This window comes from Poecilia formosa, unplaced genomic scaffold (genome assembly GCF_000485575.1).
Source record: "Poecilia formosa unplaced genomic scaffold, Poecilia_formosa-5.1.2 Scaffold3, whole genome shotgun sequence".
NCBI lineage: Eukaryota > Metazoa > Chordata > Actinopteri > Cyprinodontiformes > Poeciliidae > Poecilia > Poecilia formosa.
This window is the reverse complement of record NW_006799942.1, coordinates 1,635,829-1,705,517: the sequence shown is the minus strand read 5'-3', so window position 1 is coordinate 1,705,517 and position 69,689 is coordinate 1,635,829. Positions and strand designations below refer to the sequence as shown.

The following is a 69,689-nucleotide window of genomic DNA, read 5'->3' as shown; positions in this document are numbered from 1 at the left end:
AGTTTGAATAAAGTTAATAGAACAAGTTATATACATTAAAAATAAGTGTAATCTTATTGAATTGAAGATTTAAGGGAAAAAATGCTTATATGCATCAGAAAAAGGTAAAATACTGTATATATTAGTTTGTTTTCATAAGTATTATTCTAATAAGGTTAAGTAATAGATTATCACAACATGTATAAGAATAGAAAATGCTAATTATCCACTCTTTGTTTGTGTGGCAAAGATAACTACAACAATTTAGCACCTAGTAACAGTGCTATAATCACATTGCCTGAAGTGTTTCAACAAGTTGTGTTGTCTCGTCCTCCAGAGCAAACACTTTGTTGTGGGTGAGTGATCAAGTGAACAATTTGAAGACAGCCATAAAGTGGAAGTAATGCTGACTGAAACGCACAAAGAAACGCTTAAAGAAACGAGAAGTACAACGACAAAATGGGGTGGAAGTAAAAACTCAGAGCATGCAGCCGTTCAGCCTAATTCAGCAGGGAAGATTTCCTTCGGCTGCACTTTCAAAGCTGCTGCTGCTGAAGTCTGGTCAATGCACTGGTAGGTGGCCGCTGGAAGGACTGCTACAGCTGAAAGCCAGCAGAAACCGCTCCATAATTCAAAGGTCAGTTTAATCCTTACACAAAAGAACCAGCCTCCTTATAAGCCATGCATTTTTTTTTAACTTGTGGAAGAAATTCAGCTTCTTTAATTTGAGTGTGTCTCTAAGATGCCACAAATGGGGATGGCAGACAGGGAATCAAACTTGACAAGACAGAGTGTGAAGCGTTCTTGTTAAAGTATTTAACATGTAAATGAGGAACAACTGAAGGTTTTGACTGAGAGGGGTGAACAGTGTGTCACAAATTCTTCCTTAGCAGATATCCCAGCACACACACACACACACACACACACACACACACACCAGAGGCAATGTTGGCTAATTACCGATTGGGGGGATCTCTGGGGACAATTAAAACAGAGAGGTGCCTGTTTGCACTGTGGTTCCTGCAGCATATTTGGACCTGCAGCTTTTCCACCTCTCTGCCATTTGATCACATAATCAGAAAAAAAGTAGGTCATAAGTGATGAAAGGGACAAACTGTCAACCTTTGAGAGGGAGAGTTGTGATGATGGAGAAAATGGGCTGCATAAGCATATTTAGAAATACCGTGCTTTGCAGAAATGTGTTTGTCCCTTGAACATTTTCACTTTTTGTGATGTTACAATCACAAGGGTCCAAATAATTCGCTGACATCTTAGGATGGAGCAACACATGATTAAGAAGCAGAAGGAAATGGTGCAACAATAAGAATGTGAAAAGTGTGACATGCAATTTAAAATTTCCTTTACAAAAACGTGATGCAGCATAGAAAAGGTTTCAGAAGTAATTGTCAAAGTCTCTAAGATATTCTCTTCAGGTTTTGCTGTGTGTGTTTTGGTTTTCAGCTTTGATTTCGCTTATAACAGGTGTGATGTGTTCAAGGTGATGTGCAATGTTAGTTTTTGGCCAGATTGTTTTGCATGCAGGTCACAAAGTGTAAATCTGATCCCATCTGATTTGTGGCTGACCAGGATCAAAGCACAGACAGGACATTCGGAGTCTCATGAAGGTCATATTCGATAAAAAGGAAAATGAAAAAATAAAGAGAGGAAACTGGGAAAGGAAGGAACCAGCGAGGAGTGATTGGAAGACAGCAGGTTAAATACTGGGAGCTTGATTTCTGACACAATGGATCAGGACTAATTATAGACAGGGTGCAGCTGTGAGGAGAGGGAGAGCGAGACACAGAGAGAGAGAAAGAGAGAGAGTGGGCACCGAGGAACTAGGAAGGGTAAAAACACTAAAAGGGAAGCTGGGAAAACATAAAACTAACCATAATAAATAAACACAAAGAATGAACAACAGATCTAATCTAAATAAATAAACCACTATTAGTAAAGACTAATCGAAAGTAAAGAGATAAATTAAGGTTGATCTGGAATAATAAAGGATACAGCAAACAAAAAAACTGCACCAACCTGAGATCCTGACACATTAAATCATCCACACGTTTGTGTTTTCCTCAACATGCGATTTCTCATGGCTTTCCTTTTTCTTTACCTCTCTTAGCTCCTTAAATATCTGTCAGTTTAGGTAGATGTCCATCTCTCAATCAGTTTGCTTTATAAAATATTCTTATTTTCAGCGTTAAACCTTTGCACAACTTCCTCTCTGACCTTCTGCTTTGGTCTTAAAGATGCTGCTTGTTCACTTGTGTTCTCTACCAAATTAAATCACACTTGAGGGAGTTTTTAACCATTAACTTATATCTAAAAATAACTGGTTGCACTGAATTGTACTTAACATATTTATTTGTAGAAGAAAAAATGAAAATACTTTGTGTTGATCTCAGATGAAATTGCAATGAAATGCAAAAAAGTTGGTGAAAGTTTTGGAAGATATGATTTTTAAATACCTGAATACAAACAAACCCAAACAGGGAGAAGCTTCAGATGAAAAGATGAACAGCATGAGGATTTATCCGGCTGAGCCACAACACAAACAAACGCAGTCAGTAGTTTTTCATCCCTTTGTAGGACTTTGAATGTACACGTACATTTCAAGCAGATTTACATTCATTCTGACATAATTTGGACAATAATCTACTCTAATTTGATTTTAAATTTAATACAAGTCATCCACTAAATTTGAAAACAAATGGTCTTTCTTTATAGTGGAATAAATTTCTCCGCATGTCCTCACAACATAAATAAAACAAGTGCAAACACACTTCCTCTGGTTTCCATCTGCTGCCAAAATCTGTTAAAGATAATCTGCCACCTGGATTATTATTTTTTATTTATTGGTGTCATCAAACTCTAGCAGCACTGAAACATCTAAGGGCAAAAGAAATCTAGATAAATCCTTCAGAAATGTCGTCCCTTTGACACCAGCAGAGGCCACAGTGACAGCTTGTTTTCCAGGCAAAAATCTGTCATTCAGCTTCTTTTATGCCGAATCATGATATGAAGTTTGATCCTTTGTGGGCTCAGACAGTCCTTTAATTTAATTAGATTAAGATACAAGTCCTCAAATTGAATTTGCAACATGAAAATAAAAGAATTTTATTAGAGAATAGAGAAAAATTAACAATGTACTAAGCTTTGAACGCCTCACAGGGGACCATTATCTTAAAAAAGCAGAAAAACGACCATATGTAGCAGAGCTCTGATAGGTTTAGATTAGGCGGCACAGTCAAAGTCAGAAGCTAAATCAAACTGAGAATCTGTGGAAAAACTCTGAGAATGAGATAAAAGCTACTCTACATCCGTTCCGACTGAGTTGGAGTTATTCTGGGAAGAAGAATGGGAAAAATCTAGTTTTTGGATGTGCAGAACTGGGAGAGACATTCCTCCAAATAACATGAACTGCAGGATTTTGCTTTGAAGACTTTTCATATTTTCATATATATATTAAAAATAATTTTCTTTCCACCTAATGACTCTGTGCTACTTTCTGTTGATAAAATGAAGATAATAGATGCTGAGATGTTGAGTCTTATTTTACAATAAAAACTTGATCAAAACTTGATGTGTGAAGCCCTAAAAGACTTTTCAGATTCTTTGAAGTTAAATATCATTTAAGCATTACTTTAATAATTTTCTTTCCATTTCATAATTTTGCATCACTTAGTGTTGGTCTTTCACAGAAAATCCCACTGGACTTTGTGATTATAATAGAGGAAAATGTGAAAGAGTGGCAGGGATTTGAAGACTTAGTCTAAAAATCTGCTTTGGTCATTAAGTTTTTTCCCACCTTAGATCCTTGAAATTGTTTTTAAATGATTTCTCCAAACTCTTGAATGTAACGTCTTGTGATAAAATGCTGACTACTCCTCATGCTAGCCAGATGTATTCAGTGAGTATTTCTGCTGTTGGGTGCCGTGAGAAGCTGCAAGGCTTTTATTTTTTATTTATTCTGCTGAAAACAGCTGCCTGCAGCAGCTTTGAATAATGCTGAAGCAGCATCAGGAGAGAAAACAAACACATTACAGAAAACGAAGATGAAAAACAGCGAAATGTGTTCATGTAACCCAGGAGAGTTTAGGGTTTAATGGCTATTCATCAATACAAACTTCCTTCACATTATTCATATTCAGCTCTTTGGATCAACTGAAACTAATCACTGCAGCAAAACTTTTAAACAGAAACTTGAAGCGTTTAAATCCCACGGACTTAAAGGAATTATAAATTGTAACTGGAAAAATTTATATCAGAGTTTGAGAGGGTAAATCTATTTTAATTATTCCTGAGTTTAAAGTTCTTAATCTAATTTTACAACAGTTAAAAAAATAAATTAATTCTTAAAAGTAAATTATATAATTGAACAACTTTTCAGTTCCTCCAGGATTTTATAATTTTTTTGGGGCGATTTGTTTTGCAATAAAAATCAAAGTGTTTGTCGTACTAATTTGGAAAAATCTGTGATATTTGCGCTTATTTGTGACAGCAAATGCAATTTTTATTACTCACTACTTAGATCACAGAACATAATCTGACATCAGTTAAAGCTGAGGGAGCAATTTAGTACAAGTAAAGTTTTTGACAATTTTTGAGAAATATCTGCTTTAAACTCCCAATTATTAGTGCAAAAAAGTTTCTTTACTGCAAAAACAAAATCTTACAAAGTATTTTTGGTTTAGTTCCTAGTGAAAATATCTTGGTATACTTAAAAAAGACAAAACTAACTCTTAAGTAACTTTTCAGCAATAAATCTGAGCTTGTTTAGAGTCAATAATTTCTTAATATTGATGAAAAAGTTCTTGTTCTATTGGTAGATTATTTCACCTATAACAGGGGGGAAATGTCTTGTTAAAAGTGAAATATGCCAGTGAAACTAGAACATTTTAATCAATTTTAAGGAATTTACTTAAAACAACCTATATCTTGCTGAAAAGTTATTTTTGTCTTACTTCAAGTGAACTAAGATATTTGCACTAGAATAGACCAGAATTACTTGCTAAGATGTTGTGTTTTTGCATTGTTAAGTTAAAATGAAAACAATGTTTTTAGGTACAATGACTGTAAATAAGCTGCTCATGCACAGAGTGGCTTAATTAAAACAACTCTGCAAAGAAAAATGGGCCTAAATTCCCCCAAAGTCAAGTAAAATTTGTAATACCCTTAGCATCCTGCTTGGCATCTTCCATCATACTTTCTGTACAGGATTACAAATTAAGCTTTCAATCATATTTCATTGTAATCCCTTCTTGGTTGAAGAATTGTCTTTATAGAGAATCTAAAACGAAGACGCTCTCTGTCCAACACTGCTGTGCAGACTTCTCTTTACACCAGCCTGCTCACTTTACCCACGTATGAGGCTCTGCGGTGCACTGAAACGACAGAGGAGAATGAATGTTTTTATTAATTTAAAACAAGAAATTCCAGTCCACAGGGGAAGAACGCATCAAGGCTGCAAATCACTTTATATAACACAGTTATCTCTCATTTTAATGAAAGAACAGTACAGCATGAAAGGCTCTGTGAAGATGCAGCAAAACTGGGTAATCATATCCAAACAAAATATCCCAGACAATTCTGCTTCAAAGTTTACCAAAGTCTGTGTACCTCTGTAAAATTTTAATGAGAGCGAACACAGACAGTAAACTGAGAACAGAGTCACACTTTGTATAATAATGAGGCACAACAATAAACTCTAATTATTGGAGATTAACTGCTTCACTAAAATCCCTCCTCAGATCAGTTTGAAGCTCCTGCTGCCAATTCAAAGACACTTAAACTTTCATATCATAATGTGTTTGAATCCTATTCTCTGAGGGTTACTCAAGTGAAAAATATCTAATTTTATGCATTTGAAATGTGGATTTATTTCCAATTATGCATTACCAAACAGCTGAAACCAGAAGTTTACATACACCCCCTTACTGTTTGATTAATTTAGACTAAACTTGTAGATAAGTTAGGATGATCAAAAGTATTTATATTTGCTAAATGCCAGAATAATGAAAGAGTGTTTTTCACTATACGTTTGCATATAGTTCCTTAAATACACTAAAATTACCTTTCAAACTGTGCAATTTTGTTCAAATATTCCAGGGCTCTTTACAAAAGTTTACTAAATACTTTGTTCTTTCTGTATATTTTTTAAATATGGAGTAACATTTTTCAAATATTTTTAAAATTAAATTTATGAAGTATAAATTTTAAATATTTTAGAAATTTTTTTTTTAGTTTTTTAAAGGATGTAAAGTGATGTGATATATGCAAAAAATTAAAAAAAAACATTAATTTCAGGTATAATTATTAACATATTTGTAAAGGAATAATGTATTCCTGTTATGTCCACTTATGCATGTTAATAATAAATGTTTATTACTTGTTTAAAAATCACAGAAGACACAACCTCTGATGGGATTTTGCATTGCGTCATCTTAATTAATTTTTGATCTGCAAATCAATATTTTCTGCTGTTAAAACGTAATAAATAAAAAGAAAAATTACAGGTTAATTCAATTTTCACAAACTACAATAATCAATCTGCATTGTGAATGCATGACCCGCACAGACACTTTAAGAGAAAAGGTCACAAATGTGCATCAAGTTTCTGGCTCATTACAAACTTTTCCCCGACAGAATCTGCAAGCATGGAATGACCTGCAGTTTATAGATCCGATAAAACTTTTCACTAAATCAATTACAGGGAAACAAAAAACATGAGTGCCGGCACATAAGCTCACACACAGAGATCAATATCTAATCTGAAACAGCCGTCACCTTCACAGGATCTGCAGAGCAAAGCGAAACCCGGCGTGACCTTCATCCAAACGCTGAGCTCTGCCGTCTCTGACCAAAGGGAGAAATAAAAAAAAAAATAAAAAAAATTTCTTCTGCAGTGGTTTTGTGTTATTGAGTGCAGTTTGATTTCTTGACCAAAAGCATCGACAAAAAAGAAGAATGACACTTAAATTTAACTGAAACCCGAGCTGAGGTCGGGGAAACGTGATGGAGGCGAAAACAGAAATGTCTAAATGCAAAACAAAACTGAATGTATAATTTATGTTTGCATAATTAAAATGTTCTGTATAAATGTATTTAAAACCCATCCCAGGTACATTTAGGTAAACGTTTGACAGATGTTTGCTTTTAAAATTTCTCTAAATCTGTACTCAAATCATTCCTGATATTGATTATTAGAGTATTTATTGCTGTTAAAGGTTTCTATTCACATTGTAGGTAAATTTAAAAATGTAAACATTTGGTAATTAGGAGTGTTTATAGACCGTCTGTGCAGAAAATGTATGAGATGAAGTTTCCTGAAGATAATTCTTCCACAAAGGTCATACTGCGTCTTGTTTCTAGAGAAAATATCTTGGGTCACTTGAAATGATAAAACAAACTTAAAAATAACTTTTCAGCAAGATATATCAGCTTGTTTTAAGTAAATAATTCCTTAATATTGATGAAATACTAGTTCCCTTATAACAAGACATTTTATCATGTTATAAGTGAAATTATCTGCCAATGGAACTGGAACTTTATCAATATTAAGGAATTATTTACTTAAAACAAGCTGATATATCTTGCTGAAAAGTTACTTGTAATTTGGTTTTATCTTATTTAAAGTGAGCTGAGATAGTTGCACTAGAAACTAGACCAAAATTACTTGGTAAGATTTTGTGTTTTTGCTGTTATTTGTGATGAAAAGTCAAAATTTTAAGTCCTTTCATTTTTTTGTTTAGAATATCTAAGACAATATTTTGTCTTTGAAATCTGAACTTTTCCTCTTTGATTAATGCATTATAAATTTACACCCCCTTTAATTATCCTCTTTCTCTGCATAAAAAAGGTTTAATTTTAGATTTAATTCCGGTTCTTAACCTTCAAAATCAGACTGCTTGAACAAGATTACATTACTGCATTATGTTTTCCATTTATAAAGTCTGAAATTTGCATCAACTGACCTTTACAGAAGACTGGGAACAGCCAGTGAGGCTTATTTATAATTTCTATGTAAAGGTGTGTTTATTTTTTCTTTTACTTGTTCCACAATGAAGTTTTTTTTTAATTTTTATAATGACAGCCTTCTGTGATGTATGGAAGGTAATTGGGCGTCTGGTTGTGGTCAGGAAGCAGCAGGACCTGCTACTGAGGCCTAATTAATTTCCGTCAGTCTGCTCCACTGTCCACCGGACCGTAGCCTGTGTGAGGTAAATTTGATCTTCTGTACATATTTATGGTCTGTGGCGCAAAACGCACAGCAGATAAAGACAATCCGAGTCTGAGCACTGGCAGAATTAAAAACAAAACAAAACACTATTTTAAAAAACCTCAGATTTCCTTTATGGGAGAAAAGATTATAGATGGTAAAGGATTCAAAAATAAATTTAAATCATTAATTTATGTGTAAATAAAACTCTGACGCCTCCTTGTGATCCTACTGCCACCTGCAGAAACATACAGCGAAACAAGAAAAGGATCTTAATTAGCACGGCCACAGACAAACAGTTTTCCTGTGTTGGTAAGATGTTTCTCCGCTATTAGTACATAGAGCAGCACGTACACGAGCATAACGGACAGCGAATTTCCTCTTGTTTTTTAGTGTTTTTCTGCAGATAGCAGTAGCAGCATTGGGAGGAGTAACTTTTTTCTTTCTCTTGTTATGTCATAACATGATGACAGTTTTACCAAATATTTAAAAATATATTGTTTATAAAAGTTAAATAGTGCAGCTATAAGCCAACAGCCAACCTTTTCTTGCTGTAGCAACTGAAGGCAGACCATGAGATTTAAACCCTGAAATGTGACCATGGGGCCTTCGGGCTTTTGTTGATGTTCATCTGAAAGTGCATTCAGAACAATCATGAAGATTTCTCAAGTTAAACTTTAATGGGAGGTGTGCACAGAAAAAGCACCCAGACTGGAGTTTTTAAAAGAAAACATATTTTTCTTCATAAACATTAAATCATTTTCTTTTCCAGAGTTTAAACATAGATTAGACATCATCCATTACTGCACTTGTGTTAACTGCACACATGCAGGCTCTGCAAACCTAAATCTTTCTTTGAATTAAAGATAATTGTCTCTTCAGAGTAATTTTATAAGTATGAAAATCAAAATTGTTAATCAGACTGATATTTTTATTAAAGTTATCTTGACAAAGCTGCTATCAGATTCTATAACTGTTTTATTTATAGTTTCCTCTCACAAGGCAACAAGCATTTTTACCTTAAATTCGCAGGTTTTGTCTAAAATGCCATGTCTCTGCATATTTCTGTGGTGAACCAGATGAAACACTTGGCTCAGGATGGGCCATTATTGTCTTTCCTGCTCACTTGAAAAAAGAGCAGGAGGTATAGAATTGCCACTCACATTTTACGGTGTTAGTTATGACCCAACATTTGTGTTTTGTGAATAAAATCTGGCTTTATTTCATGCAAAGTGTGTTTGGGATTTACAACCCGGCACTAAAAGTGAAATATCCTTTTCTGGCCAAGTGACGATGTTAAACAATGCTGTGTTAAATACTGAAGTCACTTACAATTCAAGACTGGCTGTGCTCAAAATATCCACATAATGTTCAGTAACTGCAAAACTCAGGTGTTTGTAAATTGCAGAAAACTCACAAATTTAATAAGGAAACAAAGTAAACAAAGCTTACCTTTCAGAAAATCAGAGTTAATCTGTAAGAATTGCTTCAGCCTCTCTGCTCAGATACGATTGATTCCTTAATCCTATTTACAAAGCAAATCTCTTATTTTAAAGTGGCTCAGCTGAAAACTTTTGGGTGTGATGAACTCTGCAGCTGAAATGGATATATGATGCTCAGGAATGCAATTTCCCTCTAATTGGATGAAGCCCCTCATGGAATATTTGTGTTGCAGAATGATTGAATTGTGTGGGGATGATTGGCTTGATTCAATTTGTGCTCAGGATTGCCCCGGCAGCTCCATGTGCAGCAGCTTACGCCGGTGGTTTATGAACCGCTAAGTGACTGATCAAAAGAAAGGAGCGTGCCGCTGCCCAGCGTCTGCTAAAACACTGCCATGTCGAAAGCGTTTGAAGACAAGAGTGTGGCTTTACTGCTGTGGATGTAAGTGTGAGCTGTTGGCTTTTCCTCCTCTCTAAATGCCGCATGGATTTGCATCTCATTGACAAAGTTAAGAAAATAAAAATAAAAAACTCAACACAACATTTATTCCTCAAATTAGTCTCAGTGCATCAGTTCAGGAGGAAATCTGTCTGACTTTGCTGTTTTATTGCTTATTGGCTCATCCGGCTGCATTGTTGACTGGACAAATCAGGTGGAAGAATAACAGGAATATAAATGACACTGCAGCGTGTCCTGTAGATATAAGATGGTCCATCTGCTTCTGTTGAAGGTCCCATGCAGGTTGCTGTTGCCAGAGTTTGACAGATTAGTGGTTCCCATCGGCCTGACTGATTGATGAGAAACATTAACCTTGCAAGGCGCAGACAAATGACGCACACACACCTTTACACACACACACACGTGCAGAACAGTTATGAGCATGCAGAAGTACACACGGTTTTCATCTTTTACTGAAATTCATGTTAATATCAAATATAGGTAGCAGTAGTTTTAAATTAATTTATTTCATCATGGCTAAGAGGTCACATTTCTCGATGTGAAAATGTGTATATTTCTGGTTAAATCATGAATTAACTGTGACTTTTCTCTGTTTCTGTAAAGCTGCGTTTGGTTCCCTGCCTGAACAGAACCTGTCTGAAAATGTGACTAAAACACATAAACAAAACACAACATGTTCAAATTTGAAGAAATTCATGAATTGATGAGGAAAAAACAGACATTTATTAGTCTAGAAAAGATTACAAAATCAGAGGCTTTGTGCAAAATGAAGAAACCATGGAAGAGTGCAGATCTCTTTCAAGATCAAAATTACTCCAAGAGCGCAGCAGTGCCTCATCCAGGAGGTCAAAACAAAACTCAGCATTAAAAGTATGATGGAAAGTTGATAAAATAATAAGAAAGAAATTGGTTATGCGGGAGAGTTTCAACATGGAAACCACTGCTGACGATTTACAAAAAAAAAAGTCTTGATCTCTGTAACTTTTGTGAAAATATTCTGTGGACTAACGAGACAAAAAGGGAACTTGTGCTTCCTGTTGCTTTGCTGCTTCAGGTCTTGGGCGATGAAACCATGAGATCTGCTCTGTCACAATGTCTGGTGAACAATTTAAAATGCCAGTTACTCCTGAAAAACACTCTGACGTGACTGAATTAAAACAATCCTGCAATGAAAAGTGGACCAAAATGAGTCAACAGCAATGTGAAAGATTCATTATCTCAAACATCTGAAGACAGTTGTTACCAGAAAGTGTGTCCAAGAAATATCTACGTTTAGGGAGAAATAACATTTTTCCTTCAATGCATAAAAATTTTTTAAGTTTTTATTTTACTCAGATTATCTTTGCCTGATATTAATCTTTGTTTGACAAGCTGAAGCATTTAAACGTGACAATAAAGCAAAAACAGAAGGTGAAAATACTTTATATTTCCCTTTGGGGTTTTAAGATAAAGGCAATACATGACCAACAAATCCAAATGGGTTTTATTGTTTTTCACTCCCAGTAAATAATCTGTGGAAGCAGCGCTGAAGTGAAACATGACTACATACTTTCCATGTCTCAGTAGTTTGTAAAGCTACATTTTGTAGGATCAGTTTAAAATGTTCTGGTTTTGACCTTGGGAATGTCTCACATCCTTGTGATGAAATATTAACTCTGCTCTTTACAAGTTTGCATCATTTCATTGAAGTTTGCAGGTTGTCATTTATGCACAGCCTTCAGCCCCAGATAAATTAGGAAGCCGACGTTTTGCCTCTGCGAATGATGTAATATGCTGATAAATATGTTTCTGAACGCCGTGTTGCAACCTTGAGTGATTCCTGCCCGGCTTACGGAAATTAATAGGAGACCTCAAGGTTTGTGTGATCCTTCAGTCAAACCTTGACTTTCAAAGCTGGAGCGGTCAGACCTCTGTTACATTTTTAACAGTCATTTCTCAATTTTCTTTTTTTATATACGTCAAACACTAAAAAAACACACACAAAAAAAACAAGTTTGTTATTGGTTTTCTTCCGTGACAATTTTTGACTCGTCCAGATTAGAGAATGCTGGAAAGAGAGGAAATCTTCAGAATATTTCATTTCATTTGAGCTTTGCTGCAAAAAGTGTATACAATTTTTCATAATTAATTTCATACATGACTGTATTCATACTTTTGTCGCCAAAAACAAACGTAATAATGTAGAACATGTTTGTGTAGAGATTTTATGGTTGGCTTAGTGACTTAAGTGACTTCAAGAAGCTGTAGAAAACAAAACTCATCTCACCTCTTGTGCTTGATAGTTAAAAACATGATCTTTTTTTTTACTCTTGCACAAAATGCTGCACAACCTTCTCATAAAGCCATCACCGCATCTCAGTCCTAGTTTGTATTTATATTTTATATGTGGAAAAATGCTTTCTTCCAAACAAATTTTGCTATTTTCTTTTATTTTTTTTTTAAATTTTGTTATAATATGTAACAATTTTCTACCTTTGTAACCCAGTTTGTAAGTGATATTTGAATTTGGATTTCTTCTTGTTAAGAGGGATTTTTTTTCCTCCAAAACTGTGCCAGTCTATGCAAAGTGCTCAACACAAATGCAGTATTAAGGCAGCGTTATGTTTTATACAGATATTTGACCTTCACTGAAAAATGTACAATAACATAAATGTAAATTGAGTCTTTTCTGCAATATCATTTCTGGTTTATGCAACTATCTGTTATTCGATCCAGGCAAATTAATAATTTACCATGAAAGTTTCCTTATTTAGTAACATTTTGCTTTTGCTTTGAGTGGCTGATCTAACATAAAAACCCTGATGCAAGGCACATTATCTCTGTACAAATAATATTAATCAATATGTATTAATTTTAAGTCATTTTACATTTCTAGTTTGACGGGCAGAAATACTAACTGAAATAAAATGTGTTGAAAAACAGATTTTTTTTAAATGAAGAGTTTCAGAAAAGCCACTACTCAGGAAAATGATTCAAGCAACTTTAGCAAACTTTTATAAAATGCAAAAGTTATTTATTTTTTTTTAGTTTTTAACAGTTTGTAGTTTTAATAAATGCTTGGAAAACATTTTTAAAACTGTGGGTATCCTCACAATGAGACAGATGAACAGGAATAGCTTCCCTGAATCAAATACATTTCAGCTGTCATCTCAAACTGTGCTCAGCAGGAGTGTGTTTAAAAATAAATTAATATCAGTCTTTAACTTCAGTTTTAAAAAAATCATAATTAACATACTTTACATGCATGAAAAGACATTAAAATAGCAATGTCAGTGCATTCAGTCAATTAAATAAGGAACTTTTCTTGATTTTCTAAAACTGCAGCCAGATTTTGAACCATGAAGAAGTCGTTTACATCAACTATATTCTAATTTCCCTTTCACGCCCTCAGTCTCTGTTAACATATTCAAAACTAGTTGTCCTATTAAGTTTCTGATAGTAGCAAAGCTGATACAATGCTAAAAATTAGCTAAACCACAATCATAATTCTGATTAAAGTATGCATGTGAATTTACTGAAGCGTGATATCAGTGAGTTGAGTAATGAGAATTTTTTCTTCTACTGCATTATCTAAATGAGACACTTGTGCAAAAGAGCCTTTACATCTTGTGCCTGTAAGGCGCTACGTTTTAAGAAGCACAATTAACTGTTCTTAAAAGTATTAGTTTGCAAGTGTGTTAAGGCGTTCAAGTACGATTGAAAGGCTGTAAATTTTAAAACAAATGGACCCTCTACGAAAGATCCCACCCCAATCTACCTCCTGGACAGCAAAAAGCTGCTGGCCAACAACAATAGCATTGGTTTTAGCTAAGCTATCAATATAATGCCCTAAATCTTAAATGTACGACGCAGAGCTTTACTAATTGCTAACACTGCCACAACAAGGTCAGGAAATTGTGATTAAGAAAAAAATGGAGAGGGAGAGGAAAGCAGTTCAGTTCTTCTTTCTTGACTCTGACAGCCATAACATCTATGTGATGAGTAATTAGTTCTGTTTCGGTTCAGATACAACATAAAAAAGGCGACCTAAACACCAACTCTGATCAATCATGAGCAGAGCAGGTGTTTAAATTAGCTGTTAGCTGAGCTAATAGCAGCTGTAGCTAATCTACCACACCGATCACTTATTAATAATCGCAAAATAAACATTAAGCCTAAAAACATTAAACGGTAACGGACTGAATGTTCGTAAGTGGGAAATGTTTGAGTGTTTTTGGGGGGCCTAACCCTAACCCTAACGGGCGTTGAATCCTGAAACATAACCGTTGTTATCAGTTGCTATGGCTACGAGTCCGCGTGTAGCGCCGTATCCGGCACAGAGAGCTAGAAAAAAAATGGTTTTCAGTTGTTCTTTAACGATTTTTCTGCGTATTTTTTTTTCCTTTTCTGCGTTAATAGAAAAGGGAACTAAGTTAATAATACCTACATCTCCAGGTTTAATTTAGTTAACTGAATGGTTCTACCATGGGAGAGCGGCTATGTAAAAAAAAAAAAAAAAAAAAAAAAAGAAAACGTTTTTGGTTTTTCCCTCCAGCGTTTTGCGCATGCGCTAAATTTCCGGCTGTAAATAATACCTTGCAAAGACTTCATAGCATTTTAAAAACTATCAGTGCTTTGAGTAATGTTGCAGTTTTGGCCATAATAAATTTACCAAAGGAAGATACTCGGTCTTCCGTCCTTTAACTGCAGCCTGAGTGCTGAAAAGGTCATGGGACCACATTGAGCCATTCTGCCGCCATTTCTTTCTCAGGCATTTATTCAATCTTCATCAGGCCACCAGGGTGAACCCAGGGGGGGCTTTCATCTACAGTGGAGTGGACTAACAATGAATGGATCAATATCTGTGAGCATACAACAGTACCTATGGGTAAACTATTCTTTCTGTTGGCAAAAGAAAGAAAAAAAAGAAACGCTCCAACTCTTCTTATCCTGATTGGATAATGCAGTGAAACAAAAAAAAGTCATTAACATTTCTTGGATGTAATTGCATTAGATGACACAGCTGTCATCCGACTTTACCTCCTCTGAACGCCTCACGCTTGTGGGAAAGAATGAGGTCTGCATTCTTGCTTTTGCTGATACCAGGCCTCCAGCATCCAATTATTTCACTTCTTTAAATGCCTCCACAGCAAAACTACTTCAAAGGCCCCATTTGCTGCTTTCTCTCAGCGCAGGACGTGATTTCACTCCTTTATGCTCCTCCCTCTCTCCCCTGCGCTGCTTAGAATGCAATTCACAGTCTAATAATGCCCCTGCCTCTTGTCGCCCATTACTCTAATCGGAGTGCCCAAATGCCGTGGGACAGGTACAACAGATGGGAGAAACGGCGTCAGGGTGTCCAGACTTAAAGAGCTAGCAAACCCATCTGCTGGCAAATTGAGCTCACTGAATGATATTCACTCTCCCCAAAGCCAATAACCGCCTGGCTGCCGGACGTCACGCGGAGAAAGAAGCCTTATCCACTTATCTGCATCTGCCCTCTTCAGTACTTTGAAAATCCTTTTTTGTGTGTAGCCATAATCCCATCCAAGCTCATCCATCACTGCCTTTGAGACAGTTTGTGCAGCAGCATGCCCCTAAGGAAGCTCAGTAATGGGGAAACTTTATTTTTTAAACACAGAACAGTCAACCAAGTTTCATCTTGATTATCTTGTTCTCTCGTTACACTGAGAAAACAAAAGTGAGTCACCCCGAAGGCAAAACAGAGTAAATCTGCCATTTGGGAGCTTTAAGAGCTTAAGTATTTATGTAAAGATGCACATTATGAAATGATAAACTGAGCTTCACTCACTAGTGTAACTGGATTTCTGTTGCAGTAATGCAACAACTATCCAGTAGTACGGTACCTTGCAAAAGTTTGAACTTTTTTCATTTTGCCAAGTTAAAACCACAAACTCCAAGTATTTTTGGTTGAGTTTCTAATGCAAATATCTTAGCACACTTGAAATAAGACAAAACTAACTTACAAGTAACTGTTTAACCAGATATATGAGCTTGCTTTAAGTGAATCATTCCTTAATACTGACAAAAAAGTACTGGCTTCATTGGCAGATTATTTCACGTAAAACAAGGGAAAAATCATCTTGTTACAAATCAAATCCAATGGAACTGGTTCATTTTCATCAATATTAAGGAATGATTTACCTAAAACAAGCTAATATATCTTGCTGAAAATTTACTTATAAATTTGTTTAGAACTAAGATATTTGCACTACAAACAAGACCAAAAATACTTTGTAAGATTTTATGTTTTTGCTCTTAATTGTAAAGTGGAGAATAATTTTCAATGCTTTTTTAAAACTAAAAACTAACATTAGCATGCATCTTTCTTTTAGTCCCCTTTACTCCGACACCCATAAATGAAATCCAGTGTAACCGTATTCCTTCAAAAGGCCCACCTGTTTCATTTAATCTCAGTATGAATTCAGCCGTTTTAAGGTATCAGAGGAACAAACATGTCACAGATAAACCAGAGACTCGCTCCTATAACTGCAGCAAAACCTGATTCAGCAAAGCATTGCTTTTCAGGTTTTTATTTATTACAAATTCCTAAAAATATTTTATGACTTATACTTCACAGTGATGCTCGACTTCATGTAGGACATGAAATCTCATAAAAACAGTTTAATGGTTTCAAATTACCTTCAGTGTAACGTTATTTCTTCAAGGCGCTATGTTTTAATTTCACATTCTTTCGATTTTGGACTCATGTCTTTAGTTGCTCTGGTTCATTTTTTTCTTTGTTTCATTTTTACTTTTTCCAAATTGCTGCAGAGGATCCAAACACTTCCTGTCGGATGTTGGAACGTTTCCCAGAGAGAACTGAGGAAAAACAATTGACTGGTTCATGCTGAAGTTAAACTTATGAGCTCAAAATGAAATGCACCACGATGTGGTGGAGATTTGTATAATAATGCACCAAGGAGTAACAGGAGGGAAAAAATCATGTATTTTTCATTTTGATTTTATGCTGCCTGGGTAAAGCACTGCTCTGTTTCTTATGGTTGTTTTTATTTTTATTTTAGAGAAACACTTTTTTCCCCCATAGAACTTATGAATACATTAAAGATACATTGGTTTTAGCATGTATGTTGGTGTAGCCAGTTTTCCCATAAAGTTGATTGATTATTGTTAATTTGTGATGAAAAAAGAGAGCAATCACTTTTTTCACATAGAGTGAAGTTGGTTTAGAAAGCAGCATTTTGTTTTCATTTGGTTTATTTATAATAACATTTGTTTGATAACCAGAAACATTTAGATGACAAACTAAAACAGAAGATCTTTATACTTTTTCATAGCAATGTGTGACTACATTTCAGTACTTATTTTGTATATTTCAGTCTTTGAAATTAATAATTTAGTGACAGGTTAGGATCTCTACATGTTATGTTTTTTTAATATACTGCATTTCAGTCATATAAATAACAGATTACATTAACTCAGTGCTTAATTTTTTTTCCCCTCAAACCACCATAAACCAAACATGAGACTACCAGGCAGTATTCCTTTTTTTTAATAATATTCAAATGCAGAATATAATAAATGTTTGACAACATTCTGGTGTGACAACAGTGTAGCCTTGAAGAAGTCACTCAAGCGGCTTACCGACAAATTAAGTGGGGAGAAATATCCTCTTATTATCAGCAGCGACGCCTAATGAGTGCACAACCATGGAGCAAAGCAAAACAGATACAACCAGGAGTCATTACTGCCATAATGAAATGTCAAAGACAACATGACTTGAGGTTACAAAGTACTGACCTAACATTTTTACCACTCCAAACCTGTGATTTTATAACACAATACAGAAAAATAAAGCATCAATACAAAACACATTTACCCTTAAACTGTAAACTTCAAGAAATGTGACGGTGCATTCGCAGCCCAGATAAATCTGATCAACCTGGGAGCAGAAGCACATTGGAAAAGAATCAATTTACACGGGACCCAGGCTGGCGTTGCTCTCTGGCACGCCGACGGCGACCCCTCATCTGTCACTGTTCACCGCATAAATAAGTCAGACAGGCTGGTCCTAACAAAGAAAGATGCACGAGGTTTTAATGAACCAAAACGTCAAAAAGTTTAGTTTGTTTGTGAGATGCCGTGTGTCCACAGCTGGCAAAAGTCTTTCAAACATGTAAATACTTTAAGACTTTTCACAGCTTAGCAGTTTTTACTGCCTACAATTCACTATGTGAACTCTGTACTCCACTGTTTAACTCAGGGGGGAAACTAATGAGATTCTAACAGCTTTGATTGTCTCCAACATTAATCCTGAGAATTGCATATAAAGAGGAGGAAATGTCATCAGTCTTCTAATCTGTAGATAAGTTATTAAACCCCGGGTCAATGTCACTCAAAGACTTCTGCAGTGTTCATTTTAGAAGAACAACACACTCAGAAACACGTTAGTGTGTGCAGTCATAGCGAAAAGGCAAAGTTCAAGGAACGTCAGCAGTACAAAATATAACAACTTAAGCTCGAAACAATCTAACCTCTGCACTGAAAGGCACCTGTGTGGCATCAGTAAAGGCGGTTCAGGAGATAAAACATAAATAAAAAATGAAGGCCAAAAACCGAGGTGAACACTATTACACATCGTCACTCCATTATGATGCGCCTGCAATGACGACGCAAGTTAATAAGGGAACTGCTGTAGTGTTTCATGACACTTTCAATAGCATCTCTGTGAATTTATTTAGTTTTAAATCAGCTTGCAATTCAAAAGCTGTTTGTTCATCTGAAAAATACCAAAATTCTTAAATTTGACTCCAATCTTCCTGTTCCATTGTGATGATGTGATGATCACACGTGATGTCTGTCGAGAAAAAAAACCCTAAATGTTCATATGGAAGACAGTTGGACCTTTGTGTAAAGACAATGAGCTAAAAATGGATGTCAAAAGAATTTCTAGAGGAACTTTAATGGCCAGAAAAGACAAAGTTTGTGCAAAAGACAAAAAATATGCCTGGAGGATTCAAGTGCTTTCTTTTTCTTTTTCCTTTTCCTTTTTAAGTTCCCTTCAAATAATCGAGTATTATCTATGAAACTTAGAGGTGAGTGGTGGAATAAATGATCCAAACACAAATCAAAACTGGGTTTGGACTGGCCACACTGCAAAAACACAAAATCCTGCCAAGGGTGTTTTTCTAGTTTCTAGTGAAAATATACCTGAAATAATAAAAACTATCTTACTAGTAAACTTTTTGACAAAAAATCCGAGTTTGCTTTAAGTCAATAATTCCTTAATATTGATGAGAAAATAAAACATTTCATCCTATGTTACACGTGAAATAATCTGCCAATGAAACAAGCACTTTTTCATCAATATTAAGTTAAAACAAGCTCCTGTATCTTGCTGAAAAGTTACTTCTAAGTTAGTTTTGTCTTATTTCAAGTGGACAAAGATATTTGCACTAGAAACTAGACAAAAATACTAGTTTTTATGTTTTTGCAAGAACGCTTATAGCTTTAATAAGCTATACTTAAAAAGAAAAATCAAATGAATTCTTCCACCTCTGATAAGAAGAGTAGTTAAATGTCTAATCAGAACAGGAATAGTTAAAATCTAGTTTATGTTTCACTATGTATGTTAGCTTCAGGAACATTACAAGCCTACACTTTTAAACTACTCCCTCATAATAGTGTTCCTCTGATTTCTTAAAGTCGCGTTATTACGTACCATAAAACCCTCATATTCTGTTTTCCACATTTCCAAAGTACAAACTGATCAACTGACTCGATCGCAGGAAGACAGTCATAATGTTATGGCTTATCCCTCTGCATTTGATCATCTGCAAAACACTTAAAACTTCAGCCCCACATCCTGGACTAATGACCTTTGTGTCACTGTTTCTTTGCATGTAACAGAAATGGTGAAGTTGCTGCAGCAAAGCGAGGAGTGTCTGTTTGGACAGATTCAAAGTCTTTCCGAGGCAAACAGAGCGGTGGCAGGTCTCTGTCTGCTGCTGCTCCCAGTCAGGAACGATACAACACAGAAGAAAGGCAAATTCACAGCTGCAGATGGCCTGTTGTCTCATCTGGAAACGCAGCGATCACACTTCTTCAAAGAAGGCCATCTGAGACATGTAGGCTGAGTTTCGCTGCAAATCAAGACAGACACAAACAAACTGTGAGGAAAACTAAGAAAAACAAAACAGCTGTGTGGAAACATTCATTCAGGAGGTTTTTATTATATGTAAATATATAGTTTTAAGTTTAAATCTTAAGATTTTTAATAATCTAAAAGCATGTTTACAATATGCAGCTGAAAAGGAAACTTCCTGATACTGTAAAGGTTGATTGCTGCTAATAATAAAAGATGTTTTAATGTAGCTTAGATTTAGTTTTCCTTAGATTGAACCTCGTAGTGCCATTTTCTATTTGCCTTTTACACCACAGATGTTGTGTATGTTAAACTATAAGACAAAATCGTTTAAAATAAAAATCTCCTTTTCTTTCCTGCTGGTCATGAGAAACCCTTTACTATGTTTTTGCATTCATTTGAATAATAGAAAACTGAGTTTATACATGTGTGGCGTAAATTTATTTATTTTTTTTCCAGAAAAATGTAATTTTCCAGACTGCGTAGGAACTCTGGCTATGTTCTCGATATTCATAGAGATTCATTTAAAATAAAGAAAGCCTACAATAGGAGTGCACCAACTGCAGTTTTCTGAATGATCGCCGATTACCGATCTTTGAAAAGCCTGACCTGACGATTCCAATTTTGATTGATACCAATTTGTTTTGTTTTGTCTAAATATAGCAAAAATAGATACAACTGGCTTCACTTGCAAGTATCGACCGATCTCCAATGTCCCAAAATTAAGAAAATTGGTGCAGATTTATAGGCGCATCCCTATTTTAGAAACATTTCAAAAACATTTGATAGTTTATTTTGCTCATTTACTTTCCTAAACACTCCAACAGTCCAATCCTCCACGATGCCGATAATCAGAGTAAGATCGGTTAGCACACTCACGTTGCTGTGAGGTATGTATGCAGGTTCGGGGACGTAACCTCTGGCCTCTGCGGGGAGGCTGTACATGCTGGCCTGCTGCTGCTGCTGCTGCTCCTCCAGCTTCAAAGACTCGATCTCCGACTTCAGCTCCTTCAGCTGGTCCTGCAGGTGTTTGCTCTTCTCCATGTACTCCAGCCTGTGTGAACGCACAGCAGTGTCAGCAAACAGAGCCGAGTCGTCTCCTAAATAACAGGTGAAGCGTCGTGTGTTTGGGCCGCCGCCTCACCGCTCTCTCTCGATCTCCATGGACAGCCTCTTCATGTCCGAGTCCTTGAAGTCGAGGCGCGACGACGCTGAATCATAGCTGAAGTCGGCTGCTTCGGGAGGCGCAGGCGGAGTAGAGTACGCAGCTATGAGCTGAAGGACACAAACACGTCAACACTCTTTCTGATTGTGAAAACTATCATGCTAGCATATGCTACATTTATCCTGAATGCAAATGAAAACACAGTTCTCTAATTGCTGTGCTACAGTTCAAAGTCTGACTGAATGCAAGCTATTTATTACAATATTTTTTGATTCATTCTTTCTCTTGCTAAGTGTTTTTTCATATAGTTTTTAGTGCAAATATCGTATTACACTTGAAACAACAAAAACAACTTACAAGTAAGTTTTCGGCAAAATACAGGAGCTTGTTTTAAGTAAATTATTCCTTAATATTGATGAAAAATTACTAGATCCGACATTTTTCCCATGTAATAAGTAAAATAATCTGTCAATTAATCTAGTAATTTTTCATCAACATTAAGGAATTATTTACTTAAAATGAACTCCTGTAACTTGCTGAAAAGTTACTTCTCAGTTAATGTCTTATTTCAAGTGGACAAATATATTTTGCACTAGAAACTAGACAAAAATACTTGATAAGACTTTGTTTTTGCAGTGTACAAACCCTATTTGTTTATGTTTAAGTATTAATAGTCTTTACAGAAAATATATTTTTTCTCTTTGTCATTTTTTAAAATCCCTGAGTCAGCTCTGATGAATCAGACTATCTTCATTTTCTAATCCCATAAATAACCACAAAAGCAGAACAGCTAATCAAAGGCATCAGCTACTAAAAGAAGTGCACTCTGATAGCTAAGAAAAGCTAAGTAATAACCTCCAAAAGAAAACAAAAAACATCAACAAAGAGGAGCGCATTAATGTGAAAACGGCATAAAAAGTGCACCACGAGTGCAGTACCGGGTATGTTGTTTTGGTGATCTCCAGGAGCTTCTGCTTGGCTCTTCGCTCAGCATCCTTTGCTTCTGTCAGGTCCTGCTTCAGGTGATCTGCTTCCTTCAGCCTGGAAACAGACGACTGACAGATCACTAAAACCGCTCAGCTAATCTGCAGGAAATACATCATTTTGGTTCCCCTCATAAAGATAAAAACCTTAAAATAAAATCCTGATTAATTCCAGTATAATGGTTTATTAATTTTAGTGTTAGTTTGAATATATTTATTAAGTAGGAACAAATGAAGTTGCCTCTACTCCCGCCTTCTTCAAATCTAACAAAATCGCTGTCAAACGTTTGTGCAGCAAAGGTTTTTGTTTGTGCTGCGATCATTTTAAAGATATTAATAAAGAAGTTTGCAGAGGTCATCATTAGTGTCTTGAAAGCAGAAGCAGCACAAACTTTTTTTTTTTTGCTGCACACACGTAGCTGAGATGACTGAGACAAAAATTTGTTGATTTTGTAAATGTGAGCAGGACGGCTGGTCGACCTCTGATGACCTTTTTTATTCATATCTTTAAAAATGATGGCGACACAAATTAACATTTTTACTGCACAAACCAGCACAAAAATTTGATACCAATTTTGTTTGATCTGAGTCATGTGGGGGGACTGGTTGACCTGTAGACCTATACATTCTCATTAATATCTTCAAAATAAAAGCAGCACAAATTAACATTTTTGCTGCACTAACCAGTACAAACGTAGCACAAATATTTGACACCAATTTTGTCTGATTTGAATTGGGAATGGTTGACCTCTAATGACCTCTGGAGACATTTATTAGCATCTTTAAAATGCAGCACAAATGAAAATTTTTGCTGCAAAAACACAACACAAATGCAGAATTTCTTTCATGAGTTGTTAAGGCAACTTATCTAAAATTCTAGAAAATAAAATCTGATTTATCTCATAATAATAATAATAAAAAAACATGTACATAATGCTATAAAACTAAATATTTGCAGTTTTGGGTCTAAAATCTCAAATTTAATCCAACATGAACACAAACGCGGTTCGGTTAGTTTTCAGTTCGGTTAGTTTGTGACACATCGTGGATTATTAAAGCAGCTACTGATCCAGATCTTAAGAACTTTGTGGATTTATTGTCTGTACAAAATTCATCCAGACAATTAATAGTATCTCCTAAGTCTGCCGTAGATTACTTTTTAGGAAACAGTTTGTGGTGCATAGATTCGCTACAATCTGTGTTAAAAGATTTTATTTTCCCCAGAAATATAAACAAAGCACAACTACAGGCTTCAACAAGCGTCTTCATTTAAAACTGAAGCTTATAAAGAGACACCAGGAGCTAATATCTGTGATTAGGCTTTAATTAGGACAGTTTCATTCACGATTTGTTAAGGTAATTTATCCTGCCACTTCATCTTTTATAAATAGATACAAGCATGTAATAAATCTCACATCTGCAGAAAAGCCATGGAGAAAGCAGTAATTAATTACAGTAGAGCAGCAGTAGTAAAGATAATTTCACACCTCCTCTCAGACTGCTCCACCAGCTTTACAGCCAGCTGCTCCGCCTCCCTCATCTTCTGCTCCATCAGGCGTTTCTCCTCCTTGGTCTTCATGGCTGTGACCTCTAACCTCTGTCGCTCCTGCTCAGCCTCTGCAGCTTTGTGAGCCAGAAGCTTAGCCTCCTCCTCAGCGATCTGGGCCTTTTCTGCCAGCAGGTCTGCTGTCTCCTCAGACCGCAGCTGGACGAACAAATGAAGACAGGAAACATGAATCACGATTCAGGAATGTGATTTTTAACCATTTCATTCGTTCACGCGTAGTTTGAGTCTGAAACATTGGCGATCTCACCAGCGCCTCGTTAGCGAGCCGCGCCTCGTCCTGCAGCTGGAAAAGTCTTCGCTCCATCTCCTCTTTCGCTCGCTCTGCTTCCTCTCTCATCTGCTTTTCCCGAGCCAGGATCTGACGCTCCATCTAGATGGAGGAGAAAAACGAAAGACTCAGAATTAAAAACAACCGAACACAGTGGATTATCACGTTTTCAACACTTTTCAAGTCAAAATCCAATCCTGGACTCAGATCACAGATTTACTCAGTGATTTGAGTAAATCAGTTCAAACCATTCGGTCTGGACCATTTTTAAGTTATAAACACAAACATTTACAGTGAATTTAGAGGAGATATTTCAGTTGATATTAGTTTTTAATACAAAACCGACAAAATCCACATGAGGGAGAGAAAGCAAGAGCAGGAAGAGAAAAAATACAGCAACAGAAGAAGGGATTAAAGGAAAGAACAAAACATAAAAGAAGCTGCAGAGGAAAAACTAAAAGAAGGAATTTATCAAGGAAAGAATGAACCAAGCAAGGAAGAGGAGACAAAGAAAGGAGGAAGGAAGGAAGGAACAAATGATGGAGAGGAAATGAGGAGAAAAAGACCAAATTAAGGAAAAGCAGAAAGACGGAAAAGCAAACAGGGAAAAAAGCAAGAATAAAATCTGGAATCACACATTTCTTTTCCTATTCTTGCATCCAGAGTTTTAAAAATTCATAAGTAAAATCGGTATTTTTCCCCCCCAACCTTCTTGCGGGCCTTCTCCTCTTTGGCCTGAGCCTTCATCTGCTGCACTTCGATGGAGTCCACCTTCCTCCTCCTCATGAACAGATCGTGGTTCCCGATGCACAGCTGCAGGATCTGAAGCACAAAGAAACATCATTCACTGCCAACACAGACAAATGATTTAGCTAAAACAATAAACCCACCAGCTTGTTGACACGCAGCTGGGATGAGTAGAACTTGAAGACGTCTTTCTTCTTGTCTAGAGGTTTGATTGTGAACTGCAAGAACGGAGGCTCGGTTAAACAATTAACTATATATTTTTGAAAAGTTGGGCAACAAAATATTTCCAATTAAAAACAAAAAAAGATTTTTTGTTTTCCTACCACTGCAGTTGAGCACCTAGTTGTGGTAGTAATGTGACAAAATGCACTAAAAGTGTCAATTTTATTTCTTTAAACCCACAGAAACGGATTAAAATTCTCTGCACTCACCTCCTTCTCGCTGTAGGAGATGTTGCGGATCCCGCTCCAGGGGAAAGACTTGTTTGGGTTCAGTTTGTTGTTGGGGTTGTAGATATGGAGACCCTGAGCGTCCACACCCAGTAACAGGTCTGTGTCTCTCTTATTTTGCTGTCCAATAAACAATACTAAACGTTAAGAACTGTTCTTAGCGCTGTGGACTGGTTTAGTCGTGCTGCAGTCATCAACACTCACAGTAATGGCAAAGTAGCTAACACCGTACATTTCGAGGTCCTGGGCGATCTTCAGGTATTCCATCTCTGCTTCGTCTCTGAGCAGAAAGAGGCATTACAATTAAAACCCAATCCTTTAGTAAATTGTTGTTAATTTAAGGGAAGTCGTACCTGGCGATGCCTCTGTGTTCGGCGTACCAAGCTGTGATCTTCTCCTCCCACATGTCCGCAGTCATTTGGTACTGCATCAGAACCTGAGACGTTCCCATGGAAAACAATCAGGAGTCTAACAATTAACCTGTTTTCACAGATGTCTGGACGTAGCTTAGCTTAGCATGCTTACCCTTTTTGGCAACAGCTCATCTTGTGCAAGAAAACCCGGCTTGTGAAAGTTTGGGTCGTAGTCCCCGTACTGGGATGGACATTAAGAAATAAGAAAAAGAAAGCATTAATGTGGCTCTTAGCCATATTACTATGTCTAAATTAAAACAGAATATACTTATCTATTAATTTAAACAGTATACCATGTCTTAGGTTAGACGTTTATCCATTCATTAATTTCAATTTCGATCTTTTAATAATTCAAGGATGTGATGATACAAAAACAACTTTAAATCATTTTTAAAACAAGAATTGAATAAATTAATTTACATTTTCTGTGTAGTTTCTTCTAATCCACACATACAGTCCAGATTATTTATACTTATATTAATTATATCCTGTAAGTTGTGCTTTGTTTTTTGTACCCATCAACAAGCTTCTTCTCTAACAATTAAACAGTAGCTTAATTGTTAATAAGCATGCTGCATTATTTAGCTGCAAAGAAAACAGATATATTGGGAGAGTTTCGGTAAGCCTCTAGAACAAAAAAACCGCAACTGTTCTTTTTTGTTCTTAGATGTGATTCTTCATTAGCCAAACTTAAGTTTAATAAACTGACCTGATCTGCACAAAGAGAAGCAGTTTACTAATTCACAACTCCAGCTCCTGGTTTCAAAGAATGTTGAGAATAAAAACATTTCTGCAGTGTAAAAACACTTCATCACACTATAAACAATATATGAAATTTATTTCTCTGCCCTTTTGATTCCGTGAAACGCTGACATTGCCTTAGTTAATCTCACCCTGACAACGTGCTTAAAAGCTAAAAAAAAAAAAAACACTTTGTATGAAATCTACCAATCTGGTGGGAATTTGTGTTACAAATGAAACTTGCTAAAGAATATTATTCACCCAATAAGTTGTATTTATATACCTTTTTTTTTAATATAATTTTGATCCTTAGTAGATAAGAAACAACATTCAAAGAACTTTAAATTTGCGAACTGATCATCAGCCTTTATGGTTTATGTCTCAAAATGTCTGAAATTTAAAAATAATGCCTGTAGCTTTGCATTGTCCTCCTACCTTTGCTTGGACAGCATAAGAGGCCAAAAGCACTGAAGCTTCTGGGGAACAGAATATCTCTTCATCTAGTATCTGTTTTTTCACCTGAAAATAAGAGTTTCACACCAAGTTTATGATATTTACACAAAAATACACAAAATGCATTATATTTTTGTTGCTACCTGTAAGAAAAATAGGTGTTGGGTGATTTCTTGGACCAGTTCTTCTTCAACTTTCTCAGGGAAGAATTTCGCTAGAAAGTGAAATGTTATGGGGGAATCCTTAGGAACCTCCTGATCCAGAACCTTGTTGGAAAAAAACACATTAAAAGGAAAAAAATAAAACAATTCTGGGTTCAAATAACCAACAATCTTCATTAGAAGTAGCAGCTACTGTCAGACTTTATTGATGAAGCGCTTCACTCACCCGTTTCTCCTGTTTAAGCCAGGCGTAGGTGTCCTTCACTGTGTATCTGAGTCCAAAGAACCAGGTCTCCCTCAAACCGACGGTGCGACACACCAGGTCAAACAAATCTTTACCTTTCCATTTGACCTGAGGCAAGCGGAGCGACGTTAAAACCTTTTTCCTGCAGTTGCTTTTCTGAGATTTTCAGGAACAAGCAGAAAGAAGCCAGTGGCACTTCTGCCCCCTGCAGGAACCTTTAGGTATAACACTTGAATTTATATTAAAAGCTTTTCTTGTTTTTAACAAGAATATTTATAGCAGGATTGTAAAATAGCATAGTACTAAGTGGAATCAGCACTTAAACAGATAAAAACTTGGGAGTTAAGATACCAAGCACATCCGACTTTAAGTATCAACCAACTCAGTTAAAAAATGTGAATTTATTTTTTAAATAAAATACCTAAAATAAAGTGGCTTAAAATGTATAATCACTTCAATTGAAAGGTCTATAATTAATTAATTGCATTTGAATCAAATGATAAAATAAGTGATTCAAAATCCCTTTTGGCTGCTAAATTATTGACCAAATAGACATATGAACTCCACAACACATTTATTGCTGTCTGTTATTTAGGTTATTCACCCAACAAGTTTGAATCTTTGACCTTGTCTCTCGCCTTCTTTGCTTAAATAAATATCTCTTCTTTCGCAATTTCCAATTATTCTTACATTCCTAAGTGATTGCTGTTTTATTTTATATTTTTGTTTCACTAATTTTTGTAGATTTTTGCTTAAAAAAAAAACCCTCCAAGCTAAACATTTTTACCTTCATCTGTTCCTGATGAGTCACTTCTTCTTCCTCTGTCAGTCAGAAAACTTACTGTCTGCTTTGTTTAAGCAAACAAACCACAAGCTAGTTTACTGCACATCCGTTTGCAGCAATATGTGGCACTTCTTCCTTGGACTAATCATTAGCAGTTCTTATTTAGTACAGACTAATCAAATGTTACGTTGTCCTGAACTTGTAAATAATAACCTAACATGAAGTGGCATGTTCATAATCTACAGCTTAGCTTTGATGTATGATGGATAAATAAAAACTAACAGAATATTTTTTCAAGTGATGAAGCAGCAGAAAAGCAGTGGATGATGTTTTATTTCCTTCTTTCTCTCCAAACAGCAGACAGACGTTTGTATCTTCCAGCCAGATACAGTTCAGAGTCAGACTGTGAACCCCCATCTATAACTGATCACTAAACGAGATGAGTCAGGGCCTGCGCAGACACAGAAGTCTGCAAAAACAATTTCCCCAGGCCAAACCTGACTAATACACCTCCAAGAAGATTATATGTCACGTTTCAGGAGGTATGCTTCATTTTTTATTGCAACAAGATTCCTCGTCTCTTTTCAGTTTTCTCTTTTAGCGGACACTTGTATGGAGGAAAGGTTTGTGCAGCTCATGACCGACACTGTAGAGTGCAAAAGGATTCATGCTAACCTTTTCTTTTCACATTAGAACCACAAACCTGAATGTATTATGCTGAGATTTGAACAAGGAAGCAGAAAACATGGAAAAAGAAATCCTGACAGCAGATTAGTCCAAAACAGATGGAATTAGAAAAATGGGAAAAAATTGCTCTCTAATTATGAAGAAAAAAAGATTGTTCAATAAAACATTGCCTCAGGGGAGAGAGGACATATATGTGCTACAGTTGTCTGATTTAAAAATAAAAAAAATTAAACAATGTATAACTTTCCTTCCTAATTATTTTTGTGCTATTTTGCATTACTCTGAAACCTGCAGCTCTTTAGATCCCAAAACACTAAAGAATTTAGCAACATTTTAAGTTTTTGTCTGTGTTTTTATGCAATGTTATATGCAAAGACAATTACATTAATAGTGTATTGCAACAGGAATATTTTGTTCTTATAAGACCTTATTCTTTGTCAATAGGCTTCAAAGTACTTGCTTTTATTAACATAATTTTTTGATTGAATATGTACTAAACCTTAAAACTACATTAAAAGTTCTTCTTTAATTTAAAAATGTAAACAAATAACTATAGTAGGTTTTATAAAAACATTTTGGAGAGTCATCCTGCTCAAAATGTGTCCAGATAAACAAATTATTATTTGTTTAGCAGTTCAAAGTGCGTTTTTTATGAAAACATAAAAACATCATAAATACAGTCAGCAGTTGTGAACCCATTATGTTTTAATTTGTGCCAACATTAAACTTATCAATACACATAAATAATTTGGTCAATTTTCCATTCATTATGGCCCAAAAGTAACTCAGAGCAGGTGGGTTTTAATCTTGATTTAAAGGAACTCAGTGTTTCGGCTGTTTAGCAGTTTTCTGGGAGTTTGTTCCAGATTTGTGGTGCATAAAAGCTGAAAGCTGCTTCTTTTTAGGCAGACCAGTGAAGACACTGTGCCAGTTATCAATGCGACAACAGATAAACATATGAATGAGTTTCTCTAGATCTTTCTGGTACATTAATCTTGGAAATGTTCTTCAGGTGACAGAAGGCTGACTTTGCAACTATCTTTATGTGTTTGTGACATATTTCGTGCCTGATCAGTTATTACAAGTTATTACTTGTAATAAGTGAAGCTGTGTGCCGACTCTAGATCACTCCTCTTTAGATCCAAAGATAATAACTTCTGTTTTGTTTGTGTTCAGCTGGATAAAATTATGGCATTATATATCCAACATTTTCATCCTATACAAATGTTTTTGTTTCTCTTGTTTCTTTAATGTACTACTTTATGTGTGGGGTGTACAATTAAACATAAGGACAGACAGAAAAGAGGTCGTGGGAAGAAATCCTAACCTCACAGCTGAACTCCATCTCAGCATCCATAGTGACGACTTTAACTTTGAAAGTCTTGGGTTGTTTCTTCTTCAGTCCCAGGATCGACATTTTGATAGTGTTTCCAGATTGGAGAACTGTGGAAACAATGAGATGCGTTCAAGGAAGCCTAAGTAAATCACACCTCAATAGAGTGTAATAATACATCTAAAACAATTCATATCAATAACACGCCTCGAAAACTAATATTTTCAGTCGATTTTACACAGAAGGAGAGCTGCTTTGAGTTGAAAATATAAGGCATTAAACGTATAGATGAGGCCTAATTACCAGGGAGCAGAGTTGAACTTGAGCCCGTCCAGCAAGGCTGAGGGGAGGATGGGCTTTTGTGTTTGTGTTGGGGCGACCAATGCTAAGCTAACTTTCCTCACTAAAACTGCTACTTTTTCTAACAGTTAAGACACATAAACCGTCCATAACAAGTTATAAAAACAGCGAAACTTTAGCGAAACCTCCATAATGGACATATATCTGATATTGTTCCTAAAGTTAGAAAAAAAAACTTGCTAAAGCTGTCGGTGCTACGTGTTTAGCTTGTTAGCAGACTGTTCAAAATCAGAAGGAGTTTCCAGAAGATTTTTGTTTTGACTCCCAGTCGCTCTACAGGTGGGAACATGAACAACAGTCAGGAACGCCACTGCACTGCGCCTGTGTCTGCTTCAATGCTGTCGGAAATATCAGCTTTACACTGAAATATCAGTGAATGTAGGAGAAAACACCGAAGCAAAAACTACTTTGGTAATGAGTTTTTCTATAGAAATATAATTGAAGAAATGAAGACGTATTCTAAGAGTTTAAAATGGAAATTCTAGTGAAAACCTGTGGATATTTGGAATAGCAAGTTGCAATTCAACGCCTCAGATCCTGAGAGTTTTTACTGAGGGAAAGGTTAACCCATAGTCCATGCAACTCGCTTCCTGGTGCAGTTCACTGCAACCATTGAGTAAATAACAGTAACCAAACAACGAGGCTAGTTTTGGTAAATGTAGCTCTGTCTTTTCATACAAAATAGAAGCGAGCTTTATATATCACTACACAAGAAAGAAGACAGCATTATGGTTAAATGTGTTGTGTTTTACTGAGTCGGGAGATGTTGTTTTCGTGAATAAAATCTTGCACTGTATGACGAGAAATTCCCATTTCATGATGACCTTAACTCAAAATACAACTGTTTCATATTACTTATACGATAATTTTAAAGAAAAATATAAATTATAGTGTAATTGTTTTTCTGTGTTGCAAAAAGCAACAAACATACCTTTTTCTATAACGTTGATGATTGCAGTTATAATGTTAATTTGAAAGAGAATAAAAAATACATTTAGTATGGTTAAGATTTTGTAGGAGCTTTTGTTTCATTATAATACAATAGAGTTTTACTGTTCTGCGATTTCTTGATTTTACCCTCTGTTACACATTTATTGATTAAAAAAGTATATTGTTACTGTTCTTATTCTGTAAATTTGTCACTTCTTATTTTTGTATTCTTTACCATTGTGTGAATGTGCAAGCTTCTACTTTTCTTTAACTTGCTGGTGGTATACTTGAGTTTCCCCGCTATGGGATAATAAATTATATCTCTATTCATTTATTGCCATTTATGTTATAATATATTATATTCAGTGGAGTTGTGCTGGGAGTATAGAAAGCTGAAAATGGCTGACAGCAACTCTGCAGATGTGGTGGTAATTGTTTGCTACTGCATGTTTAAAACTGGTTTATGACACTTTTACTTGCACATCATCAGCAGCTGCTGATTATAACATTAATCCGTCGTGTTGTTGTGATAGATCACATGTAGTTTCGAAACGTAATCATCCCTGTAAATCTCGAACATGTCTAAAAACAGTGTTACATTAATTTAAATATCAGCAAAATTGTTATCTCCAGCAGTTGTTTAAAGATAAAGTGGAATTAAAGCTGCTAAACTGAATATATTAAAGATGTTCATTAATTGTGTTTTTCTTTTTTACTGTTAGTGACAGGTTTTTGTACAATGTCTGCTGACAGTAACACATTTGAAAGCGTAAAAGCTGCTGTCTTATCAGCTCATAAAAGCACCACATCAGAAGAGAAGATCAGCTTCTACAACCGGTGGGCAGAAAACTACGAACAGGTGAGAAAAGACACATTGAATGGGGTTATTTTCTTATTCTAGGTTTAATAACTATGACAAGCTAAATGCTAAAATTAAGATCAATGAACAGTCATTTAAACAAAAGTGGCAAGCTTTTTGGATTTCTGTTGATGTTAATCCTTTTATGTTTCCGTTAGTTGCTACATGTGGAGGAATACACTTAACCTACTACGTTAAGTGTATTTCTTCAGTAACCCAAAGTTTCTTTTACATCTACTATAGATAAACTTGTATTAATTTGACATTTGGTGCGAAATTCCAATCTATATTGGTAAAATGACAAAAGTTTTCACTTTGCTTCACTTGTGACCTTCACTTGAGGCCTCAATACCCGACTCGGCCGTTCATGGGTTCAAGTCCCGACTCGTTGACCTTTGCTGCATGTCTTCATCGTTTCTCACAACCGGCTTTCCTGTCACTTCACTATCACATAAAGACTCAAGTTGTCACATAAAGAAAAAAAGAAAATCAGCCAGATAAACACCAACATTTTTAAGTCATATCTGACACAGACTCTCAGAGTAATTTATTTAATATTTGGTGAGTAATTTGATTTTGTAGCATGGCATTTTAATAATTTCTGCAAAGTTCTGAACCTTACGTTGCATAATTTGCTCAATCAAAACACCTTTTAACACCTACTGGGTTCAGTGTATTCCTTTAAAGTATTTTTTCTACATATTAAAACAGTGTTTTCTCGTAAATGTGGAAGTGGGAGACCAAAGAAAACTGCTTTCCTTTCAGTTTTTACCATCTTTTAAACAGGATGTGGCCGTTTTGGATTACCGTGCACCAAGTCTGGCAGCAGAGTGCATCTCGTCCCATTTCAGCAGCGCGCGAGAAGCAGCCCTTGTGCTGGATGTGGCGTGTGGTACCGGACTGGTGGCCAAACATGTGAGTAGTAGCTACACTAATGAGATGGACAGACAGAAAGAAACGAGGTATTAAGAAATCTACACATCAGTTTCGTTGAAGCACCTTTTTGGTTTAATTTTGGCGTTCAGTCGCCTCTCCAGAGTCCAGACCTGAATCTGGAGTAAATCAATGGGATCTCTTGAAGAGATATTCTTTCACTCTGCAAAGTTTTACTTTCACAAAAAATGTGGGCACAGTAGTTGCAGTATTTTGCTTTTATACAAAGCAAACCTGCAGGTATATTTGATATGGTTGTAATTGTTTCATCTGATCTTTATTGAACAGAGAAAATATAGACATATATTTTAAAAGATATATTTTTATACTAAAAATCTAAAAATATATTTTTTAATATTAAAAATATAGAAGTATATTTTAAAAAACTACATATGGTTAACTAAAATTTGACATTATTTTTAATAAAGATTGATGTCTTTAAACTAAGAGCTTTGTTTTCCTTTTTTAAGGACAGAGACACTATCATTGTCAGTAGTATGACTGACACAGAGATATTTGTTGAACAGATGAAAAAACTCGGGTTTGAACATTTTGTGGGTGTGGATGGAAGCGAGGTGATGCTGGGCAAGGCGAGACAGAGCGGCTTGTACCAGGACTTGAAGCAGTGCATGCTGGGAAAGGAGCCTCTCCCGGTACAAGGGGGTAATTAAACCAACATCCTGTCATCTCATTAGTCTCTGTGACCTTTATGGTGGTTTCTACTTTCACTGCTTGTGGCTTCTGTACATTTAAGTTGTGACTATTCTGACTTTTTAAAAACTGTTAAATGTTAAGCATGATGAGCTTCTCTTTACCTCCTGTAGGCAGATTTGATGTGGTTGTAATTGTTGGAGCATTAAGTGTTGGTAATGTCCCTATTAGTACCACCAGAGACTTGTGCAATGCCACCAAACCAGGTCAGAGTATCATTTTATTTATTAACTTTTTAAATTAATTTCTTCTGTCTTGTGGTAAATGTGTAATTTCTTCACTGCACTGTTTTATCCTTCCTCTAGGTGGCTTCATTTGCATGACAACCAGAAGTAACCAGGAGAACTCGGAGTACAAAGCTGCCCTTGACAGCGAGCTGAGGAAGATGGAGGAAGAGGAGCTCTGGACTTGTTTAGAGGTCACCAAGGTCAAAGACTGGGAGAGGGCTGTATCAGAGAAGGAGGACGGCTACATATCTGGAGTTGTATACCTCTATAAGAAACTGTAACACAATCATACCAGTAAATGTGACAACACTTGTCCAAGTGGGATATTTTTTAATTAAAATGAACTCACCACAAAGTCAAAAAGAAGTATTAAACTGAATTAAAACCTAATTGTTGCATTATTCATTATTGTTACACTATGACTCCTATATTATTTTACTTAAGAATCTCTTAAGACTTGAGTAAAATATAATTGTACTGTATATGTATTGTTAAATTGTACTTTTAAATTTTTGTAACATTTAAACATTTTAAATATTACATTTTTGAATATTCAAATAATATTAAAATATTTTTAAATATTTTTTAACATCAAAAACTATTCACATCCAACAACATGTACACAAGCTTGATCGACAGCGCTAGGATCCTCCTCCTCCTGGCTCTGATTGGGTGTTTCTGACTGTGCGGTTCACTTTTGCAGATTGCCATAGCAACACTGGGAGGTGGCAGATGAGCTTGATTTATTTCACGGATTACTTGTAAATATTAAGCTTTAATATCATTAAAGTAATGGGGGGTTTTGATGTATAAACAATCTGTGAAGCAAAACTTCTTTAAAATCCGGGAGAGACCAATGTGTTTCCCAACCACCAGGTGTCACTGTTTCATCACCTTTTTATAGAAATGTTTCTCCAGCGTGTCACTGTACAAACAGTGTTTGGCTAAATAACAAAGCCCTGACCTGTGACTACATCCAAGCTTCACCAAACACATAAAGCAGAATTTTTTTTTTAAGAATTAAGTCAATAAATACAAATAAATAATGCAAAGATAAACTCTGGCTGTTTATGTTATGGTTTATTCAAAGTTTGCCTTTTGACAAACCATAACATAAACAGCCAGAGTTCCCGTGGTTATTTATGAATTTATCTCCATAACACAGTCACCACAACAAAATTTATTTGTGACATTCTGGACGACCGACATGCATTTTGTCTTTATAATGCTTTCATTTGAATCAACAAAACCCAAACATGATTCACTGAAACTCAATGAAGTTTCCTCTGCAAACATGCTTCTTCCTCCTTCAACACAGCTCTGTTGTGATCTCTGTCAAACCAGTTTGTCCAGAAGCTTCTGATTACCAAAGCAACACTGGGAGTCCAGGTGATTACCCTGACCAGTTTTTCCTTAATTCATGACTAGTAAGAAAACAATATACAATATATTCGTTCACATTTTGTCAATTTATTGAAACGTGAGATACATTTTCTGTTACATGTTTAAATAAAATAAAAATATAATCACAATTAGATGCTCTGATGAAAAGTATTTACAGAAACCTTTGTTGTGTAATAGGTAGAGCATTTATTTCCACACATTTAACTGTATAAAGTAATAACAAATAAGTAAAAATAATCAAACATAGTCATTCAAGTTGCTGTGTATTTGTTAGATAAGGTAAAAAACAACAAACTCAAAAGCCTGAGATAAAATATTACATTCAAATTTATTCAGTGCATTAAAACACTAAAAACAGTTGATGCAGTGTAATATCTCACATTAGCATGGCAAGTTAAAACCAACAATTCAAGTTGAACAAGCTCATTCATCACAAGTTGTACATACTTCACTTGTTTTACTTGTGACAATCAGTTCAAGCACATAAAATGTTACATTTTAATTTTGTCTCCTTCATTTTGATAAAAGTCCTTCACATTAAACACAACAAATAATAATTATATTAAACATTATCATCTATAAAACATTGCAAACTAAATGTAAACTGAAGTATTCCTTCTTCTATTACAGGTAAGTTTTTGCTGGATTTTCTGCTGCCTCTTCATTTTCACTGGCAGCTGATAAAGTTTCGTCCAGTTCAGCTTGTTTCAACTGGGACTTTGTTGATGGCGCGTCGCTGTGTTCGGACTTTCTCGACTCGGGCCTTTTCATCTGAGACTTTGTCGATGGAGCCCAGGATTTCTCTGAATCCTCTCCCATGTTCTGCTGGGATTCGACGTCATATCCCAGCCTTGAGAGCTGCTGAGGATTGGCGGTTGGCGCCACAAAGGTTTGGGGCCCAGGCGACTTGGGTTTGATGGGTTGAGCCAGCGCCTTCGGCACCCTGGTGAGACGGGAGCCAGCGCGGGTTGATCCGTTAGAGGATTGGACTACCACATAGCGAACTGAGGGGCTCTTGTCAGTGTCGTGGGCTTTGCCTGGGCAGGAGGACTTCATGAACAGACCCCCTCCCAGGATGAGCAGAAACGCTGCCCCCCAGCCAATGTAGAGGCAAGCGCCGAGCTCCCTCTTCTGAGCGTCTATGGCTGCACTGTAGAAGTTCTTCACCACCGTCCCGGCCGCCCACGCCGTAGGGATCAAACACAGCAGCCCTGTGATCATCAGCACCACCCCTCCTGCTATGGCCACTTTCTCCTTCCTTCCTTCATTTCCTTCATCATCCAAGAAGCGGGTGCATTTTCCACCCACGAAGGCCAGGATGAGGCCAAAGCTGCCCGTAACGATGGCGAGGATCATGAGCGCCCTGGCGGTCTGCCTGTCGGCGCTGAGAGCCAGCTGGGACTCATAGGGCTTGCACATCCTCTGTCCTGTGCTTTGAACCACACAAGTCATCCAGATGCCCTCCCAGACAGTCTGAGAGGTCACAATGGAGCTGCCCACGAAGGCAGTCACACTCCACATAGGCAGCGCGCAGCTGGTGATGACCCCAGCCCAGCCCAGGAGGCACAGGGCACTGGCCACCAGCTGCATCCCCATCGAGGCCATGATGGGAAGATCTGTGAAGCTGCTGGAAAAATCCTCTTCAAGAAGAGCCTCTCTTGATCCCTGCGGTGCTTGTTTTGCTTTCAGTGTCGCGCTCTCTCGCTCTCTGATCGGTCTTCTCTGCTATCTTTGTCAGTCCTTAACATGTGCCGCCTCTTTCACATGCCTTTCCCTCTAACCGTGAACTTATCTGGAGTGATCGACGCAGTTTCGGTTCCTCTGGTATCCTTTTTTGAAGTTCCAGGTGTGTCTTAGTTCAGCTGTACTTCATTTGTTTACAGGATATTTCCATCTCTTACTGTCCCTCCCCTTTTTGTGTCATCCACCTGCTCAACATGTCTCTCTACCTGAACGAGCGCTTTCTCTCCTGTCACCTGAGCGGCTGTCGCTGTGCTACTGGTCAGGTGTACATGTGCCACACCTGTCCTACTGGGGAAAGAAAGAGGAGGAGGGTGACAGAAAGAAGTTACACAATCCATCCCCACTCCTATTGTCTCGCTTGACTTAGGTTGCTTAGGTGAAACCAATATTCATTTACATGTAAATGAACGAAACAAAATAGAGAGATTGAGATTGAGGTCCAAGCATTGGCCTTGCTTTGGTGAAATGGCCTCACGTTTTATTTATTGTGGTACACATTATATTTGTGCTGAATAACCAAAAGTTGTAAATTACCCATCAGGGATTCAGAGCAGCTGTGTTTCTCATTTTTTAGAAGAGCAGAAGTGAAATGCCAACTTCAGTTTGTTGGGCCAAAACCAACTTGACTGGAACAACATTGACTGAGGAGAAAAACCGGTTTAAAACATGCAAACACCTTTCCACCCTCACACATGTACACCCACACACACGCACACACACACCACAACGTAAAATTATATGTATTCCTTTTATCTTTGGGATGCTATCAGTGATAACTTCTATATTTATTTCTTTACTAATCTTGAGATGTAATTCATTTGCTTGTACATGGTTGTAAATTTCCTTTGTTTCTCTCGTATTTCCTCGTTTGGTGTTGCCATTGTCAACAGCTTCGACTGTTTTTCCTCAATCATGTCTGGAATGTTTCGGCTTAAATTTCCCGTGCTTTAAATAAACTGTAGCGACAGAAACTCGGTACTTTACAGAAGATCTTTATGAGTATTTGTAGAAAATCAAGCTGGATGTTGTGACAAGGGAAAGACAAATGAGGAATAATCGAATTAAACCTAAAAAATGAATTTACACGCCATGTTTTTGTAACATCTCAAAAAGTATCTTTCAAACTTCAATTGCTATTAAAATAAAATAAAAATATTGAGAGAGTTTTTTGAAAATATAAATGATGATACAAAAGGTTTTGTTTTGCATGATGTTAAGTAACTGATTAACAATTGATAGCAGGTACAATAAGTATTGATCAGGTCAATGTTTATGTTAGTATGTATATTTTTCATATTTTTAATGAAATATGGCTGTAAACAAAAATGTTTTGGTCTTGCTCAACACCTTGGTGGTGATGAAACTTGACTTTAATTTCTATCTGAAATTTAAGATTCTGGTGTTCAGTTTATTTTTTCCCCACTTTAGAGGTCGAGTAGCGCAATCTCTAATATTTCTATTAACATGAAATTTGCATCAGATCTTTGTAGCAATCCAAGTAATGCACACATGCAAAGAAATCAATACAATTTAGTCCATGAATGGGTTTAGGTGGAATGAAGAGGAATGGTAGAGGATGTTCACAGAGAGCCAAGAAATCAGCTGAAATATGTAAGTATTTAGAAAGTGTTTGTGTTGCTATGTTCTTGTCTAATATTAACTGGCAGCCTATAGAGTATTTTTTTCTGTCAGACTTGAACCTTCAGACACACATAAAGGTAATTTAAAAGTCAGCCTCCTAAACATTTCTACGATTAAAAGACTAAAGTCTCAGCAAGATCTTAAGAAATTCATCCATGTTTTTCTCTAATCAAATTTATCACTACCACAGCATCTTCACAGGTCTTCCAAAAACAATCAATCCTTCAGCTGCAGCTGATCCAGAAAGCTGCTGCTGGCGTTCTGACTAAAACCAGGAGGACAGAGCGCGTCAGCCCAGTTCTGAAGTCCTTTCACTAGCTTCCTGTAGCTCAGACAATAGACTTTAAAATACTTTTTGTCAGTTTATAAATCACTGTAGTTCAGTTTTTATTCATATCCCAAGGGCGGATTGGTTCGCAACAATAACTGAAGCCCTACTGCATTACTTTTAGTTTTTAATATGCAACTGATCCCTCGCGTCCCACTTGTTAATTAATAACATACATCTCCCAATAGCAAATAAAAGTTTAACGATAGAACACCATAACCAAGTAGAATAGGTGACATATTCCAAATAGCTTATTGTCCCTCACCCCTTTGTTCAGTTAAAATAATTAATTTAATTAATTATACATACCCATATTCACACATACAGCTCTGGAAAAGTGAAGAGCCCATTGCACTGAACCCCATTAAAAACTTCCTGGTTGTTCCACCAAATATCTGAACTCTTCCTGAGTTAAAACATTAGTATTGTTGTTTCTAAATTAATATGAACTTGTTTTCTTTGCATTATTTGAAGAAAGCGCTCCACCTTTTTCATTATTTTGACCGTTTCTCATTTTCTGCAAATAAATATAAAATTTCTGCTTGGAATTAGGAGACATGTTGTCAGTAGTCCATAGAATATAAGAGCAATGTTCATTTTACTCAAACATAAACCTAGAAAAAGTAAAATCAGAGAAAAATTATCATTTAATGGTCTCTTAATTTTTTTTTCCAGAGCTCTATATACATATACACACAAATAAAGCATTAAAGTACATTGTGCTCCCGAAAATATAAAATATGTATTCAAAATCTAAAAAGAGGTCTTGGTATTGAAGTCTAAGGGAAATTAAGCTCAGCAATGAAAGAAACCCGACCATGCCGGGTTCTGATCTCAGGCATCCTGAAGCACAAAAAAGTAAAATCTTTACTTATATGAACCTTTCAGGTCGCTGCGGTCTTCTGGTCCAAGTCTACTTCCCGTCCTGAGTCAGAACCAAACATGCAGAAGAACAAACTTCCAGAAAACTGCAAAAATCATTAAATTTTTTAAATCAATGTTAGAAACCCCTCTGTTAACTAACTGAAATAACTCATTTTAGTTTGTAGTCCAACTCTTCTTTATTTCTTTTAATGGGGAGTTTTTACCACATAGAAAATGTGCTTCATTTAGAGGGAGCAAATTTTCCATTTAACAGGTTTTTACATATCTTCATAGAATATAATAGAGCAGAATCTCATTTGTTGTCCCACAATGAGGACCTTCAGGGTGTAACGTGCTGAGGCTTTCTGATTTGCATAGTCACCTTGGTCCAGTCATTCCTGCATAGCTGCTTTGCTGCTGGTGGTTTCTTTGGTTCCTTCAGTTCGCTGCTTGTGTTAGCTCCAGTTTGTTAAAGTATCTATCATTCATGCTTGTGTAGCTCCTTTTGTTCTTCCTAAATAACACACTTTGTTTGACCTTCGCTGGCCCGTGTCCAGTGTTTGAGCCCACTCTTCCCACAGCACTCATCAACTCTGTGTGGCCTTCCCTTTCTCATTTTAACACAGCGCGCTTCCTTTGTTGTTTAATTATAATATGTGATAAATACCACTGTGGGCAGTAGATAGTAGGGAATGCAATGTCAAAAGTTTACTGTATTTTCAACTGAGATAGATAAAATCCATTGTTTTGGTGTAAAATTGGGGTTAAACATCTAACATAAATTATAAAACATCACATTGACAAATAGATATCTCCTCCTGCTTGTTTCATGCATTTTTTCTTTTATGTTTTATGTTTAAGCTCCAAATTATTCATAATCCTTTCAGACTTACTACTACTTCCATTCATACTTTGAGAAGTACATCAAAAAATAGTTTAATAAGCCAAAAAAACAAAATCAAAACTACATATTGCACAAAAACATACCAAATTATTTATTTTCTGTTAATTATTTGATTTTAAATATATTAAATTTTTGTTTTACAGTTATCCACAGGCCTATGAGACAATAAACTACGAGTGATGAGCTCTCCGCGGAAACAGCTTTGTCAGTCTTGTTTTTGTTTGGCCGAGTTTCTTCAGCAGAAAGCGAACATTGTCCCACAACCTGTTTGTTCAGATTCCACCCTTTTCATTACGAGCTGCATTTTTTTCCATCACTTTCTGCGTTACTGAAAACATCAGTGATATTTAGAAAAGAAGAAAGATAGTCATCACCACTGACTATAGTTTTAATTATGGATTATAAATGAAAAACAAGAAAAACAACAACAAAGAGTCATAATTGTCAATGTTTACATATGATTATTAAATATCCAGATCAGATTTTGCATAAGTAGAGATCTTACACCTTGTCCAAATAAACAAAAAAACAGATGAGGATGCAGGAACAAAAAACAACAACCGAAGTGAAACTGTTTTTTGGTCTGAAAGCATCTCTACGTATCTATATGTGTTTATAAATACAGTTAATTCACTTTTCACAATATAAATTATCCCTCTGAAGACGACAAACGACATTTCATTCATTCTTTCTGCCACAGTTTCATTCAGTTTCTTGGCTCATCTTCAACAGTCAAACATAAGACTTTTATCAAGTCTTATCTTGCCTCATCTTTACCCGACTCAGTTCTGGCTCTAAACGTATTGCTGCTTGTTGGTGTCCACAGAGCGAGCCTTGGAGTACCGATAGCCGTAGTCGTTCTCGTCCTTGGGGGGACATGTGGCGCAGAGGAGTCCACCGCCGATGAAGAGCAGCGCCGCCGTGCCCCACCCAATATAGAGGGAGGCCCCCAACTCTCTCTTCTGAGCCTCTATCATGATTGGGTTGTAGAAATCCCGAATGATTGTGTTGGCAGTCCAGCAGACGGGGATGAGGACCAAGACACCCGCGATGATGAAGACGACACCTGCAGCGACAGCCACTCTGCTCTTTCGAACTTCGTCTGGTACGAAGTTGGTGCACTTGCCTCCAATCACACCCAGCAGGACTCCGACGACCGCAACGATGATGGCGAGGATGATGAGCGCTCTGGCGGCCTGCAGGTCTTGAGGCAACACCAGAAGAGAATCATAGACCTTGCACTGCATCTGGCCTGTACTCTGAATCACGCAGTTCATCCACAAACCCTCCCATATGATCTGAGCGGTGACGATGTTGGAACCGATGAAGGCTGTGACTTTCCAGGTTGGGAGGCCACAGATGATGATGGCCCCCAGTAAGCCGATAAAGGCCAACACCATCCCCAGGATCTGCTTTCTGCCGGACCCCATGTTGAAGCTCTGTTGCTGTCTTTAGAAACGGAGAAGTCGTGCCGTCCTGAGAGTCGGAGTGCCACAAGATATGTGGGTAGTGGTTTAAGTTGCTCGTTTTAACGAGAGACAAGAGGTCATAGGAGGAGTTAGAGTTGGCTCTAAACTAAAACTGGTTTCTGAGGATTCTGACCAAACCGGATCTCTTTACAACATCATCAATGCGCTTAGAGTTTCGGAGGTATAATGAAAGAAATTCACAGAACAAAAACAAAAATAAAGATAAACTAGGTGTTTCTGCCTGTTTTGCTGATTACATTCAATTCTGAAATCTTCAACAAACTGAAAAAATACAGTAACTACACAATTAAAACTAAACTAAACTAAGCTAAACTAAACGGGATCAGGTCAATGTGGACACTACAGCGATCTGAGTTTCAGTATCAGCTCCTTATTAGGTCAGCTGAAACGTTGCTGACTGCCTTTTCATTAAAGAAATCAACATGTTTAATACCTCTAGTGAAAGGAGAGCTGTATACAGATACATAATACAAAAACAGTTACAAATCTTCTCTCTGACATAATGTTTCATAATTAATTGCATATCTAATCGATACTCTGTCTGATGCCATGGAGATATTTAAAGTTGCACGTCACAACTTCCGGCAGGATCTGTTATCTCTGTCTCTACATTCAGGTTACACACAACCACACAGATTTGGTTAGTGGCACTGTGGTTTGACCCTGTGCTCAGTTTCAAGCCTCATTTGAAGGAGGTGACTAAGATTGCCTTTAGAATATTGGAATATTAGAATATCTTAGAATATCTTAGAATATCCTCAGAATATTGCAAAAATCAGACAAATTTTATCCTTTGGAAATGCTGAGATTTTTAGTCTCCTCACACGTTGATCTGTTTCCCTGGTTACCAAAAAAAGGTTTAGAGACGGTTCTGAATGCAGCTGCTTGTGTTCTGACTAAAACCAGGTAATATGCATAACATGCTGTGGGCCCTTAATTTGCTGCCTTGTCAGGCTCAATCAGACTTTAAGATCTTGTTGCTCACCTTCAAGGCTTTAAAAGGACTGGCATCTCTTCCATCTCTGACATTTTCCACTTTTATGTCCCTCCTGGTATCTCAGATCTCACGGCACTTTTTAAAACTCCCTAAAGCGGAGCAGCCTTCCTCAGGACTTCAGGCCGGCGAGCTCTGTGGATGTTTTAAGGCTAAATTAAAGACCCACATTGGAAGCTTTTAGCATGAGTGGCTTGTTCTCATTGGGCCATGAAACAGTTTTGCCTTCAGATTTGAGTGTAGACTTTGACTAGACCACTCCAAGATCATTTTTGTGCCATTCAGAGGAAGATTTGCTGTGTAAATGCATGTAAATATCACCAGCTGATTGGTGGATATTCTCCTTCAGCTCTTTTTCTGAACTGCTGTGTGAGATTTCCACCAAAAACAATGGGACAAATACGTTCTAAAATAGTTTCACTTCGGTCCGCATGGTTTCACGTGCGTTCTTCCTGGTCTATTCGGTTTTTTTAAATTTTGATTTCTCTAATGGATGCCATTTCCTTGTTGATTCAGAAAGGCTTTAGATGGGGTTCTGGACCGTTTGTGATCTCCTGAATGAGTTATCTTGGCCCTCTTGAAGTCATTTTGACAGTTGATCCTCTCCTGGGAAGATTCACCATTGTTCTTGGTTTTCTTTGTTGATAATAGGTCTGTATCACTACTCTTTTCTCTCTGCAACATCTTTGTTATTTATTCTTTAATTTCCTTTGAATGGGGAACAATGTGTTCCTCTTTGAGATATTTTAGCCTACTTCATGTTGCCAAGCAGGTTCCATTTAAATGGTTTTTTCTCAACATGTCTGGCAAAAATTAGAAACTGAAAAATGAGGCTTAAAAATAAAAAATTGGGGGGAATTACTTTTCACATAGGGGCAGGGTTAGTTGGACAGCTTTTTCACTTAATAAAATAAATCATCTTTTAGGAACTGCTTCTTACACAATTTATCTTTGTCTAATAATGAAAAATGTATTTAAATCACAAGAAATATCAAAAACAAGGCTTTAATATGGAAAAAACTGATATAGACATAAGAATAATAAAGAATTTCAACCAAAATTCAACAAAATATTACATTTTGTCATCACAACACAACAAGTTTCAAAACACATGAAATCATCGTTTCACGTGTGCTTCATTCCTTTGGGTCAATTAAATTCTCATGTTTCACTTCCTGCTCACCAGCTCCACCCTTTTCTCCAAAAATGGTCAACAGGAACATTTCAGCAGGACAACAAAATGGCAGCTAAATGTCACACCCACGTCTTCAAAACAGCAAGTCACCAACTATCGATGATGTCATCCAGTAGTTGGTGACATCGCTACTGCTGATTAACATGATTACAATCTGTTCCAGTTAACGTTTCTGATGTGGTTTCTGACAGCTTAAGTCACCTTTGTAAACTTAGTTTAATTAATATTGTGTAATCAATATTAGGGAGGGTAGCGTTTCCTGACCATACTTCAAACCAGACCCTGAAACAACGGCTTCTCGCCTACGATTGAGTTTGAATATTTATGTATCCGTTGGTTTCAAGAAACTCCAATTTTACTGTTAAGAGAAAAATCACTGAGTTTAGAAAAATCTAAAAAGATCTGCAAGTTGTTCAACCTCAAAGCTGCCATTCCCTCTTTCACAGAACATTTCAGAAACCACAGGATGGACATTCTTGATCATGGGTGTTCAAAGTGTGGCCTGGGGTCTTTTTGAGGCCCTCATAATGATTTTGTGAGGCCCTTCACCACAATTCAAGAATGGTACCAAATCACGCTGTCTCTCTAAATTGATCTGAGGTGTGTTCGTGTTCCAATGTTTTTCTTTGGCGTTTTTGTTACGCCAAAAATTCAGAAATCAGAATCTGCTTAAAACATCACAAAAATTCAGCCAGGATCGACGCAACTTGTGTCTAAAATTAAACTGTGTATTATTTTATATTGTCAAAATTTGTACAAAAATGATTGTCTGTGTACTTAAAAGCAAGAACAAAGTGCAAGACTTGTGCTGAAAATAGACAAGTACCAAAAATGTATTCATAACATACAAAACATAATGCTATGTTTTTGCTACATAATGCTATGTAGCATAAAACATAATGCTACCTTCATTTGTAAAGCATGTAAAGTTTTTGTAATTCCAAAAATGCTAAACTGTCACATTAAGTGTTCACAGTTAAAAGAAGACAACTATTTAAACCAATGCAACTTCAGTAAATGCATAAAAAGAAGAACAAATACTAATTTCAGCATTCAGAAAACTATGATTATCAAATTCTTCAAAATAAAATTCAGATATGTGGAGCTTATAATATTTCATTGCATGTTTTCCCTTCATGTCCTGAATTTGTGCAGTTACTTGAAGCATAATTTTTAAACCATTATCATTTTAGTGCAACTATGATTTGAAATAAATGACAAAAATGTGGCTTCAGTTAGAGACGCTATTTTACACGTAAACCTTCATCATATTCACGACGGATGGCGCAGTGCAGGTCATTCTTCTTCTTCTTCTTCTTCAGCATCTGTAGCTTCCTGTCAGGATCCCTCCTCCGATGACGAGCAGCGCTCCAGAAGCCCAGCCGATGTAGATGGAGGCTCCCAGCTCCCCTCTCCTCTCCCCCGTCGCCACTGGGCTGTTAAATCCCGTGATGATGATGTGAGCCGACCAGCTGACGGGAATGATGCACAGCAAGCCTGCGATGATAAACGCCACTCCTCCGCCAACGCCAATGTTGGATTTCATCAACCTGTCGTAGCGGCAGAAGTTGGTGCACCGAACCCCAACGATGCTGAGCCCGATGGCCACAACGCTGACCCCAAGGGAGGCACAGACGAGGGCCCGAGAGCCCTGCAGGTCCTGAGGCAAGGCGAGGATGGAGTCATAGGCCTTGCACTGCAGGTGGCCTGTGCTCTGGATCACGCAGTTCATCCACAGACCTTCCCAAAACACCTGCGCGGTGACGATGTTGACTCCAACGAATGCCGTCACCTTCCACATGGGCAGAGCGCAGATGAGAATCGTTCCCATGAAGCCGATGATTGCCAAGCAAAAACCAACCAGCTGAGTCCCCATTGTGTCGAGGCGAATGTTTCCCACAAAGTAAACAAGAAAAGTGGAAAAACTCAACCTCGTGTTGACATAAAACCCGTTTTTGCAGCAGGTTTTAACATGGTTATGAACGCGGTCGGTTGTGCGTTTCAGTCTGTTTTTTGCAGCGTAGCAGGTATGAAAGCAGCAGCTGGGAGGGGACTGGATGGTTAAGGTAACAAAAACAGGTTTCCTGCTTGTCTTGATTCCTGCTCGACCTGAATAGTTCTGGGAAGAAAACTCTTTACAAAAGTAGCACAAGAGCTTAGAGATCACAAACAAAAAAGGTTGCATTTACAAACTCTAAATGCTCTGGGACACAACCATCACATTAACCATCATTCATCAAAAAGGAAAAGAAATGTAATATATTTATATAGTATAAATATTAAAGGTGTTTTTTTTTTGCTTGTTTGTTTTGTTGTTGTTGTGTTTTTACAAGTTGCTCTTCTTAATGGTTCTGATTAAAAGTTGGGCTGAAAGTTCTGGCAACTTGGGAGCCAAGATTTGGTGTCCAAAGTGAGGCCCATGGGCCATTTACGGCCCTCTGAAGGATTTTGTGCGGCCCGCCACCAACCTTACTTCTAGTATGGAGTAAATCTTGAACATAAGTGCAGGTGGCTGGTGTTGATGTAAACTTTTCCATCTTGTATGGAATTACTTTCTACAGATAAATAACATCCCGTTTAAAAAGAAACAAAATATAGATTTCTAATCATTAACAACAACATTTCTGCATTTATCTTTGCTTGGGAGAAACTAGAACCACAAATATCAACCTATATTTACTCAAATGTAAATTATGTTAAATAAGAAAACAATAAATACAAAAAAGTTAGAAACTGTCTGATAATGTGATTGCACAAAACCTTTTAATGTTTTCATCTACAATGATTCATAAATCCACTTTCTACAAAAATCTGACTATTTTGTTGATTTAATTATAATTCTATTTTTTAGTTAATTAATGAGCATATAAAATTTGAAAAAAAGGTTAAAGGTTTTAATGGGGCAGCATTTGGAAAGTTAAAAGTCATCCTACTGTATTTTTGCTGAACTGCGAGATCCTGTGAAAATACTAACATCAACTCTCATCATTCCTCGAATCAATGCAAAGCATCATCATACCCGGAACATGTCTGTCAATTTCAACAAAATCTCAGGCTTTGGTTGTCCTGTGCAAATAACACATAAAAACCTGAAATTGGGGAGTTATTTATTACAGCTAATGCTTATCCTGTGTTAATATGTTTTTTTGCAACAGGAATGAGATATTTTCAAACAACTCCCACAATGTTTAGATCATTAAACTGGAAATTAAGCCCTTTTAGCACAGGATTTAGTTAGTGATCAGGGAATGGGGAAGAGGAGGAATGAAGGGAACTCTTTACTTGGTTGGAAGAGTTTATTCCCAGAGTTTGGATTTAAACTTTCTCTGATTCTCTGTGCCACTTCATGTTTTCTCCTGATTGAGCTGAACAAAATTCTCTGCCAGTCAAAACCTCGCGTGTCTTAGGATTGTGTACCCACAATTTTATCTTTTGAGTGAAAAAACTGAGGTTGGCAATAGGCAGAACAAGTTATTTCAGGTCAGTTTACATTTTACAAGGAATTCAAGAGCAGAGTTCCAGGAAAGACCTTCCCATTGCAGCATACTTTAGAGTAATCATAGCCAATCACAACACAGTTTTGTGATGGCACACAAAAAGAAAGTTCTGCTCAACAAATGAAAATCAATCTTAAAAAGCAACATAATTATAATTTTTTATCCCCCTTGCTGCCAGAGAGAATAGACGTCTCTGTTTGTGAAGTACATTCTGCCTTTCATTTGTTTCCTCAAAAACTGGTGAACTGAGCTTTACCTACTTAGAAGTTTTGACAAATGTTGGATGGATTTAACCAGTTGGTCTAAAAGCAAAATACAAAGATTGGGACATTTTCTGTCTGTGGGTTTAGTGTGTTTACATGTGTTTAGTGCTATATCAAGCTGTGTTTTGGATTACAATTTAGCAAGTCTGGGCTGCTAAATATCCAGTTGAATTGGGTGGTTTTGCAACCGTCAAACTGAGTAAATAATCCTCAGCTAATGAAGCAAAGCACAGCAATTAGCCTCGGCTCATAAGGAAACACCAATAGCGCTTTGAATCACCAGCATACAGCTGTGTGGAAAATATTTCCTGATGACAAACTTGGTTTTGTAATGTTTCCATTGAGGAAACTGGGTATAAATCTCCCAGACATTTCCATTGCAGAAAACCAGACCTAGTGAGAGTTAAAGGGTTCTGAGGAAATGCAGAGGAACCCTGAACCAAAGCGTGGGACAAAACTTTCCTGGCTGAATGTTCAGTCTAAGAGCTTTAAATTACAGTTCTGAATATTTTAGTCAAACAATGTACCCACTTTACTTTTGCTTCTCAGCATTCAGTTTGGATTTAACCAAAACTGCAGTTTCTCTAATATTTTGGTTTCTGTTACAGTGGATTCACCACAACAGGAGCTGCACAGGGTGACATAAGCAGACAAGCTTTAAGTAATGCTCATTAGCTTGGTGCTAGTGAGTGTTCAAACAACGCTAGCAGAATGCTTCAAGGTTAAACTCCAGCTAATTTACGTTTGAAGAGTTTGTGTACTTTGTCAATTTTAACCGACTCTTGCTCCCATTGTAGACTGCTGCAAGCTTCCACTTTCAGAGTTATAGGTTGCAACACCCCACCCAACAAGATCTAGACAAAGACTTGATTAAAAAAAAAAGTAGTTTTATTAAAAATCAGCAAGTTTAAGATTAAAACCCTGGCTTGGCGTTCAGTCCAGATTTTCAGGAAAACAGTCTGAGCAGTTTAAACGTAGGCTGCTGTGCTGGCAGCCAAGCGTGGGGCTGAATATTTAACAGAGTAGCGGCCATCTTTCTGCTGCTGGCGCTGACAGAGGAAAGCCCCGCCGATGATCATGAGGCTTGCTGATCCCCAGCCAATGAACAGTGCCGCACCAAGCTCACTCTTCTGGGCATCAGGCAGGTCGGGGTTGTAGAAGGTCTTGATTATCTCGTTGGCAGACCAGGACACTGGGATCAGACACAGGATACCTCCAACAATGAAGAACACACCTGCAGCAATGGCTACCTGGCTCTTAGCAAGGTCATCTTCAATGCAGTTGGTGCATTCTCCCCCTGTGACGGCTAGCAGGAGTCCCAGGAACGCGACGATGATCGAGATCACAACCAGAGCGCGGGCTGCTTGGAGTTCTTGAGGCAGAGCCAGCATGGAGGCGTAGAACTTGCACTGTATCTGCCCGGTGCTCTGCACCACACAGTTCATCCACAGGCCCTCCCAGAAGGTCTGTGCCGTCATGATGCTGTTCCCAACAAAAGCAGACACCTTCCACATCGGCAGGGCACAAATGATGATGTCACCAGTAAAGCCAATGGTTGTAAGGAAGATGCCAAAAATCTGGAAGCATGCAGATGCCATCTTTGCTTCAGTTGCACCAAAGGTTGAAAGTCTCTTCAGCAGCAATGGATAATACAACCAATCCTCACCTGCAGCTTTAAGTATCCAAGAGGAAGCAGGAGAGGAGAATCTGACTGGCTGCCAAGAAATGATCAGACTGACAACACCTGGGAATCAATCAAGCTGAGTGGTTCCACCTGAGCTCAATAGATGCTGGCGGCTGCTTGCTTTTACTCTACTGACTTGGATCTGGTTTCATCTACAGATAAAAGGGGATTAAAGTGAGATCAGGATTTATTGCTGCATTTAATGATTTTTAATCTGTTTAAAAATATTTTTGTTCAAGATACACATGTAATAGAAATGGAAAAGTGCTTATTTTTATGCATTTAAAATACATTAATATGGTTCTATTAAACTGTGCATATGTCAAATAGATAAGAGCACAAACAAAAGTAGGCATTTATTTATTTATTTTTTTAGTTTTAGTCCATTTAAAGTGGGGAGAATTATTCTTATTCATAAAATACAGGCTAAATTTGAATTGAAGTCATGTAGTTTCATATAAACTAAATAAAAACAAGCAAACAAATGGAATATAATGGGTTTATGTGGAATTAATAATGTAGAATATCATCAAATGATTATTTCAGTAATTCAGTTTAAAAGATCAGATTTAATAGATTTGATTGGATGATTATGGGTTAATAATGTTTTGGTCCTGTACTGATTCATCTGTGTTTGGTGACACTTGAATACTGTCAGTTAGTTTTCAGTGGAAATAATTTGCATCAAAAAGCTGCAAGTTAACTGTCAAGTTCACAGTTAGCAAATTGTAGGACTAAATTTAAAACCTTTTGATTTGAAATTTGATCAGAGTGACATATGTGTTACAAACAATCTTGGTTGTATTTGCAGAAACATGACTGAGTGAGTGCTCTTTGCAGCAAACCATCTTTGACATATATTTCTCCTGGAACCATCAAGAATTTGGGTAATTAGGACAAAAACAGCTCATGATGAACACTGTGCATGTACGTTACACTCTCTACTTTGGAAAACTTTTGTCCTTTTACAAAAATCAACTCATAGCTCTTCAGATAAGAAAAGTAAGTGTATGTGGAGACTTTTCTTTGTTTTCCTGGCTGTCCAGCTGCTCATAATCATGTGTTGTGAGGACAGAACACTCCCCTAAAATCTTTACAATCCTCTCGAGAATGGAGGCATCTCTTTTCAACCAGACTTTTTTTCTTCTTTCTTCTAAACTTTCCATTATTATGCAAAGTACAGCGTTTTACTGAGGCCATAACTTTCATATTAAAAGTATTTTTCGATTGGTTTTCTTAAATATTAAAATGCTCTGAGGAGCTAAATGGAGTCCATTAATTTAGTTAGAACAGAATTGTAAACATGTTAAGATTTTATCGATTTATTTTATAAAGTTGGCATTTAACCTCCATTTTAGACATTTTCTTTAAGAATTTGCTGCTGTACTTCTTAAAATAGCTTATAGGTAATAATCAGATTTTTTTTAATGGTCTTTTCATGTTTGTCCTTCACACTCAGGCTGTGATTTCTTTTTGTTCTCCAATCTCTTTTCTGGGGGTACTGAAGGGCCTCTTTATGTGAGGGGAACGCCTCTTGGCTCAAAGCATGATAGATGTTTATATGTGAACACTGGTGCAGCCAGCCCACCCCGACTGACTTGCATAAAACTTCTTGGCAGCAGACGGACTTTCAGTTGGTGGCCAGGCGCAGAGAAAGACGCAGAAACCTGACAGAAACAGCGATGGCGTCTTTAGGGTTGCAGATTCTCGGGGTTGCTCTGGCCGTGATTGGATGGTTGGGGAACATCCTGATCTGCGCGCTGCCACTATGGAGAGTCTCTGCCTTCATTGGCAACAACATTGTGGTGGCCCAGAGCATCTGGGAAGGCCTGTGGATGAGCTGCGTGGTGCAGAGCACAGGCCAGATGCAGTGCAAAGTCTACGACTCCCTCCTGGCTCTGCCTCCAGACCTCCAGGCGGCTCGGGCCATGATCGTCATCTCCATCCTCTTCTCTTTCTTCGGCCTGCTGCTGTCTGTGGTTGGTGGGAAATGCACCACCTGCATCGAGGATGAAACAGCCAAAGCTCGAGTGTGCATCTCTGCTGGTATTTTCTTCCTCCTGAGCGGAGCGCTGTGCCTTGTGACCGTCTCTCTGCCGGCCAACGCCATCATCAAGGACTTTTACAACCCGCTGATTCCTGACGCTCAGAGGAGGGAGCTGGGCGCCTGCCTGTATGTGGGCTGGGGGGCAGCGGGACTTTTACTGATCGGTGGGGCGCTGCTGTGCTGTCAGTGCCCGTCAGGAAGAGAGCACTACAACGGAGTAAAGTACACTGCGCCCAAATCCACAACGCCAGGGAAGGAGTTTGTCTGAGCTGCTGAGCAACAGAGACGAACTCACCAAAAGACAGAACAAACTTTTTCTCAGAGGGGATTCTGACTAATATCAACAACTAAAACAAACTGACTTTCTGCTTGAGAAAGATTGATAGATTAACTCATTAAACGTTAGAATTATGCAATTATTTCCTTACTTATTGATTGTGATGATCAGTAAGATTTTCTAACAGGCACTTTTTGTTTTTATTAACTAAGATGCATTTCTCAATGCTATATTTTATTAAAATAAATACATTTCATGTCAAAAATGTGGCATGTGCTTTTTTTATTCACAAGTGAAATAGGTTTATGGAGTACCAACTATACTACCTTCAATCAGGAGGTTTGCCTGCCACTAAATTCAAATTAGGGAAAATGTTCTTACATCTGCATGTTAATTAAATTATTAGAGGAGGGGTTTTCAAACTGAGGTTCGTGGGCCAGTTGAAGCTGGTCAGGAATTGTACATATTTCTCCAGCAGCACAAGTGGTTGATGAAAACACTTTGTAAACTATTTCTGGTGAGGTTTTCTCTGAAAAATGTTAATAAAAAATCAAGACCAAATGTGTACCAAGAAAACTGTTGGGTAAAATAAGTTACCTACGTTAGGTATTTGGGTTTTACCTGCTTACCTGGTTTTAATAACATCATTTGATTTAGTTTTTATTTTTATTCTTTACGTTGTGACTCTTATATTGGGTTTGTGAATAAAAGCAATGTCTGATTGTAAACAGAAACTTTTAAGTCCTTCGTCTTTTATCAAGTAGTTAATCAGCGAAGCTTAGCAACAGGTGGGGGAGGGGGAGTCTCTATGCTCTAAACAGCCAGAGGAAGCTCCTCCAGTCACTTGGCACAGAAACACTGTCCCAGAAAATATTGTGGGTTTGAGTCTGTAACCGTTTAAATTCTTGGTAAACTGCACATTTTAACAGATGTTAAAGTGACACTTAAAGAAAATAAAAACATTTTTGTGGAAATTTTATTTTTGCCAAGCTGCTTTTTTAAATGAAAGTAAAATACAAAGGAAACACGAGGACACGTTTCATCATTACAACTATACAAGTGCATTTTCTAAGAAAACAGTAATTAGTCAAAGTTGAGGGTTTATATTCATTTACTTTTCTTTTTTTGTGTTTAAAGATTTGAATCTGAAGCACTGAAGACAATTTTTAAAAGTCTGTCCTCCGTAGAAGGCTCGAAAGACGTCCTTTCACCCAGAGAAGTGAAAATATCCATTCTTTGAACAACTAAGATGGTTTCTCAGCAACATGGATCCAAGCACACGCAGCCCTCTGTTGTCTCTGCCGGTGACATCCATTTTACTCAAGACAGAAAAGCTAAATCACTGTCTCAACACAGCAGTTTCCCATTACAACATGGCAAACAGCTCATCCAGTTACAGTAAATCCCCAGCTGGATTCCTCCGCGTTTCATCACAACCAGAACAATTTCAGTTTTATTTACAGGGCAGATGAAGGATAACAAACATTCATTTGGAAGATATAGGAAAACCTTATAATTATCTTTGTATTACGCAGCTCATTTCATAACCTTTGTAAAATATCATAATTGTCTAGAAAAAGTAAAGTTACAGCAATAGCGCATATCAGAAATGCACTGATCACAGTTTTCTGGGCCAATATTCATGGTTTTCTATGAGAATTTCAACATCTTTATTTTTACCTACTACAGACACATTAAATAAATCCAATGTGCATCAAATTATTTTATAGTAGTGGTTTCTAAACTCAAAGGTAAACAAAGAAATTTCAGAACTTTTTTTTTTAGTTTTTAGACCCAAATGGAGCATCATAGTACCAGCTGATTTTGATGCATTTATAGCTCAAACAAGGAAATTTCTCTTTTTTTGTTGCTCTTGTGTTTTATGAATGGAAAAAAAAATCAGGTTTTGACCAATCAGGGGAAATTAGCTGATTCCTATGTAAAGCTTACTGGTTGGAGAAACTACCACATTGCTCAGCTGGTGATTATTTGATGATTTATTATGAGAAATCTTTAAAAGTTTATTCACTCTAGAAGTCTTGCTAAGATCTTTTTAAAACCTCAAAATTCATTAAAAGGTCTACACAACTACAGGTAAGGAACTAGGTTAAATGTATTTTTAGCTATGTAATTAAAGATCTCTGCAGACAGGGGACTCACACATAGTCCACATTTGATGAGACGGTTCTTGCCGGGCCAAACTTTGCAGGTATGTAGGGTCTGTTGTCCTTTGGGGGGCAGTTGTTGCAGAGCAGACCGCCTCCCAGAAGCAGCAGGGCTGCGGAGCCCCAACCGATGTACAGCGCAGCGCCAAGCTCCCGTCTTTGTGCCACCGTCACCAAGGGGTTGTAGAAATCCCTGATGACGGTGTGAGCTGACCAGGACACCGGGGTCATGATCAGCAGGGCGGTTATTATGAAGATCACTCCAGAGACGATGCAGGCTTTGGCTTTGGACGCCTCGTTGTCCATGCAGTTGGTGCACTTCCCTCCAACGATGGCCATGAGGATGCCAAACACGCCGACGATCACAGAGATGATCACCATGGCCCTGGCGGCCTGCAGGTCCTGAGACAGCGCCAGCATGGAGTCGTACACCTTGCACTGCATCTGCCCCGTGCTCTGGACCACGCAGCTCATCCACAGGCCTTCCCAGATCACCTGCGCGGTGACGATGTTCGCCCCAACGAAAGCGGTGACCCTCCACATGGGCAGAGCGCAGGTGATGATGGTGCCCAGCCATCCAATGAAGGACAGGAGGATACCAAGGATCTGAAGCCCCTGAGAAGCCATGATGAGCCCACAGGTGTTGACTGGTAGAAACGAGGATGATCACGTCTTAAATATAATAAAGTCCTTTCTTCATGCTCCGCTGTCAGACCTGTTAATGCACACGGTTCCTCAACTCTGAATCTTCGAAAGTTTCGGTTGTGGGACAATAAAGAGCCCTAGTTGTGGTTCAGACTTCAGGGTGGAGTTTCTGTCCCACTGGACAGAAACAACAATGAAAACTGAAACCTGATACCTTCAAACTCTTGTTCATTGTTCTCTCACATACAACCTTCTGTTATTTGAAGCAAGGCTTCAAGATTGCGACAATGGCTGCAGGTTGCAGCTGTGTTTGTCCATGCACCCTCCCACACACATATAGGTCAGCTTTGGCCTCAAGCAAATACAAACTGCAGCAGGTTTAGCTAAAAACAAGTAGATTCTTTAAAAAAGAAGGAAGGGTGGAAGGAAATTAAACTTTACGCTGTAAGTCTTAGAGTTTTATTAAATCTTGTTTTAACAAGGAGAGTTATGTCCCAAACCAACATTCCCCAGAGATCTGCCTTCTTGGTGTCGAAACCACATCCTCCTCCCATTTTCTCAAGTTGACCATCACATCACACCAAATGGAGCAAGTTACACCACACTGTTAATATATAGCTGCTCTATTTTACCTCATGATTAACTGCATAGAAGAAAATACAGAGTCTTAAGTAACATTGTCCGGTTACGATGAGGCAGGAACATTTCAGAACTAAACCCAGATTGTTTATAGAGTTAGGGGAAATACTAAAATGAACGGATGTCGATACAAGGTCCTAATATGGGTAGAAATGCAAACTTGTGTTTGTGTTTTCTTGTAGATACAATTTTCACCAACAAAGGAGGAACAGTTTCCTGGACCTCACTTTTTTCAAATGTTCTGAGCTCTACTAGTTAGGTTTAGAAGTGTGGTGTAAATTGCGTTTTGGTTAAAGTTTAGCTTAAGAATATATTTGGAAGGATTATGGAAAATGTCTGAGTTAGTCTTAAATGCAGTAACTGAATTGAATGGAAGTCAATAAGGTCCTCAGACCGACAGAAGGACACCTGTGAGTGAATCTTGTCTTACTGCACCTGGCTTTCTGGACAAAGTTGTAATAATTGTTGCAATGTGCAGGTGCAGATGCCTCACAGCTGACACCTGCACATTTCTAGGTTGGCATGGTAACCATTTCAGTTCAACTTAGGTTTTTTTATGGCCGAAATTTCCAATTATAGTTTTTTTTAAAAAGTTACATAATAAAAGATTGATTTTATTAGGTAATTTTACCATACAATGCTGTATTACACTTTCACAGTCGCCAATCATTTTTCCCAATTTAATATTAATATTTAATATTTGTTCACAGAATAATCTGAGACTGAATTTTATATGCCTCAGCAAACTTATGCTACATAGAAAAAAGGTGTTAGCAAAAATATTAATAAATAATTGTGCGATAAATGGGAATGTAGTTGTGATTCAAGCATTTTTCTGATTATCTCAGTGAGTATTTTATAAAATAGCCATGCGCAGGTACAAAACAGTTTAATGTTGTTTTAGTGTAACCAGGTTGTTGCGTCTTTCTGCCCAGGTCCATCATGAAACGAGATCTAGATCTCGATGGGGTTTTACCTGGTTAAGTAAAAGGGAAACCTATGCGGTTAAGAATCGTACCTGTGTGGTCGGCAACATGCTCCAATATTAGTAAATGTAAGCACACATGTTGTTACATCAGAAGATTTCTGAAATTTATACTACGGTAAATTCAATTAACTGGTTGAATTGAAATGTGTTTTTTGCGATGGACTGGCGACCTGTCCAGGATGTGCCTTACCACCTGCCTAATGACCTGTTGATAGTCACCAATAAGTAATTAATCATAAGTAGAGCTTTACAGCTGTAATGCCAATGAAGACTTTCCCACTGATTATTATTGGCAGTCTAAATAATTTTTGTCATGGGAGTTTTTAAAAAACATAAATTAACACAATTAGACAATGTTTTTTTTTTGTTTTTTTTTACATGTTTTGCTGTCATGCCTTATTTACTGTCAGAAAAGCTCCTTAGATTAATTAAAATCCTTATTAAATATGTAATAAAATTAGTCATTTAGGCCTTAATAGCAACTGAGCTTTACTTAAATCCGATTGTTATTTGAAACTGAATTCAAATGTAACAGCGGAAATGCTTTTTAATATGGCTTTGAGATTTTTTATTTCATTTTCTACTAACTCAAATGACTGATAAATGTCATTTTCAATGACATCAGATAATTGTGTGAAAACTGTACTGTAACACTATATGCTTACAGAAACTTTGAATATGCAAATCATCTCTTTAAGTGTAGGATTGCATGATGTAGAAAGTAATAAAACTAGTTTGGTGAACACAAACATTTTGTTAATGAACAGAAACATTTGCTGTTTGTTTTAATTTAGTTTTTAAGTCTATGAATCTGTTTTAAAAGTTTAAATTCCTTTGTTTGGAGGCTAAGAGATGAGCAAAGCCAGTTGGTTGTCGTCTTACTTGATTTTCCAGCCGCACCTAAACCTGATCAACAGGAAAATCAAACAATAGACTCCTCTTGAATGCTGTGAGGGCATTTATTTTCAGATTGAAGTTTGTTTTGATTAAAACTTTGCCGTAAGCAAACAAATGTGTTAAAATATACATTAATATCACAATTTACAGTGATTTTTTTAAGAAATGTCTATTTCCAGTGAAAGAGTGATTTTCGAGAAGTGAAAAATTGAAGAAAACATCACAGACTAGCACATAAGTAAACAAAAACATGTGTATTTACAGAACATCTGTCGCATAAAACATCACAATAGGCAGATAAGAAACATTCCACATTGATGACCAAAACAAACTTTACAAAGTTAAAAAGTAGTCAAAAACACACAGCTGTGTAAATAGGCCAATAAAGAAACACCTAATAATGTTGACACAATATTCATTAAATAGAAGTAATGAACATGTAAAATGAAATTTGTTCTTGAGGTGTGGTTCCGATCAGGATGACGTTTTTAGTATCAGCACTGCCAAACCAGCAGCACCAGTCCATCTGTCTCACTAAGATAAGCCGGAATCAGTTTAAACATGGTTTTTCTCTGGAATGCTGGAGTACTCGGATCTGGGGGCCGTGTACTCAGAGTTTCCAGCCTTGTACTTCGCGGCGTAGTTGGTTGAATCGTTGCGGGGGCAGTTGCTGCAGAGCATTGCTCCGCCGATCAGCATCAAGGCAGACGCGCCCCAGCCGATGTAGAGCGAGGCCCCCAGCTCGTACTTCTGGGCCTCGACCACATATGGGTTGTAAAAGTTCTGGATGATGGTGTGGGCCGTCCAGCAGACAGGGATGAGGCAGAGGACCGCAGCTACTATGAACATGACGCCAGAAGCAATGCCCACCTTGATCTTTGCAGTCTCATTCTGGACACAGTTGGTGCACTTCCCTCCAGCTACGCAGAGCAGGATGGCCAGGATGCCCACCAGGATGGAGATGATGACGAGGGCCCGGGCCGCCTGGAGGTCGGAGGACAGGGCCAGCATGGAGTCGTAGACTTTGCACTGCATCTGGCCCGTGCTCTGGACCACGCAGCTCATCCAGATCCCTTCCCAGGTGATCTGTGATGTGACAATGTTGCTGCCGATGAAAGCAGTGACCTTCCACATGGGAAGGGCACACACGATGATGGCGCCGATCCAGCCTATGATCCCCAGAGCAGAGCCCAGGATCTGGAACCCAGCAGAAACCATTGCAGATGGAGGATTCTTTTCAAATTAAGCTTCTGTCTTTAAAAGGTCTTTGTCTGTCTCGTCAGTCGTGCGCTGTAAGATGTTTGACGCTTTGTGCTCTCTTGTCGTCGGGTGAGTTTGTTGAATGGCTCACGATTCAACAGAGTTTGTACATAAGCCTTAAAGAGGAGGAGTTGTGGAGAAAAACAACACACCCTCCTGAGTGCAAGTCCTCCCCACCCACCCAGGAAACCATCAACCTGTTCATAAATCTAAACTATTTTCATGGGTTTATCTGAAAAACTCCTAAAAAGTGCCTTTTCCAGTAAAAATCAATCAAAAATACCCAAAAAATATTAAACATCCTATTAAAAGCTGATGTTTACAGTTGATTTTATTTGTTGTTTTGTTGTTTATCCATCCCTTCCCCCAACCAGTCTCACCTGAAACAGCAGGTGGGCGGAGTAACAGGTGACAGGTGACTCAGATGGTTTTAAATGACAATATTTCTACAGGAAACGTCACTATGACCAAATATGGCCACATGGTTTTGTCACATTACACATTCAAAAACTATGACAGACGTTCCGATCAGATCACAAGCCCATGGTATCACCCTTTATTAGTCAAATGTAAAATATTCAGCAGTGTGATGAACATTTTGGTCGATTGCTGGAGAGCAACAGACTTTTGATCATTTTAGTTTTTTACATTTCATTTTCTATTCACAATTGTATGCATAGTTTGTCAGTCTTGACATAATACAGCACGAGTTTCCTATTAAAGCTGTTTAAGTAGCTATGTGTGTTTCTACTCATTTTTCCTGAAACATAGATGAGGTTCGTGTTGTAATGAAGCTATTCAGACATTTTGTAACTGTATTCCACCATCTGTTGTTCGTCCAGAACCACGTGCATCCACAAATTTAAAAATAATTTACATGTTCCTCATAAATCCATTTAATAAAGGAGATATGCTGCTTCGTTAAGTGATTTTCTATTTATTTATGTATTCAGAAGTCTTTTTTTTTCCAGCTGGAAAATCAAACTGAATGTTCTTTCTGGAAAGTTGGAGGTCCCACATCTGACAAAGTAAATACCAAAATTTAATGTATCTGAAACCCTTCAGCTATAGAAAGCTCATGATAGACTTTGTTTTTTTTTTTTTTACAAAAGGTTAAAGATAATTTTATTTATATAGCACATTTTCAGCAACAAGGTAATACGAAGTGCTTTAAGTCTTTAAGTCTGTGTTTACATCAAAGTAACTTTGACATTACATCTACTCTACTCAAACAAAGCCATGAATGTACCGCCTGAAGAATTAAACTCTGAGCCTACAGGATGGGATAATGTCATTTAATCACATAAAAGACTATTTTTAAAATTTCTAGGAAAAAAAAGAAGCGTGTTTGAACTAAGGGGGAGGTCGAAGTTGAGATAGACTCTGTGTGTGTTTTGTGGCTTAAACTGAGGGCTGATTGTGTCACGGATGTATGAACCTACAAGAATGTTTTGTTCACAGAGTTTCACATTAAAGAGCTGTTTGTGCGATGATGGATGGGATATCTGATCTTTTGGCACTGAGCTCTTCTTGTTCGGCTCGTCTTTGTGCTTTTCTCCACTGTGACCAACAGGAGGCGCCATCTTCTACTTTATTCACATTTCTGTCATGCTGTGTCTGTACATCGGGGGTGAGAACCAAATCAGTGAATATAATTTACCATGGATATTTACAAAAGTATCAGCTTTAGCTCCCCATCATAAGTCGACAGTAACTGGTTACATTTACTTCAGTAACTTTTGAAAGAATATACTTTTTACTTTTGCTTGACTAATTTTATCATAAAGTATCACTAACATTTCTGGATTATCTATCCACAGATTCGCCAGACAAAGAGACACCTGCAGTTTTGTTAATAATCCATGAGTTTTATAATGAAATAAATTGATTTTGAAAATGTGTCTTTTTTCTTCTTGCCTGATTTTGTTATTTTTTTGTTACTTATATGAACTATTGTCATTTTTATCCTTAAAATACCAAATTTCTTCTTAACTTTCTATTTTGGTCCATCTAATTATGTAATTTTTAAACATTAAATGATTGATAATTTGATCAGTTCCTCAGTGCTTTTTACCAAATACTTTTTAAAAAATTGTACTTCAGTAATTTCTTGGATGGCTATGTTTTACTTTTACTGGAGTAAAAATATATTGAAGTACTGCTACTTTTACATTGTCCCTCATATTTAACTTTGTTCCTTTTTCTGCCTTATCTCAAAGGCATCTACATTTCAAATCTCCACATTCAGTGATAAACTTCTAGGATTTTCCAGTTTTATTAATTTTTATTCCAACAGACGAACAGATTGTGAGAATGTGTCTGTAAGAAATGGAGGAAACCAGGATAAGGGGAGACATAATAATAAATAATTGGTGCAGTAATATCTTGTTATGGAAAGTCCTCCTGATAAAGGAGGACTTTCCAAAAGTCCTCCATAAGGATCACCACATGGATCCTTTTTGTCACCACATGGATCCTTTTTGTCGCCACATGGATCCTTTTTGTCACCACATGGATTCTCCTGTTTGGAAAGTTGGACTTTGTTATGGAAAGTCTTCCTGTTAAAGGGAAGATTTTACTTTCCACTTCAGATTGTCTGTGATGATGGATAATAGTTTTGAGCTCATGGTTTGGTCCTTGTCAACGTCACATGGTTATGGACTGAGAAGATTTAGAAGCTGATCAAGCAAACGATTACAACGAAGCGGTTGATGCATTTCACACAGGAAAAACACGGTAAGCTATTTGAAAGGTAGGATCTCTGATCTTAAGAACGGCAATTAGAACAGATCAAAAACATGATAGGACATTTGAAAGGTCTTTTTTCCCCTCCGTGGGCTGCCACCTTATCATGGTGGAGGGGTTTGAGGGTCTCAGATCCTGGGAGCCGTCAGAGGCCTCATGCTTCTTCCTGTGTCAATCCGCTGGGCCAAACGACTCCTAGGTTTGGGATCGAACCAAGAGCAACCCAGAGACAGACTAGAAATAGACTAATTTTCTGCTTAGAACTAGAAATATAACCAGAAGTCAGCTTTTCCCCAGTTTTTATCAGCCTGGTGGGGCACCAAGCTCTGGGCTGTAACTTCTTTTAAATGGGGGATTTTTTTTATTAAAGACTGATGAAGCTGAAGCTGTGAGGGTTATAAACCAGTTGTGGCCCTTCAGCTGCCTGTTGGTTTGGCAATCTGTTATTTCTGAATTATGCGCTATCATGCTCCTCCAACTTTTTTTAACTTGACATTGTTTAACCCAAACCCACAGCGGGCCACCTTTGGATGCCCTTAGTGACCTTACTGCCGGGCTCTGCAGGTTTTCTGCAGGAAACCCTTCAACTGTGTTTGTGTGTGTTTGGGTCTAATTAGAAGTTCTGCTCAGTTTGCTTGATTTAAAACTTGTAACTTGTAGAGGTTGAGAAGGAATAGAAAGTCGGGGAAACAGCTTGACCTTTGCCCTGCTAGCTTTAGCCAGACATGAAAACAACCAGAACGTTTCATTATAAACCTCCAGATAAATTTCTGAAACGGAAACAGGAGGAAACAATTACATTATGTCTATTTCTTTAGCACAAATATCGATTTACATAAACGGCATTTTAATTCAATCATACATCCCTCAATTGTCATTGGTCAATATTTAAATAAACTTTTTAAACTAAAGGAACCCGCTGTCTTTAACCATTCTCTCTTAATGACCAGCAGGGGGCAAAAGTAAAGAAAAACTCGCCTTTAACAGGAAGAAACGATAATAAAACATTTAATTTTCTCCAGTGAGTTTTATGTAAGGTATTATATTAATTATACATGCATTACAAAACATATTCAATCTTGTTGTCCTGGGCTTCTGCCTTAATAACTCCTTTCCTAAAGCCTGGCTCTGTCAGCAGCAAACATTTGTACTTTATCCTTAGATTTAGTTTTAGGATAATTTCCACTGGTTGGAGAAAATAACTGCACCTCTGGTTTTTCTGTCACGATAATCAAATCAGTAAATCACATGATAAATTAAAACAAGATCAATTTACTATACCATTTATAGTATTTATAGGTCTGGTTTTCACTCAAATGATAAATCACTTACATGATTTATCATTTTTCTCTTTTTACTAAAACCTGAATAAAGTCTTGAGCCTGGTGCTTTGGTCTTAACTAAACCTTTTTCAAAGGACGATGTTTATTGCCACAGTCTGTTCTTCTGCTTTGCTTTGGTTGAATTTAGCTGAATGGTAAATTAGTGACACTATAACACTTTTTGTGCCAACAGCAGATTTTTTTTCCAATTTGATATGACTCAATATTTTTTTTCATCATGGACGTAACGAGCAATATGTGAAAATGTAAAGAGCAGAAAGTACAGATATTTCTCTTACAATGAAGAGAGTAAAAGTAAGAATATAAATACTCAAAGTACAGATACCTGAAAACTCTACTTGGGTACAGTAACAAAGTACTTTCTTACTTTACAACCCTGATCATGACAAAGTTAAATTGGGTTCAATAGACCCGACAGGGGTTTGATAAGATTATTGTGACAATACTGCATTCACTATTTTCTAATATCTTTTGAAGTCTGATTTGAGTGAGAAGACCATCACAGTTTTAGATGTCATTAGTGAGCAATGAATGAATCAATTAGTGAAAGTCCTGCATCTTTTTCTTTTAGTTTTTTTCTAATATAAATGTATACAGATAAAGAATGGTGGTTTGCAGTGTTTTAACCCTGAAACAGAGATTAAATTATAGCATCACTTTATTCTTTCATTATTAGGTAGACATAAACGATAGTTGAGCAGTTTTTCCTCGTGGTTCTCTGGCTGTGATGGAAAAGAGGTTTGTTTATTTTAGGTTCCAGTTCATCATGTTCAGACCTTCAGTTTCCATATGAAATGTTTGTTGACTCCACTGCCACCTGGTGGTCTTCGGTCAACACTGCGCCTCTCCTGGTTTGACGCAACATGGTGAACTGATAGTTAAAGACGATGAAGAGTTCTTTCAGAGTCTGAAGATCTTTTAGTTTTTTGGTCGACGTTTCATGAGTTTTAGCAAGTTGACGGGAGATTGAGTCAGACTCTCTAGTCCAGTACTGGACTGGTTCCAGTCTGACCTAAAGAACTGGGATTTCTTTGTCAGTGGTAAAAATAATGTTAATTTGTGTTTAAAATCTGAAGGATTAGGAATGTAGCCAAATTAATATTGAAAGCTAATTCAGAACAAAATTGCTAGATGTATATAAAACATTATTCTAAAAAATAACTTTTTTTTAAACTAGTAATTTATAACCTTTTGGACTGTTGATTTGTATAATTAGCTTTTACAGTGACTGATTAATGGGGATGGTGATGAAAAATGTCCATGGAAAATGAATGGCAGGTGTGTCTTCACCACACCAGAATTTATTTCATTTATTTATTTCAAACAGGTTTTTAAAAACAAGGAAACATGTGCTTCTATAACCAAGACAGAATAATTTGTTTACCGCTACGTTTCTGTTTGAAAAGGAGTAGGAAGAAATGAACATTATTCAATTCTACCCCTTATTGTATGAAATATATTACTTACCGACTCAATAATTGTCAAAAAATGTGCAATTAAAACCATGTTATATAAGAAGAAACGTTTCTTTAAGCATTAAAGTACAACACCTCTGACTTTGTCTTTAAACATTTGTCAAACACTTTTGTTCTTTAGTCAATTCCCAGATTTTCTGATCAACATGTCCTTCCTGCTCCTCCAGTCCACCTACTGTGTACATGTGTCACATTTGAGGATGTTTTCAGCTTAGTGTGATGACTGCATTACCAGCAGTTGCATGTTTAATCACTCTATCTGAATTTTTCTTGGCAGTTTCCCAGATAGATAAGCTGCTCATTCATACGGTTTGCACATGGACATGTCTCATACACTTGTCTTTGTATCACTGTTCTGGGAGTTTGGGAGTATCTAACCATCTAAAACTCTTTTGAACCAAAGAAGCAAACAAGGAAATGGATAATCCTTGTGCTAACCGAAACTCACTCAAATGCCGCTATAAAGATAAGCCACCCAGTGAAACTCGACAATAAATTTTGTTTCGGTATAAAATATGGATGAAATGAAGGGTATTCACGAACAAAGGAACTTTAGGTCACCCAATCAGGATTTTAGTTTACAACAAACACATCAGTATTTTCAACCAGTAAGGTGATTTTATTTATATAGCACATTTTCAGCAACAAGGCAGTTTAAATGCTTGACATGAACTAGAAGGAAATGCAAACAACAAAAGACAAACAGGAAAGGGTCAAAGGTACAAACAAAACTAAATATTGGTTCTGCATGTTTAATAAGAGTAAGTAGTACATAATTTACAAACTAGGGTTTTCTCTGAAGCTTGTTCTGCATTAAAGACGTATAAAACTAAATGTTGGTTCTAGTTGTTCTGGGTTGAGTGCTAGATTGGTAAAATATAACTAACAGGAGTTTCTCTAAGTCTTGTGCCGATATTAAAAGTATAAAGCTCAGTCATCCACAGTTTAAATTATTTAGCTGTTCTCTTTTTTTTATGTTATGAGGATCACATGGTTGTCAGGGTAAGCACGTCTGCAGTACTTCATGTTCTTCCCCCTCGCAAAAACAAAAGTGTTCTGCTGGGTTTAATAAGTAACACAAAGCTGCCAAGTGGACTGACAAACATCTGCAGGTGCCAAGCTCAGCTATAAACGTTATAAGCATCCAGTTCATTCTCGATACGTTAAAAATGATAGAATAAATTATGTCACTGCTGAGTAAAGAAATGAGAAAAGTTCTCTTACTGTATCTACAGAAAATCCTCTAATTTTAAAAGGTATATGCAACTTTGTTTAGCCATTTACTTCGCTGTAGTTATGTTCTTTTTATGTGTGAAATCAGGAAAAGAAGTGAGAAAACAGCCAAGAATCAGAGAAAAGTGATATTATGTGTGCAATCAACACATCACCACAAAACACAATATCCACCCAAAGTAAAGCATTGATAGCAAAGTTTTAAATTCAATAATACTGTAATATATGGAATATGACTGTGTATCACAGTATGAAGCTGCTTTGGGAAAATCTAAGAAACCGTGAGATGCTGTGTGGAGCAAAAGAAACTGGGTCAAAGAATCATTTCGTAATTTATGTGGAAATGGTTGATGGTAAACCTCTTTAGAGATAAGATTAGTTTATCAACTAACATGCAGTTTTCTGTCTTTCTTCCTCTACGAATAAAGAAATTGTACATCCCTGTTCTTTCATGTAACTGACTCTTTATTGATTTTGTCAACATGATTGGTTGTCGTTAGACTTTAGTCTATTTATCAATGACGTTCCTGTTGGCATTATTACAAAATGACACTTCTTTATCTTGTACACATGGACATATTATCACACTGATATTACATCAACAGAACTGCAACGTAAAGGCTACACACAATATAAAAAAGCAGATTAAGGAGAGAATGATCCATAAAAAGAGTCAGATGTAGTTCAGTAATTTCAATTAGACTGTAAAGTTATTTTTAATGCATGCTTAAACATAAAGCAGTTGGAAACCAATTGATTGTGCAATATTTTTTGTTGATGACCTTGACCTGCTTTCATTTAATTGACAGCCTGTTCAATAAGTTACACTTGTTTGACTGGCTGACTATCAATGTACTAAACATAATTACAGAAGACGTTTGTTAATATTTATGTTGTATATCAAGTTGAGCCCAAAATCCTACTGGCAGATTTAGGTTGGTTTAATCCTGTTTTAAGATTGGCTAAATTGCATTGGTTTTAATGCATACTGCCTGTATGTTATGCATCTAACTCAAATTACTTTTTTAATATCAGACCAATTATTTCATGTTGTGCAACAAGACAGCAAAACTAGTCACAAATTGGCACACGACACTGAAATTAATCGGTTTTATAATGGACACCAAGTATCATGTTTTACAATGGGACTAGGCTGTACGCTCACAGGTAATTATTATTTTTGTTTTTTTAAATAAGGAAAAGTGAGCCATGCAGAAGAAGGTGTATGAGTTCAAGTGTTGTGATATTATTAGGTCTATAGCTAATAAGTAAACCTTAATGGAAGAGAGCTGCCACTCCTACTGTTTGACCTGTGTTTCGAGGAATGTAGAAATTCAAACAAAACAGATGTCTATTAATCTGCAGCTATGTTTAAATAAGGCAAAATCAGTATAATAAATGTAAATCAAATCACACCAGGCATTAAAAATGTGATTGGTTTCATCATATTTACATAAAATACTATAACAAGTAACATCATGTAACTTACCATAAAAAAGAAAAAAGAAAGAGACAGCTCTTATTTGGTAAAGCATTTTGGCAGCATTGGTATGTGCCTAAACTTAATAAAAAATATAGAACAGGTACCTGCTAAATTGTTGGAAATATTCTTGAGAGTTTCGTACTTTTTTGTCATTTAGGTCTTCATACTTCACAGGAGTATGTGAGTTTGGAGTTCTTGTAGTTTGTTTTTGAAACATATTCTGGCCTAAACATTTTTCTTGCATCATGTCCAAAAATATGACTTAAAAATAATTACTCCAATACAGTTACTCCAATACAGTTCTTAAGTTTGAAATGTCCTTCCAGGCAAGATACTTTATTTTTCCTTTAAAATAAAGAACAATGGCAGCTTATTAAAAATGGGGGGAAAGTCTTGTGTTAAGTGGAATAATCTGCCAATGGAACTATTACCAATTATCAATATTAAGGATTATTTACTTAAATTAAGCCCCTACATCTTGCTTGAAAGCTGCTTATTCATTTTTGTCTTATTTCAAGAATACTAAGATGGTAGCAGTAGAAAAATGTTTGGTAAGATTTTGCTTTTTGAACAACCTGATGTTCACTAGAGCTTAAAAACCACAGCGCTCATATTTTATACCTTAATATTGAAAGGGGTTATTTGGTTCCTCAGCGGTGTAGCAGTTTATGACTTCATATTAAAGACATACACTTTTGTATCTTCAAATTGTAGTGTTTTTAATGCCAGAGATCATTCTGCACACTTACTTTGCTTTTTTTGGCACTATATGTTTTTGTATCTTTTATATTTAGGGTACAAATAAAATGTACAAATCTTCCACAGGATGTTTTAGTTTTAATGTGGTTCTGAATTAAATGTAGATCATTTTTTACCTACCATGAGAAGGTTTCCTACCTACATTAGCAACTTATGGTTCAAATCATTTCTTTTAGCTAACAGTCGCTCATTCTTAATTTTGGTTTCATAGGTTTGCATCTGTCATATTTTACCAACTGTTTGGTCCAAATTGGGATCAAATTAAGCCTGAAATTATCATAATTTGTAAAAGTATTTAAAGTATAACTAAAATGCAATGTTTAAGTGTAGGTCTAAATAGTAAAGTCTGGGTGTGAAACTGCAATCCAGGTCGCTTAGTCCTTAAATCCTCTTTATCAAAGATAATTCCTGTTTATTCTCCTTTTACGGTTAAAGAAGATAGACGTTGTACACAGAAACTAGTTAAACAACTATAAAAAATATTTTTAAATGCTGGTAGTTGGTCATTAACTACAGGTGCAGGTTTAACCAGAGAATATTGTAACATCTCGACAAGGCAATAAAGATGAGATATAGAGCCAACAAACTCAAAATAAAAACTGAAAGACATCAGAGGATGATAAAGTGTGATTTAATATTTACCCTCCTGACTGCTTTTTCAAACTGATACCAACACATCAAGCATTCACATAATTTATAAAGATTGTTTGCGCATCCAAAACGGTTGCTAACTGTCTCCCGTCAGGCACATAAAAAGCTTCACTCTGGTCATTTATTACCTACAGGCAGCAATAAAACGGACACGCCCAGCGCTACCACGGGCAAAAGGTTAAACCATTGAGAGGTTAATTTAAGAAAGTACTGAAAAACAGCACCAACACACCCTGGTGATAAAGGAGGCCAAGGCCCAGAAAGCCCCTGATTGGCTTGGTTTGACCAGTGAAGTCATCTACTGTAGGAGGGACAGGCCAGCTTAATAAAACAGGTTTATAACCCAGCAAACAGCAGTTCAACGGGAAACTTCTGGACCAACAGACTGTCGGGCAGTCTGAGCAGTTGGAGACATTTTTTGAGAGAAAGAAAACCTGTTGGCCAAAAAGCCACCAAGACAGATTAAAGTGGAACTTTAAAAGAAGCCTTGGAGGAAGATTGGAAAGAAGAGAAATCTGACCTCAGGAGTTGAAAAGGACGTGTAAAAAGGCAAAGAATGGGGTCATTTGGACTTGAGCTTGCTGGCATCGGCCTGTCAGCGGTGGGCTGGGTGCTGAGCATCGTCAGCTGCGCTCTGCCCATGTGGAGGGTCTCTGCCTTCATCGGCAACAACATCGTCACTGCTCAGGTGTACTGGGAGGGTCTGTGGATGAGTTGTGTGTTTCAGAGCACCGGCCAGATGCAGTGCAAGGTCTACGACTCTATGCTGGCCCTCCCTCAAGACCTGCAGGCTGCCAGGGCCCTCACCGTCATCTCCATCATCCTGGGGGTCGTGGCGCTCCTCATCTCCATG

At 37.1% G+C, this 69,689-nt stretch overlaps 10 protein-coding genes and 1 long non-coding RNA gene across 16 annotated transcripts in view; 3 read left to right on the top strand and 8 right to left on the bottom strand.

The window, feature by feature from the left end:
- Positions 1-5,151: 5,151 nt before the first annotated feature.
- Positions 5,152-10,078, bottom strand: LOC103139500 (uncharacterized). 2 transcript variants are annotated; one of them, XR_001662882.1, is made up of 4 exons: positions 9,653-10,078; positions 6,769-6,837; positions 6,371-6,441; positions 5,152-5,366 (listed from the first exon to the last, which is right to left on the bottom strand). It is a non-coding gene; the product is annotated as an uncharacterized LOC103139500 (long non-coding RNA). The 2 variants fall into 2 exon arrangements; XR_476409.2 differs by lacking the exon at positions 6,371-6,441.
- A 10,055-nt stretch (positions 10,079-20,133) lies between these two features.
- Positions 20,134-30,834, bottom strand: nf2b (NF2, moesin-ezrin-radixin like (MERLIN) tumor suppressor b). Its single transcript, XM_007554109.2, has 17 exons — positions 30,506-30,834; positions 30,197-30,312; positions 27,381-27,506; positions 27,137-27,259; positions 26,976-27,059; positions 25,912-25,980; positions 25,740-25,822; positions 25,591-25,666; positions 25,369-25,506; positions 25,081-25,155; positions 24,899-25,012; positions 24,170-24,292; positions 23,843-24,060; positions 22,311-22,413; positions 21,352-21,482; positions 21,087-21,261; positions 20,134-20,205 (listed from the first exon to the last, which is right to left on the bottom strand). Exons 2-17 carry the CDS (start codon positions 30,284-30,286, stop codon positions 20,158-20,160), a joined length of 1,776 nt encoding a protein of 591 aa, XP_007554171.1. The 5' UTR covers positions 30,287-30,312; positions 30,506-30,834; the 3' UTR covers positions 20,134-20,157.
- A 290-nt stretch (positions 30,835-31,124) lies between these two features.
- Positions 31,125-34,625, top strand: mettl27 (methyltransferase like 27). 4 transcript variants are annotated; one of them, XM_007554130.2, is made up of 6 exons: positions 31,125-31,214; positions 32,215-32,351; positions 33,138-33,266; positions 33,755-33,947; positions 34,109-34,201; positions 34,301-34,625. In XM_007554130.2, the coding sequence occupies exons 2-6, from the start codon at positions 32,232-32,234 to the stop codon at positions 34,501-34,503; spliced, it is 738 nt and encodes a 245-aa protein (XP_007554192.1). In that variant the 5' UTR covers positions 31,125-31,214; positions 32,215-32,231; the 3' UTR covers positions 34,504-34,625. The 4 variants fall into 4 exon arrangements, with proteins under 4 accessions (XP_007554192.1, XP_016528138.1, XP_007554183.1 ...); XM_016672652.1 differs by having other exon boundaries at positions 31,128-31,220; XM_007554121.2 differs by having other exon boundaries at positions 31,142-32,351.
- A 1,051-nt stretch (positions 34,626-35,676) lies between these two features.
- LOC103139459 (claudin-4-like) lies at positions 35,677-38,425 on the bottom strand. The gene has a single exon (XM_007554097.2). The coding sequence runs from the start codon at positions 37,229-37,231 to the stop codon at positions 36,251-36,253; it is 981 nt and encodes a 326-aa protein (XP_007554159.1). The 5' UTR covers positions 37,232-38,425; the 3' UTR covers positions 35,677-36,250.
- Positions 38,426-41,476: 3,051 nt separating this feature from the next.
- On the bottom strand, positions 41,477-42,608 carry LOC103139452 (claudin-4-like). The gene has a single exon (XM_007554085.2). It carries the CDS (start codon positions 42,534-42,536, stop codon positions 41,901-41,903), a length of 636 nt encoding a protein of 211 aa, XP_007554147.1. The 5' UTR covers positions 42,537-42,608; the 3' UTR covers positions 41,477-41,900.
- A 2,986-nt stretch (positions 42,609-45,594) lies between these two features.
- LOC103139444 (claudin-4-like) lies at positions 45,595-47,080 on the bottom strand. Its single transcript, XM_007554072.2, has one exon. It carries the CDS (start codon positions 46,968-46,970, stop codon positions 46,104-46,106), a length of 867 nt encoding a protein of 288 aa, XP_007554134.1. The 5' UTR covers positions 46,971-47,080; the 3' UTR covers positions 45,595-46,103.
- Positions 47,081-49,415: 2,335 nt separating this feature from the next.
- cldnd (claudin d) lies at positions 49,416-50,226 on the bottom strand. Its single transcript, XM_007554059.1, has one exon. The coding sequence runs from the start codon at positions 50,141-50,143 to the stop codon at positions 49,514-49,516; it is 630 nt and encodes a 209-aa protein (XP_007554121.1). The 5' UTR covers positions 50,144-50,226; the 3' UTR covers positions 49,416-49,513.
- Positions 50,227-50,340: 114 nt separating this feature from the next.
- Positions 50,341-52,700, top strand: LOC103139377 (claudin-like protein ZF-A89). Of its 2 annotated transcripts, XM_007553956.2 has the most exons (3): positions 50,341-50,403; positions 51,041-51,231; positions 51,849-52,700. In XM_007553956.2, the coding sequence occupies exons 2-3, from the start codon at positions 51,139-51,141 to the stop codon at positions 52,542-52,544; spliced, it is 789 nt and encodes a 262-aa protein (XP_007554018.1). In that variant the 5' UTR covers positions 50,341-50,403; positions 51,041-51,138; the 3' UTR covers positions 52,545-52,700. The 2 variants fall into 2 exon arrangements, with proteins under 2 accessions (XP_007554018.1, XP_016528102.1); XM_016672616.1 differs by lacking the exon at positions 50,341-50,403 and having other exon boundaries at positions 51,124-51,156.
- Positions 52,701-53,515: 815 nt separating this feature from the next.
- LOC103139368 (claudin-4-like) lies at positions 53,516-55,458 on the bottom strand. Its single transcript, XM_007553944.2, has one exon. It carries the CDS (start codon positions 55,343-55,345, stop codon positions 54,710-54,712), a length of 636 nt encoding a protein of 211 aa, XP_007554006.1. The 5' UTR covers positions 55,346-55,458; the 3' UTR covers positions 53,516-54,709.
- A 2,663-nt stretch (positions 55,459-58,121) lies between these two features.
- Positions 58,122-59,250, bottom strand: LOC103139361 (claudin-like protein ZF-A89). The gene has a single exon (XM_007553930.2). The coding sequence runs from the start codon at positions 59,103-59,105 to the stop codon at positions 58,443-58,445; it is 663 nt and encodes a 220-aa protein (XP_007553992.1). The 5' UTR covers positions 59,106-59,250; the 3' UTR covers positions 58,122-58,442.
- Positions 59,251-69,169: 9,919 nt separating this feature from the next.
- Positions 69,170-69,689, top strand: part of LOC103139351 (claudin-4-like) — a 1,594-nt gene continuing 1,074 nt past the window's right edge. Inside the window, exon 1 of the mRNA XM_007553918.2 lies at positions 69,170-69,689. This exon is cut by the window's right edge and continues 1,074 nt beyond it. Within this exon, the coding sequence (XP_007553980.1) occupies positions 69,393-69,689 (297 nt within the window). The 5' untranslated portion in view covers positions 69,170-69,392.

Bases quoted from the DNA above. Each gene is read 5' to 3' on its own strand.
- mettl27 (XM_007554130.2), top strand. From the start codon at position 32,232: ATGTCTGCTGACAGTAACACATTTGAAAGCGTAAAAGCTGCTGTCTTA. The intron at 32,352-33,137 runs GTGAGAAAAGAC...TCTTTTAAACAG, and splicing joins GGGCAGAAAACTACGAACAG to GATGTGGCCGTTTTGGATTA. The intron at 34,202-34,300 runs GTCAGAGTATCA...TCCTTCCTCTAG, and splicing joins GTGCAATGCCACCAAACCAG to GTGGCTTCATTTGCATGACA.
- nf2b (XM_007554109.2), bottom strand. From the start codon at position 30,286: ATGTCGATCCTGGGACTGAAGAAGAAACAACCCAAGACTTTCAAAGTT. The intron at 27,260-27,380 runs GTGAGTGAAGCG...TTTTCCAACAAG, and splicing joins GGCTTAAACAGGAGAAACGG to GTTCTGGATCAGGAGGTTCC. The intron at 21,262-21,351 runs GTGAGGCGGCGG...GCGTTCACACAG, and splicing joins ATGGAGATCGAGAGAGAGCG to GCTGGAGTACATGGAGAAGA.
- cldnd (XM_007554059.1), bottom strand. From the start codon at position 50,143: ATGGCATCTGCATGCTTCCAGATTTTTGGCATCTTCCTTACAACCATT.
- LOC103139377 (XM_007553956.2), top strand. From the start codon at position 51,139: ATGATGAACACTGTGCATGTACGTTACACTCTCTACTTTGGAAAACTT. The intron at 51,232-51,848 runs GTAAGTGTATGT...ACTTCTTGGCAG, and splicing joins TAGCTCTTCAGATAAGAAAA to CAGACGGACTTTCAGTTGGT.
- LOC103139452 (XM_007554085.2), bottom strand. From the start codon at position 42,536: ATGGGGTCCGGCAGAAAGCAGATCCTGGGGATGGTGTTGGCCTTTATC.
- LOC103139361 (XM_007553930.2), bottom strand. From the start codon at position 59,105: ATGGTTTCTGCTGGGTTCCAGATCCTGGGCTCTGCTCTGGGGATCATA.
- LOC103139368 (XM_007553944.2), bottom strand. From the start codon at position 55,345: ATGGCTTCTCAGGGGCTTCAGATCCTTGGTATCCTCCTGTCCTTCATT.
- LOC103139444 (XM_007554072.2), bottom strand. From the start codon at position 46,970: ATGCAACCTTTTTTGTTTGTGATCTCTAAGCTCTTGTGCTACTTTTGT.
- LOC103139459 (XM_007554097.2), bottom strand. From the start codon at position 37,231: ATGGCCTCGATGGGGATGCAGCTGGTGGCCAGTGCCCTGTGCCTCCTG.